At 48.8% G+C, this 70,895-nt stretch overlaps 2 protein-coding genes across 3 annotated transcripts; both read left to right on the top strand.

The window, feature by feature from the left end:
- Window positions 1-16,166: 16,166 nt before the first annotated feature.
- On the top strand, window positions 16,167-18,696 carry LOC133709400 (auxin-responsive protein IAA13-like). 2 transcript variants are annotated; one of them, XM_062135132.1, is made up of 5 exons: window positions 16,167-16,709; window positions 17,380-17,687; window positions 17,822-17,939; window positions 18,035-18,096; window positions 18,216-18,696. In XM_062135132.1, exons 1-5 carry the CDS (start codon window positions 16,348-16,350, stop codon window positions 18,263-18,265), a joined length of 900 nt encoding a protein of 299 aa, XP_061991116.1. In that variant the 5' UTR covers window positions 16,167-16,347; the 3' UTR covers window positions 18,266-18,696. The 2 variants fall into 2 exon arrangements, with proteins under 2 accessions (XP_061991116.1, XP_061991118.1); XM_062135134.1 differs by having other exon boundaries at window positions 16,168-16,709; window positions 18,035-18,120.
- Window positions 18,697-22,711: 4,015 nt separating this feature from the next.
- LOC133711776 (uncharacterized) lies at window positions 22,712-70,619 on the top strand. The gene is made up of 4 exons (XM_062137870.1): window positions 22,712-22,769; window positions 23,465-23,745; window positions 23,823-24,008; window positions 70,554-70,619. Exons 1-4 carry the CDS (start codon window positions 22,712-22,714, stop codon window positions 70,617-70,619), a joined length of 591 nt encoding a protein of 196 aa, XP_061993854.1.
- Window positions 70,620-70,895: the final 276 nt, after the last annotated feature.

Genomic DNA, 70,895 nt, shown 5'->3' with positions numbered 1-70,895 from the left:
GGTCGCCTAGTCGGCGAACTCTCCTTTCGAGATGGCGGAGGTCTCCTCTCGTCTGTAATCCTGCAAAAAACACTGGGCTTAGATGCCCCTTTTGCTGAGCTTGCTTGCTTCTGGAAGCTGCGGGGAGTTATTAATGGCTTAGCAGCTAATATCTCCATCTCTTTCTGATACTGTTCAGGTGATTTGACCAGCTGCGAAGGTTTGATCAGACCCTGGTCCAGAGCCTCTAGCGCGCGTTTGGCTTCTCCAAATCTGCGCTGCAGTTTTCTCTTCTTGGAAGGACTTATTTCCACTTCCTTCCCCTTTTCCCTTGTGTACCACTTACCTTCCTTAATCGTGGCGGCAGAAGCAGGAGGTATGTAGGGCTTGGTCAAGATGTCTTTGCGCTTGATCATGGCCTTCTCTTCTGATTTCTGATCAACCGCGGCCGCTTTCAACCTCTGGAAGAGATTGGAATCCTTTGGGGATGGTGGTGATTCCAGTATCTCGTTTTTTCTTGGACTGGAAGGTTGATAGTTCTGTGATGGCGACGACCATTTGATGGGTGGGAGAGAACCAAAACGAAATGTCTGTTCGCCCTCCTCGCGTGACACTTGAATGCCACACTCTTCCTTGCATCGCGAGCATAAGACCACAGATGAGGCTTTACTCACTGGCTCAAACTTCTTCTTTGCAGGAGGCTCATCCTTGTCAGGTTGGTCTCCTTTCTCCTTTTCATTCAAATCCAGGGTTGGTTTCCTCCGACTCTGCTTAGTCCAGTTCACGTCGACCATGTTGACCCCAGTGTCAGGAAAAGGGTTCAAGTCTACGAGTGCTGCCGCGGTTACTGGAGCCTCTACCTGCAAACTACCATTATTAAGCCATACCTGAATCTGGTCTTTGAGTTTCACACAGTCTGCTGTATTATGATTCCACAGGTTGTGAAATTTGCAGTACTTCTTCCCTTTTAACTGGTCTGGACGAGGAAACGGTCCAAAGTCGGTCTTTACCATCTTCGCGTTGATCATCTCATCTAGGATTTCATGTGCCTTATTGGCATCATATGTATATGCCGCGAATTCCGGTTTGGTGAAGGCCATTGATTTGAGCTTGACAGGTTCTTTGGAAATTTTCAACTGTTTCAAGGCTGGATTCTTTCTCCCTGTCAGCTCATAAGCAGTGATGTCATTATCCTCCTCTTCGTCATCGTCTTGACTCAACTCTTCACTGTGGTGGTGATAGTAGGGGTCATAAGTAGCCGGTTGGTAGCTCAGGGCCGCTACAGTGCGATGTTTTCCTGGTACATATGTCCCCTTAGAGGCATTCTTCCTTGCATCGGTTTCTCTGAGGAGATGCTCGAAGCTGCCCACCTCTGTGATGAGTTCTCCCATTGACTGGATCATGCTGCCATGCTGCTTCTTTCGCTGTCGAGGCTCTAAACCCTTGATTGCCAACTTGATCAACTCTTTCTCCGGCAGGATCACGTTCAGTTTGGCCTTCTGAATCTGGAAGCGTTGAAGGTATGCAACGGCGGATTCAGTGGGCTGCTGAGCCATCTGGGTGAGAGAGGCCAAATCAACTTCCGGCTCAATGGCTCCAAAAGTTTCTCGAAAGAGTTTTTCCATTGCGGGCCAATCTGCCACTGTTCCTGGTCGGAGTTTGGAAAACCACCTGAAGGTCGCTCCCGAAAGAGAGGTGCCAAAGATCCTGCACTTGAGGACGTCATCATTCTGGTACTGGCCGCATTGCACTTTGAACCTGGCCAGATGAGTGAGGGTATGGCCTGGTTCACAATTGCTGCCCCTTCTCCCATCTGGACAGCGCGGGTTGTAACGGGCTGTTGAAGAGTCACTGCCGGCATAGGCATCTCTTTTGTCAAAGCTGTTATCTTGACAGGATTACCAGCTTGGTCAATCCCGTAATAACCTCCTGGCAACTCTTGATATATGTTTTCCGCTCCGTCGCTGTCGTATTGAACGAACACGGTGGAGTCGGACGGAGCTGTGCCACCTTTCGATGTCTGCTGCCTCTGTCTGGTGGTCTGCCCGCCTGACGAAGTAGCCTTTTCTTTGCTACCGCCAATAACCAGCGCTTGTTCTTTATTTTTCTGTGGCGTAGCAGCAGCTGTTGTGGAAGGTGTAGTGGTGTTGCTGTTAACTTTCTCTCGCTGATTCGGCGGCACGTACTTGCCTGAACCAGATGGTTGGCCAAGGGAACCCAGGATAACGTTAGGATCACCTAACGTCTTGTTCAACACTTCTCTAGCTTGGTTCAACTCGGCTCTTTGCATGGCCACCTCAGTTGCGAGATTCTCTCCATCTTTACGAAGACTTGCCATATCGGACGCTGCCTGCTTCTTATGGTTCTCAATAATCTCTATCAATCCTTGGTGGTTCCGGTTCCGGTTCTGGTTCTCTGCAATACTTGTAGCATGAGCCCTTAACGCATTCTCTGTTTGTGAGATTTGTTCTGTAGTCTCCACTGACTGTCGGGAAAGACGTTCGTTTATCTCACGTATAATCTTATTTGTCCTCGCGTTTTCCCTTTCAAAATCAGCGGCGATCCACCTGCTATGATTCTCGACGTTTTCCCTCATGATCGCGAGCGCGACCTCTGTGGTTGCTCCCTCTGGAATAGGCTTCGCAACGAAAGACTCTATTCCTCTACTCCCCACTGTGTTGGAGATAGTGGTAGTGACAGGCTCATTGGCCTGAGTAGCAGTAGTAGTTTGACCCTCAGCAGCGGTCTGGTGATTCTCTCCTTGTTCCGTTGACATATTGGAGGATTCGGAATGGAGAGAGAATCTTTGAATAACTTGTTCTTCAGAAAGACCACGACACTCCGCACGAGGATGCGGTGTGTAACTGGAGGTCTTATGCTTTGAGCAGTTAGCGTAGCCCTTTTGGTAAGGGTTTTCGCTTGACTTCCCAACGGCTAACGTTCACGAAAAGACACTAGTTGGTCCCACTGGGCGTGCCAAAATGTTTGGCGCAAAAACCAGTTGGCTTGCAAACTGTCTCTTTTGAGCGTGTGCGCAGGCGTGCCAGCACCGTGGGGTGCAGTCGTCGGGGTAGTCCCTTGACCTGACTTCTTCTTCAAGCGTTGTGGACGAGGAGAGCACCAACCTCGCTACAAGGTTCTTCTCTAGCCTTCCGGGAAAGGATTTTCTGCCTTACGGATAAGGACTTTGGGTGTGATCTCTTCGCGTCACCGAATCGATACTTAGTGTTGTAGACTAAGCAGAGCAATCACTGGGAAGTTTGGAGAAAGCACGGGTTGCGCTAAAGCGTGACTTTAGCTTCGCTGGGTTGCGAGGGCGTTACCCTTGCTTCGCTGGAAGTAACGGTGGCGGTTGCGCTCGCAGTCGGCTCCTGAGGAGACTGGGACTGGAAGTACGGTCGCCGGGTTGATCTGGTGATGCTGACAGTCGGCTCTTGGAGAGAACTAGGACTAGCGGGCGGTCATCGGGTTTCAACGAGGTTGAAGGTTTACTCCGGGGAGGCTTTGTAATCGCTAGGATTGATTGATTTGAGAGCTGTCCTTAATTCGTCCTTGAAACCTGGTATATATACCTAGGGTTTCGACTGCTCCTTGCCACAGAAGGATTATTGGTTGAAGTTTCCTATTCAATCCTCGCTACCCGACTCCAATAAGGTTTCGTTTTCCTTATGGATCACGGAATGGGTGAAGCTGTAACCCAAACCCGAATAGGCTTATTTTTGGGCCGCAGGTATCGGCCCGCTGTGCTGAATCCACTAAAGGATCTTGCCAAAATTACTTTTGGGCTCAAACAATTATGAGAATATTACATCTCACACAAGGGTGCCAGAGACAGCCACTATTAACTTTCGTGTGTCAATCCAAATTATGTCGTAAATACAGAAAATCAAACCGTAAACGGTATGGTGACAAGACACGTACTAGAGAGACATTCTCAACTTACGGTACATGTATATGCAAGTAAAGCAATACAAATTATGAAAGCACTCCTCTTTACAACATCTAATTGTAATATAATAGTGGGCACTTGATGAGGTGGAGAGCAAAGGGAAGGACACAACTCTACAAGAACAGGGAAAGGTTTGGCGGCCAAAAAGGGTCGTGGAGACACAAAATGGAGGCAAGTCAGGCAACCGTATCCTAAAAGACATATTTCGGCTGTCCAAAATCCAAATCTAATTATGGAAGAATCAAGAATTAAGAATATACCACATTACCACCCACTCTTGTTTTCTAGGCCACCTCTAACTCCACTGGACAAGATAACCAATATGAAGCTTCCTTTCCCCCCACGCGTCTGCAACTAGTTTCTTCAATTCAAAACAACTTATGAACACAAGAAACTGGATTACTAGAATATAGTTTTTCCTCGTTACTTGATGTAAGTGAGGAACTATGACATTAAGAGAGTAGTTTACTTTTGTTAAGAGACATAGACGTATTTGAATTATATTGTTAAACTGTAAAGTATCTGAAATATGAGTGAAGTTTATACTCTAAATTTGTAGGAGATAAGTCAAACCGCATTTAAGAATGAGGTTATGTCATATACTGATCTGAGTGAGTTCAAATATAAGAGACTAGCATTTTTCCACACATGCTCTGCATGTGCAAGTTATTAAATTTTTTTTTTTCAGAAAATAAAAAATAAAAAAGTTGGTTATTGCAGAGAAAAGAAAATGGGAGAGAGAAAAGTGGGTTGTGGATATTTTTTTTCAAATTTTTTTAATAAAAATATATTTTGTAAATGTCTTAATTATCCTTGTGATTTAATTAATTTTCAAAGTTTATTAATCTTCTAGGGTTAATTCTGTCAAAATTTAAGATTTTGGCTAACAAAGCCTCTCTCTTAATAATAGTATAGATAACACATAATCTCCCTATTACAAATTATCAAATATCCCATATTACGTACTTTGTCAAACTTACCCCGTTTTTGATAAGTTTTTTTATTTTTTTTTATAGTATATACGAGGAAATTTGACAAATAACACATTTTCTTAACATTAATTTGGTCAAATAACTGAATAAGAGGCTTTGAAATATTTCAAGAACATAAAACAACTTAACAAACTTCTGCTCTCAACCAAATAGATCAATATAAACGCCTGAAGATTTTCTTCCTCCTTCCTTCCCTTCATCATAGGCCTCAGATCTCCAATTGCTGTGAAGTTTATATCCTTAATTACTTAAGCCAACTGAAAAAAAAATGGTTTGTCTTTGTAAAACTGATGTTGAGTCAGCTTGAATTGAGCTCAAAATTGATGTTTTATGTATCAGATTGCTTTAAAATTAATTTAAAAAAACATTAACAAAAAAGACTTGTGCGACGAAATTTCGTAAAGTCATGATCGATTACCGGAGAAACAAATCCGTATAACATAATAGAAATTTAAGGTACTGTTTGACAATTTGTAATTATTAAGGGCAAATTGTTGATCACTTTACGATTCAAGAACGATTTTGATGTTGATAAAAGAGAAATTAAAAAAAATTTGTTAAAAAAAAAATTAATAAAAGGTGTGAAGCTGTCTCGGACTAAAAATGTGGCACACGACTATGATGTCTGGTGGTCCCCAAAAGTCCTCCAGTCCGCCGCTCCCTGTCGGCTTACATGGCGTCGACGGAATATGCACGTGATTTGACTCCCCCCTTGTTGGCTTGTCTCTTCAAGCCGCTGCTCCACACAACCTTTTACCTTCTACAGTTCGACCTTTCCAACCCAGGTAAATAGTTAAAGACAGACATGGTGGTCTGGATCATCGTTATACAATATGAATGCTAGTTACCCATAAGCATGGAGAATCAGTTGGAGTCTCCGATCAGCAAGCCGTTGTGCTCATCGATCGGTGTTGTGAACTTGTGATTCCATCGTTTCTACTTCTATTTGTATTTATTCTTCAATCAGGAAGTTAGAATATTTATCGTGCTCTCGGCTTGTATGAGATCAAAGTAATATAAACATTACATTCATTAATCGATTAGTAATGGATGCAGAGGCTTAAATATTTGTAAATTATTTTGGAAGGTCTACATCTTTTAAAGGTGGGTAAGTAATTATATTCTCAACACGCTCTTTCATGTGTGTTGAATATTCAAGTCAAACACATGAACAACTAGTATTAAGGGATGTGGAACACGGTTAGTCCTCAATATGTATCCTCTCAGGGACTAACTCGATTTGATATCATGATAAAATAATTATGAGCAACACAGCAACAACCAATTTGCAAGGCCACCATTTATCAATGTGAGACAAAACTTCAAATTCTCAATAAGAGTTCGTTCTCTGATCATTCGAGAGCACTTGAGTTTGGGTTTGTGGGTCGAGTCAAAGGTGAAGCTGGTTATAGCTCAGCTTTACCCCCTATTTTGTCTAGTCGTGGGTTCAACTAAATTTAGGTAGGGTTTGGTACAAGTTTTAGTTAGCATATCGATGGTGATGGTGTGCATCAGTTGATGTAAGGTGCTAGTAGGTTCAGCAGAGATGGACATGTTTCCGAGCAGCAAGGTTGAAGAAGACGAGACTTTGGCCGGATAGTAGGTTTGGATTGTTCTTTAAAACCTCATCCGTCTAGTTTTGTGCTTGGTTTAAAGTTTGACTAGGTCGACTTTTATTCAAGCAATATTGCAAGTTATCTTTGTCACTCCCATTAATTTAGCTACGTATCGTTCAAAATCAAATAAAAACCGATGAAGAAGAGTGAAAACCTTATTACACGTACAAGACTATTTTCCACACTCCACATTATCTAAACATTAAATTAGATTAGAAAGATTAGGAAACTTGTAATGATGGCTACTGCACAAAAGTCTTGAATCTAAATGAGCAGTCAAAGTCTTCAGTCTATACATGACCAAACAAGCTCAAAAATTCTTGTACATAATCAGTGTTGTATCAACCTTTCTGGTAATGAGTCTCCACTTTCCCCTGTGAAAATGACTCAAGGGTGCGTGTTGTTTGCGCATGCGAGCCCTAGCCTAAGACGCTAGAACTAAGGGCTGGTATTTAATCTAATGTATTGATCTAAATGTTGGATATTGATTCATTTTAGGAAATGATAATTTTCTCTAAAATATATAAATTGAAAATTTAACCTTCCTAACAAAATATACCTAGCAATGGTCCAGTATCATTTGGTCTAGTGGCATAATCCCCCCTTCGTAAGTAGGAGGTTGTGAGTTCGACTCACGAAAAACTAGTTGTAATATTTGAGTTGTTTATCTGATAAATACACACACACACAAACACACACACACCTAGCAATGTGTAACCAAGAAAATAAATTTCTAGTCACCTAGCCTGCTAAATCACAATAATAGTAATATTTTTTAGTAATTTCCGTATTACACTAATAGTAATATTTTTTAGTAATTTCCGTATTACATGTAAATATAACATATAAGTTTGGGTTCTTGACCAAATATCCAAATTTAGCATAACAGGAACCCACTTACTCCACTAATAAAATATTTATGTCCTCAATTACCCTATTTAAGTGTGAAATTACAATCTTATAATATACCCAATTAATAAATTACAGCTGTAATGCCCCGGAAAATTGCATTTATTTTCTGAGGATTTTATGGAATTTAATTTATGGTTATTGGACGGTTTTGTGGCTCGTGGATGGAGCGGAAGTGTTTCGGGCGAATAATTAAGTGAAGAATATGGTTTTAGGGGGGTTGCAAGGGTTGACTTTTTATTCATTGGGATTCTCTGAAAACTTCCTTCACGAAAGTTGTAGAGCGCGTCGATACGAGTTCGTGGACATGCGGAACGCGAGAATCGGAGTTCGTATGAGAAAGTTATGGCCATTGGAAGGAATTTCCATTTTGGTATAAATAGAAGTTTCCCAAGTTGGAAACTTACTATTTTCATTATTTCCATTTCCGGAAAACTCACTTCCTCTCTCTTCTCTCTCGGCTGCACCTTCAGAAACAAAATAATCCGACTGACCCGACCCGGATCCGGCCGACCCGACCCGGCTTTTCCGGCGAACTGCGGCGATCTCCGGCGACAAAACTTTCCAGATAGGATCGTCTCCTCCGTCTGGTCGTCCCTCTGGTGTCCTCTAGCGGCAATTCTCCTCCACGGTGGCGCAGTTGAGTGTTTTCGGACCCGATCGGTTCTCCGATCTCCGACGTCGGCGGGGCTTCAAGTTGAGCTTGGGGAGCTCAGAGCAGCCTCCTTCATCTATCCTTGGTGGTTGTTTGGATCGATTCACGTAAAACTTGGTTCAACTCAGATTGGATTACTGTTCACGGCTTGTGAGGTAGTTTTCGACCCTTTATGCTTGTTTTCTGACTTCGAGCTAGTTATGAAAGTTCACAAGCATGCTTTGATGAAGAACTTTGATGTTGGGAGTTTTGTGAAATATTGAGTTTTGGCCGGCGGCGGTGCGCCACTGCCTGTGGCGGAGTTCCGGCGGTATTCCGGCCATGTATGGGGCTTTTTCTGGTATTATATGTTTTGTACTCGTCGATACGAGCGTTTTGATATATAATACGCATATTTTGGAGTTCGTATGAAATTGTTATGATTTTTACGATTTCATACCGGTTGATTTATTCGATCCGTGAGGATTCGAGCGTCCGATCGACTTGTGGTTTGGTCATATCGATCGTGGACGTATTCCGGAGACTTTGGGAGGTCTCGGATGTGGTTTTGCCTCTATTGGCACCACTTTGGGGGATTTTAGTTCAAAACAGGGGTTTCGGACTTAAATCGGTTGTGAATTGTTACTGAGTGGAAACCGTATGTGATTAGGTACTTGACGAAGTATTTTGGACGGTTGTTTTGGGGATTGGCTGCTTTGTTCTTGGTTGAAGACGCAGCGGGAGTTTCGAGGTGAGTAATCTCACAAGGTTCATTAATGAACAGAATACCTTTATTTTGAGAGTTATTTAGTAACTGCAAACTATAGTTGGTATTAGTAGGCATTCATGAGTGGGTGACTACGTATATATATATTTACGTGAAATATATATGTTTTGGTGGTTTGTGGATTGAGGAAAACAATAGGCATGAATGATGTGTTTTATTGTTTTGGATTGTGGCTTTTGGAAAACAAATGATTTGGAATTGTTGATTCGATTTGTTTTGAAAAGCGTTGAGATTTGTGTATGAAAACAATATGCATGAAATGATGCTTTTATTGTTTTGTGGCTTTTCGGAAAACAATGATTATGGAAATGTTGATTTCGATTGTTTTCAAAAGCGTTGAGATTTGTATAATGATTTTGAGTCAAGTGCGACTACTTAATGATTTGCTCCAAGTGATTGTGCGGCCCGAGGAACGAAGGTCTATGACCTTGGGCAGAATATCAGGTAATCACGTCTTTGGCCGGACGAGTGGTTACGTTTCAGTTAGAGCTCTAGTTTGTCTGCCATATAGGTAATTCATGGGGTAACGGGAATTGGTTATTGATAACTCATGACATTACGTGTTTTTAGGGAACAAGGTGTGAGTTGCTTCCTTATTAACGGTTTTTAAGGGGACAAGGTGCAAGTTGTTTTCCTTATTAACGATTTGATAGAAATCAAGGTGTGAGTTGCTTTCTATGGTACGATTTGGTACGATTGATAGAAATCAAGGTGTGAGTTGCTTTCTATGGTACGATTTGGTACGATTGATAGAATTCAAGGTGTGAGTTGCTTTCTATGGTACGATTTGGTACGATTGATAGAATTCAAGGTGTGAGTTGTTTTCTATGTTATTTTTGATAGAAATCAAGGTGTGAGTTGCTTTCTATGGTACGATTGATAGAATTCAAGGTGTGAGTTGTTTTCTATGTTATATTTGATAGCAACCAAGGAGTGTGTTGCTTTCTATGTTTCGTTTTAAAAGAAACCAAGGTGTATGTTGCTTTCTTTTATTTCGATTTGAATGGGAATTAAAGTGTGAGTTATTCTCCTTTATTTTGTGTTTTAAGGGATCAAAGTGTGATTTGGTTTCTTGATTGAAAAGTGCGGGGTTCATCCCGTGATTTTGGTGTGAGTTGTTTTGAGTTACTCATACGGGCTTGCAAAAGCTTACCGGGTTTGTTGTGTGACAACCCGGTGCACTATTCAAACGGTGTAGGGGTTAATCCTGCAGGTCAGGGTAATCGTGGCTGAAGCTGAGGTAGCTTGTTGGCAGCAGAACTGGTAGGAAGCAAATTTGATTTGGCTTTGCCATTGTTATGACTTCCGCTATGTAGTAAACTCTGAAGAGCTTTTACGTTTTATCTTGTTGTTGACAATTTAATTCGTAAGTTTATGCAATATATGACTCTGTGGGCGGGTCAATATTGACATAGTGGGTTCAAGGCATCAATATGTGTGTAGTTTAAAGGGAAAAAGTTTCCAGGTACTTGGTATTGATGGTTGAACGATCACGCATATATAATTATGGGGTTATATATCGATTTTTATTTGTGTTAAAAATCAGGGGCGTGACAACAGCTCTGCCACTATGACAATAAAACTGTTCCCGATCAATCACACACACACACACACACACACACACACTCTCTCTCTCTCTCCCCTCCCATCTTCTCTCTCTCCTTCTCCCCTCTCCGATTTCTTCTCTTACCAGAGACCGATCAATCAAAGACTCTCTCTCTCTCTCTCTCTCCGATCTCTCTCTCTCCGATCTCTCCGATCTCTCTCTCCGATCTCTTCTCTCTCTCCTCCTCCCCTCTTTGATTTCTTCTCTTACCGAACAGACACACATTCTTCTCAAGTGGGTCGGGCGTGATTCAGGTACGGGTCCTTTGGGGTTTCTTTGGTAGTTTTGGGTGTTTTGGTTGGAGGTTTTGGGTTGTGGTCAACCTCCACTTGCTGCTTTCTTTTGCGGCTTTTCGGCATTGTTGTTGTGGTTGCTCCGCCTTGGGGATTCACTTTCAGGCTCGGCGCGCTGTAAATAAGTCGGGTTTAATCGGACTCATGTCATTGGGCTGGTCCAATAAGCAATGTTTATCACTCACTAATCTTATGTGAATTTGAGTCTAGCACAATGGGAACATACATAAGCTAGTGGCAGTTGTCATTTAGTCCTTGTGTTGTTGTAAGATATAAATTTTGTACGTGTTTTGTAGACCCATATATAGTGTGATTTTATCTTTGATATAGTGTGTTCTATGCTCGGTACTTGCCAGGTAACTATAGTGTATTTTTTTATTCTCAATACTATTGAGTAAATAGATGTCAAAAGATTATTGGGAGGCAATAATATGATTATTAGAGGGTAATAAAAACATTATTGGGGAGCAATAAAATCGGATGCCTGATTCCGTTCACCGGAGTCCGGTGAGGTTTCCGATGACTTCTCTCTCTAAGTGACAAAGAATGAGAGGACAAAATTGTCCTAAAAATACATAAAAAGCAATAAAAAAATACGTAATTAGGTATTAGGGCAAAATATATGTAAATTATTGGATAAGTGGGCAATCTCATAAGATGTTTGGCTAAGTTAGGTTAGTGTATCTCAAATTTGGGTAAATGAACATTTTCCCTATAAGTTTTCATATTTTGTATTTTTGAAAGAGACTCGTTAAATTTCTAGTATTTTTAAAGCTAAAAGCATTATACTCGAATTATATATGATTTTACTTTTTTTTTTTTTTCATATTACACACATTATTGAAAAAAATGGGGGTCGTCTAGAGTACCTTGATGTATGTCATACCCTTATTTTTTTATTATTTTTTTTACTTTTAGTAAATGAATATAGTGGAAACCTACTGAACTGGTCAACAGGTTACCCAATTAAATATCGACATGTGTCATTTTTAAAAATAAAATTTACCATATTAACAACACACTCTTTCTTAATATGTAACATTGTTAAAAATCATGTAACAAGTATTGTCAAAATAATAAATTACACATAGTTGAACTACAATTACGACTTATGACAACAGTTGTTGTGGTTATTATAATTGAGTGGTCAAAGATGTAAATATCATATTTGGACAACTTTTATCAAATGAAGAACCTTGATTATCAAGTGGAGAAGCTCCTTACAATACTGAGTTGTTACATATCTTTTGGTCTAATTTAAATTTTACCATGTTCACAACACAAATGTTGTCGGAGTTGTAAAATGGTTGGTAATCTTGTAAATTGTATAGTTTTTGAAGTAATTACTACAATCAGAATAAAAGTTACCGCTTTTACACCATTAGTTGTGAGTTATGGTAAAATATGTAGTCATTGAGTAATTATTCCATTAATAATAAAAATATAAAGATTTACCATTTTGACAACAAATTTGTTGTTGCAGTTGTTAAATTGTCCATAAATTAGTACATTAGTTTAGGTTGAGTAATTACTATAAATAGGAAAAAAGTTACCGCTTTTACATCAATTGTTGTGGTTGTGGTAAAATGTGTAGTCATTGTAGTAATCATTTCATTAATGATAAAAACATAAAGATTTACCACTCTGACAACAAATTTATTGTCACACTTGTGAAATTATCCATAAACTAGTACATAGGTTGTAGGTGGAGTAATTACTATAATTAGAACAAAACTTATCATTTTTTCATCAATTGTTGGAGTTTGTGGTAAATTACGTCCATTAAAAGTAATTACTAATTCGACAATGGACATTACACAATATACTACTTTAATTACGCAAGGGAGAACTTTATTTGTTACACAAATGAGGACGGGTAAAGCTATGGGCATTAACATTTCTCATACATGTTCTATTTTATATAATATTTACCACTTTGAAGACTCATGTAACCACTTTGAGGACACATTTTTTTTTTTTTTGACAAAGAAGTTGATTTCATTAGATCAACAGCCAATAGGCTAGAGTCTACCATAACTTACATAAGCAAAACTCGGCAAGAAAATCCGAACTAAACTATCTAAGCTAGAGCAGATCATTAAAATCTCTGGGACGCTCACATTTAAGCGAGCCTATACAAGAATAGAACAAACCTCGCCTCCTACGGAAAGGAAATCATTCAACTAGCCCTAACTTACCAATCACTCAATTGTGGTACAAACTAGAAACTAGAAACGTCATAGAAGACTCATAGAAGCTTGTCCTCGCTCACATAGGCTCATACCCAACAGAAATAAATTAGTAAATAACAAGCTCCTCCCCTTTCGAGTTGGAGCTCATACCAGCAAATACCCTCTTCACTTTCTCCTTCTTGGAAGCTTGTTTCATATAGACCAAGGCCTTCTGCCCCATCAGCCCGAAGTTGAGCCCAGGCCCAAACCCAAGCCCACGAGGAAGACCTAGCAGGAGCCCAGCTCCTCTGCTGCCACTTCGTCGCCATCAATTCCGGCGGCCTTCCTGCCCATCTCATCAAACCGTCCACCGACGTCTGGATGAAAACAGCCGGCTGAAGATCGCCGTGAGTCGCCGCCTGAAAACCACCGCCCTCCAAGAACAGCCTCGATCGACGTCTCAGAACGGCGACGCCCAGATCGAAGCATCCATCTACATATCCCAGCCACCGGCCTTGACTACTGCCGCGCTCAGAGCCGACAACCACCTCCGTCGACGCTGTACGGCGCTCGAAGACCGGATCCAATCCAGCAAAAAACACGGTCAGCGAGGCCTCCAACCCAGAAACCTCGCGCCGCACCGCACGATCAACGCCGAGACCCCGCCCCGCGCCGTCGCATCTTTGCCCTCCACGATCGCCGCCTTGCCTGAGGACAGATTGCCTTGCCTGAGGGAAGATCGCCGCCGCCAAATCGAAACCTAGGTTTCGAAAACCCAAGTCGCTCCGAGAAGCTCGGAGACGCCTCATTTTGTTTTTTCTTAATCAAATAATTTCACTTTGAGGACACATGTGGTAATTAGAAGAAAAAAAATCCTCATTAAAGTAAATAAGGTATTCGTTAGAGTAAAGTAGGTTCTCATTAGAGTAAAGTAGATTCTCATTTGAGTAAATAAGTCCTAAAGTAGGTTTTCATTTGACTACATTTAAAACAAATATTATCTATTTTTACACTAATTGTTGTGGTTGTCGTAAAATGCATGTAAAAGAATTATATTTGGTTAAGGAAACTACTAATGATATAATTAATTGGTAATAAAGACTACTTAACTAATACTAATTTTGCTAGCTTAGGATAGAAGGTTTTTGTTTTTAATAAGGAAAAAACGTAATTTTCAATTGTGTAATTGTCCATTGATAACAATCATTAATCAAACATTAATTTGTTAATGATAAAATTAATTAGTAATATAGACTAAAGGAAAGAAAAAAAAAAATATTGGAAAGGCTACGGGCTAAACAAGTTACCAATTTGTCAAATATTTTGAACCATTGGATATATTACTAATCCAATGGTTCAAAATATTTAACAAAATGAGGGTATGACAAACACCAAGGTACCCAAGAATTCTCCGAAAAAAATGAATATAAACTAATATTTTAAAATTAAAAATATTTTACTGAACTTCTCAACAAACTATTTGGTGGAATGTCCGAATAATACACAGACACATTTTTCACGTTTATAGTTGTAATTTTTTTTTGCAACAAGTGTAATATTGACTTATTTTTCAAGACAAAAAAGAAATTTTTTTTTTTTTTTTTTTTTTTTTTTTTGAGAAACTGTCAACTTAATTTTATTAATAATAAACAGAATAAAAATTACAATGGATAGATGTAAACAAAAAAGAAAATGAAAAGGCTTATTTCTTTACCATTAGCAAGAGAAAACTTACTGCTCATGTACCTTTATTTCTTAAACAATCAATAGATTGGACTTTAACCCAACAAATTCTTGAGCAGTGGTCCCCTAATTCCATAATTCTTACTCATATTTTGTCTAATCAAAATATGCTTTTGTTATTATTTTCTTGGTTCAACTTTACTGGAAGGCCCCACCATCCACTGTCAGTGCATCTGTTTAGGTCTCAACTTTCTAAAACAAGGTTTTGTGCCCTTTGTCTTCCAAATAGTAGACAGCACATAAGGAGAAATAAAAAGTGTGTAACAATACAATAATGCTTTTTTGTTTTTGTTTTTTTTTTTTCCCTCTCTCTTGTAAAAAGACTCAACCTTTAGCCTTTAACCCTATGCTTTTTGTACTTTAAGCAAAGGCTAAGTGACACCTAACCCCAATTTAACAGTATAATTGTCAATTAGGTCTACAATTATGTATCATTTCCATCTAAATTTTTATGAACCCCATATGCTTTGTAGCTTTAGTAGCCACGTATTTAAATCTTTTTAACCATTACATGAGGAATCACATTTTTTGTCCTTTCACTTGACCTCGATATATATTATAGTGTAAAGAATATAAATTACATAAAAAAGTTAAATATATAGATAAAAATTGTAAGATCATGAAGATCAGATTTACAATCAAGAACCAATATCATTATCTCAAAAATACATTATACTTGATATTTTGGTATTTTAAGTTGAGTTATTTTCGGAAATAAATTTTTTCTCTCCCACTACTGACTAACCTTATTGTTGGACTTATTTTCATAACTCTAGCTCTCTTACTCAAAATGTATTACGATTATTTTCTTCTACGCTTCATAAAAGACCTAAATACAAAATGCTATAAAGAATTCTCCAAGACCTCATTAGCTTTGGTTCAATGCTTTGAATATAGAAATGCGATACATCCCAAAAACAAGTAACCTTAGGCATTAGCTATATGGTTTTTTCCTTGTCTATAGAACTAGAATGCCCATCTTCCTCACTGTCCAAGTTAAAAGTTCCGACAAGCCAAAGTTTTAATATTATCACTAACCATCATACCAAGACCAAAAAGTTAAAAATACCATCATACTTTGCTAGGAACTTGTATCATTTCCAACCTTTCATCATACCATTCCTTCCCCACTTAATTTTAATTATACCCCATTAAATCCTCTTCTAAATCTTATCATCATCCCACAACTAAGTAAAAGATAATCTTTGTAATTAGAGAAAAACACAAGAACCCCAGCTCCATTTTTATAATATGATTCTCTCAATCTCTACCATCATTTTCTTCATAAAATAAAAATAAAAATCCAGTCTTTTTTTTTGTTTCTTTTCTTTTACCAGCTCCAACACAGAAACAGATTCTTGAAAGATATGATTCATGTCAAGGAAAAAACTGAGGGTGGGTGGCGAGTTAGAGTGCTATGCGCACTAGCAGACATTTGGGTCCCAACATCATCACTCTCTCCACCATCTCTCCTAACCTACCTCTTTGCTTTGGTTTTGCCTCCTTCATTTTCATTCTTGTCTATTCCTTCCCTTTCCCTTCCTCCTATACTACTACTACTTCTCAAACTCTCACATTTCTCAAACCGAAGAAACCCCATTTCTCTCTTTCTCTCTCTCTCAACTCCCAACTTCTTCAACCTGTCTAGAAATCTCTCTTCTGGTTTTAATGGAAGGCACTCTGGGATTACTTGGAGGTGGGTCTTCTGGGTGCTCAACAAATGAGTCAGCAATGTCAAAGGTGGAACAACAGGTGGTGGAGCAAGACTATGTGGGCATGTCCTCTGAGGTATCTTCATACCCAGCTGAAACTGAGCTTGAACTGGGCCTGAGCCTGGGTGGTGGTGGTGGTTCTGCACAGAAGCCCAAAGCCTGTGCATGGGGCGAGCGTGGAAGAATCTTGACTGCTAAAGACTTCCCTTCCATGGTGTCTCATGGGTCTGCAAGATTCTCACAGAGAGCAAATAATGCTTCTTCTGTTTCTGGAAATAAGAGGGCTGCTGAAGAGGCTGGATCTCCCACTGCTGTAAGGTCAGATTATTAATTCATGGAAAGGAAGCACTTTTTTGTTTTTTGATAACTATTTTAATGTGTTTAGTTAATGAGAAAACTTGGGGAAAATGAGAAAATTAATTCTTTGAAGAATATTATATGCATGTTCTTTGCTGTATAGAGCTTGGTGATAATGAAATGATTTTCCATTTTTGATCTTAAATTTAGTCTTACTACCCCATAGAAAAGATTAAAACTTTGTTTGAAAAATACAAAAAAAATTTGTTTCCATTTACCAGTTGATTGTTCTGCTGATCTCTGCAATTTTTGTCTGCTATGTTCTATATTCAACTGTTTTTTTTTAGTTGTCTTATTCGTCATTATGTCACACTATAAAGTTTAAGTCTTGTAAATACAAATAGTTTTTATGTAATAGAAAAATTACAAATAGTTTTTAATCTGATGAACATTATTCAAAAATATTGTATTAAGAAAATTATTAATTTCATTTACCACTAATTTATAGTATCGTAGCATTGTGTTGGTCTATATCATATATGATTGTGTATCTTGTAGAAAATATTCTCAATAAAAAGAGAGTAAAGTGGTGAATACTGTTCCCCTGTTTTTGGATTTATCTTAACATGTTTATTTTTTTTTTTTTTATGACATATCTTGACATGTTTTGATAATTGATTTTGTGAAACAGTCAAGTTGTGGGATGGCCACCTATAAGTGCTGCAAGGATGAACAGCTTGGTTAACCAGGCAAAGACTGCAAGGTCTGAAGATGACAAGGCAGATGGGGACAAATCTAAGGACACTTACAAGAAGAAAATCTACACTGGTAATAAGTCAACTGTGAAAGAGAAAGGGCATCTGGGATTTGTGAAGGTCAACATGGATGGAATTCCTATAGGGAGGAAAGTGGATTTAAATGCTCACACTTGCTATGAGACTTTAGCTCAAACACTTGAGGACATGTTCTTCAGCACCACTACAACTGGCAATTCAATCGGTTAGTTTCTTCGCCTTTGGCAGGATAGATCGTGAACCAATAAAGTATCATTATAGATCAGTCGATTATTTGATGCATTTCGTATGTGATGCTAGTATTCTTGTATGGCATTGACTTTGATGTGCTTATGTTAGGTGGAGACAAGGAACAAGCAACAAAACCCTCAAGGCTTCTGGATGGATCCTCCGAGTTTGTGCTCACTTATGAAGATAAAGACGGAGACTGGATGCTTGTTGGAGATGTCCCTTGGAGGTATGCTGCTGACAGTGATACAGGTTTTGTTGAAAAGAAGTTTAAAGAAACACACCCCACTAAAATGTGCTAATAATGTTTGCTATGGTATATAGGATGTTCCTCACCTCGGTGAAAAGGCTTCGAATAATGAGGACCTCTGAGGCCAACGGACTTGGTATGCAATTTTAAAAACATCAAGGTTGCATTTTGCTTTTGGAGTTTAATTTTATCAAATTTGCCTCCCTAAACGTTGACTAGGACCTCGCTAATGCTGAATAATTTTTAAATTTGCAGCTCCAAGATTTCAAGAAAGGAGTGAGAGACAAAGAAACAGACCTATATAAGACACAGTTGGTGCCCCATTTATTTTTACCGTCTTGTATGACAACGGAAACCTAGAGTTTGACAACAACAGAAGGAAGCAAAATCTGATGAGACAGGAGTGCTAAGAAAGATTGGCTTCCACTGGGCTTTGTTTGCTTTTCTTTCACAACCATCCTCTGGTTCATGCTGGTTTTCTTTTTTCTTTTTTGGTTAGGCGATATTTATTGTTTTTAGTTTTTTTTCTTTTTTTTCTTTTTTACATCTTCTTACATAGTGCTAGCATACAGGCCCTGCATACTCGGCTAAATGCTGCTTTCTCATACTGTAAATATGGGAGCACTTCATATCTAGAGTGTTTTGCTGCAAAATCTAGTGACTCGTTTTTCTTGATGATAGAAGAAAAGCTTGTGTGGTTTTTTTATTTATTAATTATTTATTTGGTTTATGTTGATTACCATTGTTGATTTTTTCTATCACTATCACCAAGTTCTGATTCATATCTAAAATAATTGGTAGAAATATCAAACAAAAAGTGGTACCAGCTGAAATCTGAAATATATGCATGAGATATTGGTGATGGCAGGTTTTGTATTCACAGAAATCACCTGCTATATCATAACTACTAACTGGTCCAACTGACAACAATGGAGGGACCCCAGTCTTCTGAATTGTCAATTCTAAGAACCCTTGTAATTGCAGTAGCTCATATATATGGAGCTCTACTAACTGGTCCAACTGCACAACCAGTACATCATACCCCCAAAGCTTAAACAGTTATGAAATAGACCAACAATGTATATGCAAATGCTTTATTCGATAGAAAACATACTTGTATAGCCTTACCAGCTTACAGGGATGAATCAAAGAAATGGGAGAGAGGATTAGAGATCTTAAATCGATGACCTCTTGCACCCCTTAACTAAAGAATAAATATTTGTTCTCGAAAGTTAAGAGTTGATAAGAAAAAAAAAAAAAAAAAAAAGAGAGAGAGAGAGAGGAGAAAATAGACCAAGAATGTATATTATGCTAGTTTTCTTGACAAAAGTTTAACCTATTACAGAAAGTACAACAAAATGTCTTACACATACCGTATTGAACATTCATTCTGAAACCTAAGTAAATTTTGAAAAGAATTAGATACTTAATTCATGAAATAGAGGACTAGCACTCAAGGAGTAACCATCACACATGTTATCTTTGGATTTATCATATCTGTCTTTTTGTCATCCTTTGTTTGCAGCAATGCTCAATGAAAGTGGACAGCCTTCACATGCGGGTAAATCTTTTGCAATCATTTTGTTTTTGACTGCAGATTACTACCCAATTGATGATACTGGACAATTGTGGTCCTGGTGGAAATCAAATGCAACTGGCATAATCACCTTCTTTTAATTAAATTGTGTCTTATTATTATTGGCCAGACTCATGCTCAACTTTCTGATCTGACTTGCATGCCTTTTCTTGCTGGTTTCCATTTCATATCTTGTTGAACAAGTTCCTTGGTGAAATGGAGTAACTAAAAATAGCTTATTTTCTTTTCTCTGCCTCTTAGAACTTTTTTTTCTTAATTTGGCTACATAATTGAATAACTGAGTCGTCATTATTTAAAGCTCTTCTTAACTTTCGTCAGAGCTTATTTATCATGTAGCCTAAAGAAGAGCACTGATAATTGCATTGGAACCCAACAGCTGGAAAGCTTTGAGTTATTACCATTTCCTTTATCTGGGTGGAAGACTGTCACAATTCTAAGCACTTGAGAAAGCTGGGACTTTTGGTGTTAAGATGAGTTTGGTGGTGCACCAAATAGTACATGATGAGGATCACAGCTATACAACCCCTAAAACAGTTGGTAGGTTTTTTTTTTTTTTTTTTTGGCAAAGAAAACAGTTGGTAGGTTTGGCAATTCGATTATGTGATGCCTTTGAATTGATCGTGGTATTTGGTTTAATTGGTTATTTAAAATCTTTCGATAATTACTGTTTGGCTCCAAAACCAGTTGGCTTGCAAACTGTCTCTTTTGAGCGAGTGATTGCGCAGGCGTGCCAGCACCGCGGGGTGCAGTCGTTGGGGTAGTCCCTTGACCTGACTTCTTCTTCAAGCGCTGTGGACGAGGAGAGCACCAACCTCGTCACAGGGTTCTTTTCTAGCCTTTCGGAAAAGGACTTTTGCCTTACGGATAAGGACTTTGGTTGTGATCTCTTGCGTTCACCGAATCGATACTTAGTATTGTAGACTAAGCAGAGCAATCACTGGGAAGTTTGGAGAAAGCACGGGTTGCGCTAAAGCGTGACTTTAGCTTCGCTGGGTTGCGAGGGCGTTACCCTTGCTTCGCTGACAGTAACGGTGGCGGTTGCGCTCGCAGTCGGCTCGCTGGGAGACTGGGACTGGAAGTACGGTCGCCGGGTTGGTCTGGTGATGCTGACAGTCGGCTCTTGGAGAGACTAGGACTGGCGGGCGGTCACCGGGTTTCAACAAGGTTGAAGGTTTGCTCCGGGGAGGCTTTGTAATCGCTAGGATTGATTGATATGATAGAGAGTCCTTAATTCTTCCTTGAAACCTGGTATATATACCTAGGGTTTTGACTGCTCCTTGTTGTAGAAGGACTATTGATTGAAGTTTCCTAGTCAATCCCTGCTACTTGATTCCAATAAGGTTTCGTTTTCCTCATGGATTCCGGAATGGGCGAAGCTGTAACCCAAATCCCAGTAGGCTTATTTTTGGGCCGCAGGTATCGGCCCGCTGTGCTAGATCCACTAGAGCCTAAACCCTAAAATTACTTTTGGGCTCAAACATTGCCCCCCAGGCCTCGAAATCAGGCTTATGAAAATGCAACTGATTGAAGGGGACTAAAACGAAGCGTTCAATGCTTGAAACGATGTCATTAATGAGGGTTGCGTCCTTTCACTCGCGAAACGCCTTTCTGTCGTATCGTTTCCCTCACAAAATCTCTTATTTAAATCCGCAGCCACTTCAGACCTGTCACATCAGAAACTCTTTTAGTCTCCTAAACCCAGAAACCCTCTTTTGCACACATCTTCCTCTTCGAAACCCAGAAATGGCTCCCCCGAAAAAAATCATTATAGATCAAGAAGAAGAACTGAATGAACAAGCCGCCCATTCTTGGGGAGCCAACATCGGTGCCAGCCTGATCCTCCAGACCATTATCCAGAGACCCCTGCTCATCCGACTCTCGAACAACCATGCCGGACTGGGTCCAACGCCGCGAGATTCTTTCCCGGCCGACGCCATCGCCTTCTATGGCTTACCTGTTCGCCGCCCCATCCCAGTCCTCCGAAGGACTCCTGGGGATTTTACTAGTTGGAGTGCCCCTAATCATCGATCAAAAATAGGGCAATGGCCATCTTTTATCAGTGCGGCGGAGCTTTCCTGGTATCGTGAAGCGCGAGCTCGAGATCTGGCTCGCTGGAACGCAGCAGGTATCACCCATACTATCGATCTTTGTTTTCGTCTTCCGCGCGGTGGCAATCGTTCGCCACTCGCCGCCTTTCTCTGTTTTTGGAACACCGCCACCAACACCTTTGATTTTCGATTTGGCCAAATGAGTATCACTTTATTGGACATTCTCACCATCACTGGCCTACCCATCGACATCGAGCCTTATCTGCATGGCCAATTCGACTCTGATACCTTTACTTCCACTATGGCCCAAAATGGTCGTAGCGCTCATAGCGGCTCCTATCCGCGGTGGTTGGCTTATTACCGCCAGGAGCACAATGCGACTGGCGGGATTGCTTTCTTGGAGTACTGGCTTTGTAAGTTTATCTTCTGTACTTCCTCCTGTAAGCCCACTGGTGCCTGGACCTTGCTGGCAACGGCCCTTTACAACGGCCGCCGCGTGGGATTAGGACAACCAGTGCTGGGTGCCCTCTATCGCACTTTGTACCAAGCCACAATGCATCCCTTCGAGACTGGCATTTCTGGCCCTTTTTGGATTCTTGACTTCTGGATTCAAATTTACTTCCCATATTTTCGTCGCGACGACATCCCATTGCTTCCACCTACTGATCAACTCCTGGGACGATGGCTCTGTCGCGATGAAAGGTACACATCCCCTCCTTATTCTGAGTGCTTCACATACTTGTACCTTCTGCACGAGATGCCATACTGCGACTTAGTGCTGAGTCGAAGATTCCCGGCTCCGCTTGAACACGGATTTCTTCCTGGCGCCACTCGTTACAGCGATCGCGCGCGCTTGGCCTTTCGTCGCGCAATCTCCTGTTCCGACATCAGGATTGCCGCTGACGAACTCAGTTACGAACTCTATGCTCCCAACCACTTCGCTCGCCAACTCGGCCTTGTTCAATTAGTGCCATTCCCTCTGTATGATGCTTGGAATTACAATACCTCTTGGCGTAGATTTGGGCCTCTTTCTGGGCCTCCGCCAGCACAAAGCACACTCGTACTGGTTGACCTCCCTGACTGGGCTAGAGAGATTGACTCTGTGGATGGGGCTGAGGAAGGATACGAGGTATGGTGGGCAGAAGTTTCTGTTAACTGCTGGAGGCAACAACATGATGAGCTATTCGCTGCCATTTTCGGGGAACTGCGATACCCCTACCCTGCCGACGTTGATCTACTTGCCCGCGTCCCTGAAGATGCTGCACAAGTTCCTCCTGCTGCTGCCGAGCCGGCTCCGCGACCCGCGCGAGCCCCACGTCAGGCCCAGGCTGGTATTGTAATCCGCGAACCCCCTCAAGAGGTAAATATCCTGACTCGTGCTTTGTCCTTTGTTCATTTGCTCTTCCCTTTTAATTCAAAATTTTGTTATTCCAGGGAAACGCGCCATCCTCTGGCAGTCGCGCAGCCAACACTTCCCAAGCCACTGGCCAGACTGGGAAACAAAAGGCAGTAATGACAGAGCCTGAAGACAACGAATCCTCCTCTGATGATGATGACTCGCAGACGGTAAGAAATTTTTTATTGTTTGAGTAAATCATACTTCCTCCACGAATCAAACCTAATCTTCTGATCCCAATAGATCGCCGCCCTCTCGGCTCGGAAACGCAGTCGCTCGGATCCTCGAACTGACCTATGGGCAGAAGATGAACCAATCGCTGACCGACCGGTAAGACACAAACCTACTCAGTACTTGTTAGCAATTTCTTTCTATTCTATGCGACCATGTAACAATCCTCATTCGCAGGTTCGCCATAGGTCCTCGAGACACACTGAAGAAGGATCTTCAGCTGCTGGTGAAGGCACATCTGCTTCCCAAGCCCAAACGCCAACTATTGTGAACAACTCTCCACCTCCTGCGGGCGCTGCCAGTAATGCACAGTTGGCCTCGGTCCTAGTGCAGATCATAGATGATAGCTCGCCTGAGGCCGAAGATAGAGTACCGCTACCGGATGCACCTCACGAGGAACCAAGTGATATACCTGTCCTGGAACAGATAGCGCCTGACTCAATTCCTATTCCTAGCGAAGCTAACCCAGAGGCAATGCCAGCGGTCGTTGAGCATGAGCCCCCAGCCGAGGAGGTATTTCCTTTAACCAACTAATTCATTATTATTATTTCCTGGCTTAAATATTCTATTCTGACAATACCTTCTTCCAGAATCCAAATGCCTTCAACACTGAGGACGCTGAAGCTGAAGCTGTAGAGGCAGAAGCTGCTGAGCCCGCTCTTAATATGGTTGGTCAGGAACCTCTTCCCCCTGCCCCCCAAGTTACTGAAGCCGGAGGATTGGTAAATCTTCCTGAACCAATGCCAGAGGCAGCACCTGTCGCTGAACCTCCTGAGGTCCCTGTCGCTGAGCAACCAACTCCCTCCACTCTGGAAAGGTTAGCTCGTGTACTTGAAGTGACCCCTCCTGGGGTCGTAGATGAAGCTAAAGAAGGCCTTCGTCGCTTCCTGGGCCCTGATATTCTGATTCCTGGTGCGCCCGTGAGAGTCTTAGAATATTTGAGGGTGCTTCTCCGCGAGGGAGCCATCACTGAAGATCAGTTCCAAGAGGTCGATCAACTGCTGCAAAATCTCCCTCAAGGGCTCAATGAGCGGGCAGTCGCGAGCGCGCAGGCTAGGCAGACCGAGACGCACTATCAGAACCTCACTCAACAAACAGAGACCGCGCGCGATTTCTTGGGTGACCAAGCTAACCTCATCAGGGACCTGACGCTCGAAAGGAACCACTTGAGGTCCCAGATTCAGGCTCTTCAAGCCCGGTTAACTGACGTTACTACCAGGCTTACTCATGCGGAGCCTCAGTTAGAACAACCCCTCTTTGCCTTCGAAACGCTATCCCAGGAACTGGCTCAAGCTCGCGTGGCAGCCCAGCAAGCCGCACAAGCTGCTGCGGATGCTAGTTTTCGTTTAGATGAACTTTTCCTTCGCCTGACCCATGCAGGCCGCAGACTTTTGGGCCTCTAGAATTAAGCCCATGTTTTGTATGAACAATAATATTATTATTAACTTAATATTTAGCCCACATCGCTTGGCCCAAATACATATCAACTTAACTTCTCAAACTGTTCAGCGCTTTCATTTGTTTTTATGCTTTTAAAACTGTTTGAAAAGATTGAAAGGATAATCTCGAAATGGAGCGGTTACCTCCTTGGAGACTGCCCCGTCTCCCACGCGCTTTCAATTATCCTCATTTCCGAGATCTTAGCATTTAACTCCAATTGATACGCTCATTGATGGCAATGAGAATATCACAACTAACCATCGTACGGTCAAGGCCACTGAGACTGGCACTATAAATACCTGCACTCTGGGGAGATGATACACACAAACGAATATGGGTTTCCCAGAAATAGCATCACAATCTCTACTTCTCTTCCTCCAGTTTCTACAATCTTCTCCTCACGATATTAACCTTAGCCTCAAATTCCTAGGCCTTATGGCTTAACCTCAATACCTGGGTAGGTCTTATGGCCTAACCTCAGGTCCAACCACATGTCTTTGGTCTCTGGAAGTCGCGGTGAAACCCACCGGTTTCATTTAGACTGAAGAACATGTGGTGCTCCCGCTGCGGCGGAACCCGATTCTGAGGGGTCCTCTCTCTCAGATTGCCCGCGTGGAGCAGGAGGAAGAAGGGCGGAAGACCAATATGGGTCGCCTGTTCTTGCTCCGTAGCCTACCTCCAGGGTCTGACTGCGTGACTTATGTTTTTCCCCTAGAGGTAGATGTGGTTGTGAGTCGCGCTTCTCTGTGAAGACCATCTCCATCCCGGAGGGTAATCCAACCAAAAGGGTTGCGATGGATTATTTCCTTCCTTTTTGGTCCGGTACAGACGGTAGCGGCTGCAACTCAGAGCAGAGGAGGCATGTGGGTGAAGAGAGGGAGAGTATGAATGTCCGAGCACAGCCCCTTTGCTGCCACAAGATCCAGAAACTCTCAGTAGATCTGTAACTTTATGGTTTTTACTCTAAGCCACTTCTGGCCTTGTAAACCGCAAATGTAATTATTTTGATTTGCACTTTGTACTGCTCTTTGGCCGCAAAGCCACTTTATGAATGAAAGTTTTTTGCAAATCAACGTATAAAATAAGGCCTCAGGTATAGGCCATTACATGCATTCTTAACACCATAATGTCAAAGAAAAGAAAAATTGACAACAATAACAAGAAATTTGAAATTGTTGACCGAAAATAAAGCCTCAAATAAGGCCTGGATGTACAGAGTGTTGCCCCCCTAGTATTCGTAGGTGAAGCAAGTACAGGATACTAAGGCCACAGAAAAGGCCTGAACATGGATGAAGCGAACCTGGGGAGACTAAGGTTGCCCCCCTGTCTGAGAAGAAGGTTGATCCGGTGGATCTTCAAACTCCCAAACACTAGGGTAGTATTTCTTCAGGAAGCGCCCGTTAATGGGATTGCGGTGGAGGTCGCCATCCAAATCTTTGAGGTGAAAGGCCCCGCGCTCCAGAATGCGATGAACAACGAAGGGTCCTTCCCATCGCGGAGTCCATTTACCGCGACCGGTCAACTTCTCGCCAAAAGGCAAAACAGCCTTCCACACCAAGTCACCCTCTTTGTAACTACGGCCACGTGTCCTCTTGTCATAGGCGCGAGCAATCCTTTGCTTTTCCAAAACCAAGTTGTCCAAAGCTGCCAAGCGTTGCTCGCTGAGATCTTCGTGTTCTTGCCACATCGCCTGAACATAATCTTCGCCGATCAAGTGATGCTGATCTTGGACGCGCAGAGACTGGACGTTGATTTCCAACGGTAAGATGGCATCATGACCGAACATTAGTGCATAGGGGGTCGTAGCAGTGGGATTTCTCTTGGAGGTACGATAAGCCCATAAGGTCTCATACAACGTATCGTGCCACTGTCTAGGGTTTTCAACAAGCATCTTCTTGAGCAAGGTGATAATAATCTTGTTACTGGCCTCTGCTTGACCATTGGATTGGGCATAATATGGTGTGCTGTGGACGAACTGGATGCCCAAGTCCGTGACAAGTTTCTCTACCTCGCCGCCCATAAATGCTGCCCCCCTTTCTAAGACCAGCACTTCTGGAATGCCAAACCTGTAAATAATATTCTGAAAGATAAACTGGCGAATGGTAGCGCCGGAAGCTTCCTTCAAACGTTCAGCCTCAACCCATTTCGTGAAGAAATCAGTGGCTACAATGATGAACTTATGCTGGAGCGAGGAATGAGGGTGAATCATCCCAATCAAGTCCAAAGCCCAGCCACGGGCAGGCCAAGGTTTAATAATAGGCTGCATGGGAATATTGGGAATGTGCTGCACTGGACCATGCGCCTGACAGTCTTGGCAACCTTTCGCGAACGCGATACAGTCCTTCAAAATGCTGGGCCAATAATACCCATGTCTTCTGATAAGCCAACGCATCTTGGGGCCTGCTTGATGGGCTCCACATACTCCCGTGTGCGCTTCGCGCATCAACCTCTTGGCTTCGCGGCCATAGACACAGCGAAAGTCTACGCCATCTTCCCCACGTCGTCGCAGCTCGTCACCTCTGAGGAAATAATTCAAGGAAAGAAAACGAGTCTTCCTGTCTGCTGTAGGGTCTGTTTGCTTGAGGTAGTCAATCAGCGGTATGCGCCAATCGACGTCAATAGGCTCGAGAACCGCGACAACTGGATCATCTGGTGGGTCAGGCCGCGCGAGCCACGAAGGCAGTGTGCGGCGCTCGACCTTCAGGATGCGCTCGCGAACACCATACTTCAATGTAATGCCCGTAGCCAATTGAGCGAGCTCATTGGCCGCAAAGTTGCGCTCACGGGGTATGTGCTCCAAATCCGCATCATCGAATTGATCCAGAAGTTCAATGGCGCGATGCAAATAGGGTATAAGCAAGAAGCTTTCACACTTGTACTTTCCTTGGAGCTGGTTGATTATAAGCAAAGAGTCGCCGTGTACCTGAACGTCCCTTACTCCCAACTCTAGCAGAACCTCTAGGCCAATGATCAAGGCCTTATACTCTGCTTGATTGTTTGTACATTTGAACTCCAACTGGAAAGAATAAGAAAAACGATCGCCCGCTGGATTCTCCAGAACAATCCCTGCCCCTGCTAACGTTTCCGTTCTTGAACCATCTGTTAATGCTCAAAGTCTGGCGGTAGCCAAACCTTCGTTTAACGCGGGTCCGGCGGGCGGACCGCTACTCTGTATACTTGGTGATTCCTGCTAGCTGCTAAATGAAAGGCAGGGCGTCAGAGGGAGACCGCGTTGGGCGGTCTTCACTTCTCCGATGCCTAAGTCAGTTGATATATAGGCAGCATAGTAATAAATGAGAGTTAATGCGTAATTTAATGAAGGGAGAAGAGAGGACCTTTTATAGGTGAGGAGAGGTCTGATCTTCTCCTTGTTTTCGATGTGGGACTGAAGTGCTTCAGTTCCCAGTTTCAGTAGCTTCTGATGCCGTCTTGGCAGAGTGCGTGGCGGCGCGTCAGCGGTGATCGTGGGGAACGCTTGTGCTCAGGCCGTGGCCCGCCTGGCTGCCTATCTGTGGGTTACTCCTTTGACGATAGTTGGTACCTCTGGCGGTACGATGAGGGTGTCTGATTATAGCTAATTATGCTTTGCAACGTACATGTAGGTACAAGTCCCCCAAGTCCCCAGTCAAGGAGGGCAATCTTGGTTGGGGAGTTGATCGGCGGTGTGAAGCGTTTTCTTCCGCTAGACTTTTGCAGAAGCATAATTAGCGTCAGTGCGTTGTCAACCATGGATATTACTGAGCAAACGCTTTATACCCTTTCGGGTGGGCCCCTGCTAGGCCCCCCAGGGAGTCCCCCACTCCCCGGCTAAGATGGACCTCCGGATGGTCGCGAAATTTGTTTGGTGAGGGGGAGCTGCACGGAGCAGAGGGTGTTGGGTAGCGAACCCAATCTTTAGGACCCGAGTGACGGGGGCCAACGTACCTGATCAGGGTCGTCGTAGACTGTTGACTAGTCCCCGTGTCCCGTAGGGACAATCTGACTGTAATGCCGCGTGGCGGTCATTTGTCAGAATGAGGCGTGGCCTCGGGATCCGCCGCTGGCGGGAGTCCCCCCGCTGGTTTATAGCAGTAAACAGCGTCCAGTGGACGTGCTTGGCGTTAATTTATTGAGCGGTACCGCGCTGAATAAAGTACGCGATTTGTCAGATAAAAGAGGTTTCCGCTAGAGGTGCGTAGCGGAAGGTGCCCCGTTTGTATGATGACAAGGGAGAAGTTTCGCTTTTAGGAGACTTCGTAAATAACAGCTAATGAAAAGTTCTGCTGGCGGGGTTCCGCCCGGCGGAGAACGTCACTAGGAGAGGATAAGTGAGAAGTTTCGCTGGCGGGGTTTCGCTCAGCGGAGACTCACTTGGGGAGGACAAGTGAGAGGTTCCGCTGGCGGGGTTCCGCTCAGCGGAGACTCACTTGGAGAGGACAAGTGAGAGGTTCCGCTGGCGGGGATTCGCTCAGCGGAGACTCACTTGGGGAGGACAAGTGAGAGGTTCCGCTGGCGGGGTTCCGCTCAGCGGAGACTCACTTGGAGAGGACAAGTGAGAGGTTCCGCTGGCGGGGATTCGCTCAGCGGAGACTCACTTGGGGAGGACAAGTGAGAGGTTCCGCTGGCGGGGTTCCGCTCAGCGGAGACTCACTTGGAGAGGACAAGTGAGAAGTTCCGCTGGCGGGGTTTCGCTCAGCGGAGACTCACTTGGAGAGGACAAGTGAGAAGTTCCGCTGGCGGGGTTTCGCTCAGCGGAGACTCACTTGGAGAGGGGTGTACCCTGGATTGCTTTCGTGATACGCCTTGACACGTGGCGAATAACTAGAGGGTTAGCGTGTGGAGATGCGTCTCCTTAGTCCGGCCGTCTTCTCGTCATTAATGCGAGTAATGATGGATTTCGTAACCGAGGCGACGCCTCGGTTAACCCGGAGGGTTAGTGCGGACAGGGGACACGTGGACGGCTGGGGTGTGATGTCGTTTTCTAGCGGACGGCCCAAAAGCCGCTGATGTTGACATAAAAGGGGGGGAACGTATTGAGAAGGGAGATGAGAAAATCCATTCGAACTGTTTGTCGTCTTCAAGCTCTGCCCAGCCGAGATTTGCAGAGAGTGCCGTGAGTTGGTGGAGTTCTCGTAGTCGAAGAGACGAAAATTTCCGTCGTCGGGGCATAGCGAGCATCAGTACGCCGGCGAGTTAACGACTGAGGTTAGTGTTCTGGTGATCCTTCTCTTTGGTTTTGTGTTTGTCGATTTGTGGGTTTGGTATTTGTGTCTGGGATTGGTGTGTGAACTGGGTTTCTTGATGCTCGTCGGGGGTGTAAGATGAGATTTGAGGTAGGTGATGGTGCTTTGACAGAGAGTTGACAGTTAGGGTTTTGCTAGATGGTTGAATCTGGGTTGAGGGGGGGGGGGGTTTGTTCATGTGTTGGTATGTTCTGGGTAGGTGTTCGTGGTGCTTTGCTATGCCTGATATAGGGATAGGTTAGATCCTTCTGTGGGCTAACTGATTTGGGTTTTAGGGTTTTGGGATGGCCAACGTCGTAGAGATCTCGAGCAGTGAGGACTCCGGGTCTGACGTGTCAATCAGTGCGGCGGATAGGGTTTTTATTGACTCGTTGCGTCCGTCTGCCCGTGCAGGAACCTCACTGCCAGAGCCGTTAGACATCGAGCCGCTGCAAACCATACCCTGGGAAGTTGTCATGGGCCGTACGTTGCGTCCGGAGAGTTCTAGGGCGGGTGAGGAAGCTGCTGCGCGGGAGAGGAGTGAGGAGCGGCTAGCAAGTAATAGTGCCGCCAGTGGTTCTGCTGACGGGGGAAACGTGACGGGGGAGGAAATAGAATCGGCGTGGGTGCTCCCGGATGGGACCCCCGTCGACGAGGCGGGAGGGCGGATGACTGCCGCCGCGGTCAACCGGATGAAACGGACATACCGGCTGCCGGGAGTGGTGAAGCTGCGCCAACCGACTGCGGACGAAAAGGCCTCAATTCTTCCAGCGGGGTTCGCCGCCGTTCACGAGGCAATATTCCGCCAAGGAGTGACGTTGCCGCTTGTACCCAACCTCCAGATCCTGGTGTGCGAGTTTGGCGTCGCCTTTGGGCAGATCTGTCCCAACATGTGGCGGTTGATGCTGGCGATGAACTCCTTGTGGCGGCTATCCGGGTGCGAGGGGCCGACGGTGGCGGAGGTTTTGCACTTCTACGAACTGGTGTACATTAATCGCCAAGGTTGTAGGGGGCAAGTAAATTTGAGCCGCCGGTAGGGAGCGCCCAAGCTGATAGAGAATTTGAGGGATTCGATGTCCTACTGGCGGGGGACGTTTTGCGTGGCAACGACGGGGTGGGAGTATCAAGCGGAGTCCAACCAGGGGGAGCCGACATTTAGGATTAAGTCGGAGTTTCAGCCAATCCGAGGTTGTCCGTCGATCTCCGCTGAACATAGTTGGCGGTTTATGGTATACATGTTGTAATCGTTTGACTGACACCTTGTCTGTTGTTTTACAGCGGGCCTGCGCTACAATCTGACGCGTGAGGAAGAGTGCCGGGTTGTGCGTATCAAAGGTTGTTGGAAGAACCGCAATTTGCTGGACTTCCGTCTCCTCACCGGCTGGGAGCTGTTGGTCGATCAGCAGCTAACGCGCGCCATTGGTAAGAGACCTCCGCCACATTGTACCTCTTGATAACTTGGTTAAAGCTGACAAGTGTTTGCATGTTCTCAGAGACTCCGCCAGGCAACAAAGCGAGCCGTGACGCCTTTGACAAAGCCATGGACCGTGCGGAGATAGACAACTTCCTGGAGACAATGTATGCTTCAGGCGAGGCGGCCCAGATGACAGTTGTGAATCCGGAGACGCTGGAGGTGAGCGCATCCGAGGTTGCGGTGACGCTGCCCATGCCGCACCACTCGCACCTAGGGGCCGACGGTCTGCCCAGCGTGCAGGCGGATGGACAAGCGGGCGGGGGGAAAAAGGGATCCTCTTCCGGGCCGCAGAAGGAAAGAGTGGCTGCCACTCGACGTGGGCCACAGAGAGAAAAGGTCGTGGCGCCAGTGGGGGCTGTCGCTACCGCGGTGGGGAGACAACCGCCGAAGGGGACCAGGGCCGCGCCCCCTGGAGATACCCGGTCGATCCTGCGGAGGCGGCGCCAGTGTGATTCGGCCGGGGAGGAGGATGATGACGAGACCCTCGAGGTCCACAGGCAGAAGAGGAGCCGACAAGACCTGTCGAAGGCTCCTGTGACGGCCGAGAGAGAAATGCCCGTGAGCGATCTGGACTCGTTCGCTGCCTTCACCGAGTTCATGACCGACAGCGAGCGGGAGTTTCTCTACCATTTGTGCGAGCGGTTGGGGTCCGGCGGTCTGGCAGGGATGACGCGGCCAACGGCGATCGAGCAGTCGCCCTTTAGCTCAGCCTTTGGGCATCTGGCGGTGGGGCTGAACGAAATGTTCTTGGCGGCGCCCAAGCAACCTCGAATTGAGGGTCAGCTCCGGGAGGAGGTTAAGAGGCTTGAGAGGGAGCTGGCGGAAGCCAAGGACAGGCTAGCAGATGTGGAGCGACGCTTGATGAAGGCAAGCTGTGACGCGGCGGACGCTCGAGGCAAGCTAGACGTCGCCATCCAGCGGGACATAGAACGAAATGATCAAGTCGCCCAGCTGGAGCAAGACAAGGCCTTGCTGCAAGAGCGTGTGACCGCCAAGGAGAACAAAATTGACATCCTGCAGCGAGAGTCTGCCGCCAGGCAAGGGGAAGTGAAGAGACTGGAGGGTGAGCTGACCCGGCTGAGGGATGATGGAAGCCGAGCCGCCGCCGCCGCTGTGGAGAATTTCAAGCAGAGCGCGGAATACAAAAACGCGCTGAATGAAGCGGCGAAGGCCGGCGCCCTGGCGAATGTCGAGATGTTGCGAGCGAAGGGTGCCATTGATTGGGCCAAGGCGTCCCTGCCCAAGGCGCCGCAGGAAAAAAATGCAGCGCCGACGAAGAGACCCCCGCCAATACCCAGTCCCCCAGCAGGAGGTGGCAGCTCAGGCAGTGGGTATCAGACTCCGGCGGATGGGACCATTGAGACGCCAAGTCCCACCGCTCGAGGGACCGACCAAGCAAGCCGTGAACAGCCGTCGCAGGCCGAAGTAGGCGACGCCGAGGCCAACCCCTGACATGCCGGACGTGCCCTGTTTTGACTGTGTAGCCGCTGAGGCTGAAAATATATGTACTTTTGTTGTGTTGTTTTTTTTGAATGTAATGAACAATTTTTGGGTGGGGAGTCCCAGCCCTGAATATATGAAATATGGAATTTTTGACGTTGTGTGATGACATGTCTATACCGCTAGAGTTTTGACTGAGGATGTTTTTTTGCAATCAATGAAAAATTAAAGGAATTAAGATTGGTCCAAGTGCACAACGTAGCGGATGAGGTCCGCTGACGATTGCTGGCGTTGCCAGCTGCCCTCAGTGCTAGACTTGGTAACAATGGTTTGAATAATTCCTCGTTTCATTGATAACTGACTGGTCAGTGTTAACAAAAGTGGGGATGTACCCGTTGGGTAGCTTCCCTTAGCTAAATATTGAACAAAAATTTAGCTAAGTCAAGATGCTCCTAGGTAGCGACATGACTATTTGTAGTAATACTGAAGGTGTTCGGTATTCCAAGGGTGGATCGTAGTGACTCCATCCTTGTCCATTAAGTAGAAGGTGCCTGGGCTAACGACTTCTACTATTTTATATGGACCTTCCCAAGTTGGGCGGAGTTTTGTTGGTGCTGGAATGACTTCCTTCATTACCCAGTCCCCCAGTTGGAGGTTGCGGGCCTTGACTCTGGCGTTGTAGAAACGCGAAACTCGTTGTTTGTTTTGCAGGTTTTGCAAATGGGCCTTGTGTCGTTTTTCCTCTAGGAGGTCCAAGTCCAGGTTGATGCCATCGCCGTTGGTCTCTGGGTGGTAGCATTCGACCCGAGCGGTGGGTTGAGCTACCTCGACAGGCAGAACGGCCTCAGTTCCGAACGTCATACAAAAGGGGGTTTCACCAGTGGCGGAGGATGGAGTCGTTCTGATGGCCCATAGCACTTCTGGAAGCTTTTCCGCCCACAGGCCCTTGGCAGTGTCGAGTTTCTTTTTTAGCAGCTTCTTGATTATCTTGTTTGCCGCTTCGACCTGGCCGTTGGTTTGGGGGTGGGCGACCGAGGCAAAGCTCATCCTGGTGCCCAGATTGGCGGTGAATGAAATGAGCTCCTCATTGTTGAACTGTGTGCCGTTGTCTGTAATGATTGTGTGTGGGACACCATAGCGGCAGTAAATGTTTTTCCAGAGGAAGTGAATGACTTTGGCGGTAGTGATGGCCGTCAGTGGTTCTGCCTCTATCCACTTGCTGTTTTAGTCGATAGCGACAATGATGTACTTGAACTGTCCCTTGGCGGTTGGGAATTTTCCCATTAAGTCGAGGCCCCATGTAGAGTGGACCCATGGACCGATGATGACTGAAAGTGGTTCAGCCGGCGCATGCGGGAGATCGGCGAACTGCTGGCACTTGTGGCAAGATCTTGACACCTGCCGGGCGTCCTCACCAAGCGTAGGCCAAAAGTAGCCCTGTCGCAGTGTACGATTGGCCAGGGATCTGGCGCCCGAGTGGTTTCCGTACTCCATGCCGTGGATTCCTGCCAACACGACCTTTCCTTCCTCCGGGGTTAAACAGCGGAGGTTGGGGTGAGTGAACCCCTGTCGGTAAAGCTTGCCATTCTGGATATTGTAGCGGGTTGCTCTCCGCTGGATTTGGCGTGCCTTGACCTTATCCTCTGGTAGTGTGCCGCTGCGCTTGTATGCAGTGATCTCGTCCATCCAGCTGGGGTTGATTTCAATGTTGAAGATTTCCGCTAGGGTTTTCGTGATGCTTGGCTTGTCAAGGCATTCCACCTTTGTGTCCGCTGGACCTTGATGTGGCTGGGCGGTTGCCAGTCTCGCCAGGGAATCAGCCTTGGCGTTCTTTTCCCTGGGGATTTGTGTGATGGTGTGAAAGTTGAACTTTTTGAGCAACGTTTTGACATATCCCAAGTATGCCGCTAACTGCTGGTCCTTTGCCTGGAAGCTGTCGTTGACCTGGTTAACGACTAATTGAGAGTCGCTGAATATGTTGACGCTGTCAGCCCCCGAGTCAATGGCGAGAAGTAGACCGGCGATCAGTGCCTCGTACTCCGCCACATTGTTTGAAGCTTTGAAGTTGAATTTCAACGCGTACTCCGCGTTCAGTCCCCCGGGTCCTGTTAGGATGACTCCGGCGCCGCTGGCCTTGGCGCTGGCGGATCCGTCCACATGTAGGTTCCAATCCGACAGGAGGGGACCTGCCTCCCCGACGGTTACCACTTCCGCTCCAGGTACCATCTCTACACCGGGTTCAGGTTGACGTTCGGTGAGTTCAGCGATGAAGTCCGCCACTGCCTGGCCCTTTATGGCGGTTCTTGGTTTGTATTCTATGTCGAACTCGCTGAGCTCGATGGCCCACTTGCTGAGGCGCCCGGAGTGTTCAGGGTTCTGCATTACTTGTCTTAGTGGTTGATTTGTTACCACATGGATCGTGTGGGCCTGGAAGTACTGGCGGAGGCGCCTGGCGGCAACGATAAGTGCAAGGGCCAGTTGTTCCAAGGGAGGATACCTTGTCTCCGCTCCGTTCATGCCTCTGCCGGCGTAGAAAACCGGGAGCTCATCTTGGCCCTCCTTTCGGACAATTGCGCAACTTACCGCTGATGCAGATACCGCTAGATATATGAATAGGGTTTCTCCTTGGACAGGGACAGAGAGGAGAGGGACTGCCGCCAGATATTCCTTCAGGCCCTGGAACGCCGCCTGACATTCCGGATTCCAGTCGATGACCTTCTTGTGCGTTGTTTTGAGGAGTTTGAAGAATGGGGCACACTTGTCAGTGAGTCGAGAGATGAATCGAGAAAGGGCGGTTAACTTGCCCTGGAGGCATTGGACGTGCACCTTGTACTCTGGGTCCGCCAGGTCAAGGATGGCCTGGACCTTGTCTAGGTTAGCCTCGATGCCCCGCTCGCTGACAATGTATCCCAGGAATTTGCTAGCGGTGACTGCAAAGAAACATTTTTTCGGGTTGAGGCGCATACCATAGGCCAAGAGAATGGTTACTATGATCCTGAGGTTTGCCACATGTCCGCCGGCCTTTATGCTCTTAACTAGCATGTCGTCCACGTAGACCTCGATGATTTTTCCCAGATGCTCCGCGAACATGGCGTTCATCAACCGCTGGTAAGTGGCACCGGCGTTCTTCAGACCGAAAGGCATGACATTGTAGCAGTAGAGGCCTTTGTCGGTGGTGAAGGTTGTGCATTCCTGGTCGCTAGGGTGCATTTTGATCTGATTGTATCCGGAGAAAGCATCCATCATGCTGAGGAGCTCATGCCCGGTGGTGGAATCGACCAGCTGATCGATACGGGGTAGCGGGAAACTATCCTTTGGGCATGCCTTGTTGAGGTTTTTGAAGTCAACACACATCCGCCACTTGCCGCTGGGCTTTTTGACCATCACCAAATTCGAGATCCACTGGGGATAGACGACTTGGCGGATGAATCCAATGTCCTGGAGTTTGGCGACCTCTTCTCCGATTGCCCGGTATTTCTCTTCATCGAAGGCCCTCCGCTTCTGCTTGATGGCATAAAAAGAGGGTTTGATGGTCAGTTTATGAGTGATAATCTCAGGGGAGATACCTGGCATGTCCGCATAGGACCATGCGAAGACGGAGGCGTTATGACGTAGGAATTGAATGAGCTCTGCCTCTACTTCTGGATCTAGTTGGGCGCCTATACGGACCGTCCGCTCAGGGTGCTCGTCCGAGATGCAGACAACCTTCAAGGATGTGTCCGGGTTGACCGGCTCCTTCCTTACATATTTCTTCTCCTCATCCCTAGGGTCCTCGAAGATATTTGGTGGCGGTGCCTGGTTTCCTACCGTTAGGACATCATGGCGGCGTGTTGACCGTGCCATAGTCGTTGAATAACACTCGCGTGCCAACTGCTGGCTTCCCCTCATACTTCCTGTGCCGTTAGGTGTGGGGAACTTCAGGAGAAGCATGTACCCGGCGATAATGCACTTAAGCTTGTTGAGCGCCGGTCGTCCGAGGATGGCATTATATGAGCTGAGACAATTAACGATTATAAATTCTGTATGTACCTCCGCCATACACGGACTAGTGCCAATAGTCAACCGCATGTAGTCAGAACCGAGCGGCTGTGTGACGTCACCAGAGAAGCTGAGCAGCGGCTCATGATCCTGGAGCAACTTGTTATTCCGCTTGAGATGGCTGTAGCAACCGCTGAAGATGACGTTGACAGCGGGCCCACTATCTACCAATATTCTCCCCACTGAGAACCTACCAAGGATGACGTCGACCAAGAAGGGGTCATCATGGGGTAGGTGCACCCCGCGCTCTTCCTCCTTAGAGAATGTGATAGGTTCCCAACCAACCTTTGGGATCTTGGCGGATCTCTCGTAACGGATATTGCAGACTTCCTTTGGGTGATTAACGCGTGCGTAACGCTTCCTGGCTCTGTGAGACAAGCCCGTGATTGGAGCACCGTCGTCGATTGTGTTAATGCGGCCCAACGTCTCTACGTTGGCGATCACTGGTGGCGGTTGGCGCACCTTGAACTGTTCCATCTTGCCTTCACGGTACAAGGTCTCAATTGCCGTCTTGAGTGCGTTGCAGCTGTTGGTATTGTGGCCGCTGTCCTCGTGGTATTTGCACCATCTGCCGGTGTTTTTGGGTTTGCCCGTCTTTGGGTATTTTGCTGGAGGAGGTGGCGGGATCTGATCCTTGCACTGATTGTATATTTCCTCGTACGAGGTTGTGAGGACCGTGAACACTGCATACCGTTGAGAAGACTCCGTTTGCCTGTTGCGGTTATCTTCCTGGGTTGGGCGGTTTCCCTTGTGGTATTGATCCTTCTGCCGCTTGTTCTGGTAGTGACCTTGTGGCCATTCCCTCTTCTTGTCAGTTGGTGATGCGGCGGGTGCCTTATTAACGGTTTCATGACTGGAGGTAGGCTGTGTGGCCTTTGCTGGCGTTACCGGTGGCGGTGGGACTTCTCCATATGTAATGAATTCCGCCTGGGCGTGAATGACCGCCTCACTCATGATATGGTCATATGCCGCATTTGGATGATTGTAGTTGAGGTGATAGAGGAACGGCCCTTTGAGGAGTCCTTGCTTGAAGGCCGCCGATGCCATCGATTTGTCCAGATCGCGGCACTGAGATGCCGCCGCTCGCTACCTTGAGACGAATGCCTTGAGTGACTCATTCTCTCCCTGTTTGACGCTGAACAGCTGACTCGTGTTATGATGTCCGGCGGACAGTAAGATGAACCGGGAGAGGAAGGTATGTGACAGTGCGTTGAATGAGTCGATGGATCCTGGCGGACATTCGAAGAACCAATTCATTGCCTCCCCGTCTAGTGTTTCGCTGAACAAGGGGCACAGAGTGGGGTCGTCAAATCCCTTGTTGTTGGTGACCTTCTTGAAGGTGTCCATGTGGACGAAGGGGTCGGTTGTACCGCTGTAATGCGACATCTTCGGAGTTTTTGCGTACGCAGGCCTGACAGCCTGTAGGATTGCAGCGGTGAAGGGCCCTGGTCTGGACGTGAAAAGTGGACTTTGAGTTGACGGCGCGGCGCTCGACTCCGCCCGGACCAACCTTTGTTCCAACTGCTGCACCTTCTCCAGAATTTGGGCTGTTGCGTCGCCGGCGGGTCCGGCATATGTACTCCGCTGGGTCTGCCTATGCCTTGGCGCAGGCGGACCACCCTCAGTTCTTGCCCTAATTTCCGAGCGGTTGGTGCGTGGTACCGACTCTGCTTCCTGCTCCAACATGAGTTGGGGAATGGGCGGTGGTCCCATCCCTAGTAGTTCAGGGGGGTCCAGCGGGACCTGCATCTGTACAACTGGTTCCGGTCCCAATGTACCAGCGTTGGGATGACTACGCCTCGTACTATGCGAATGCTCGCTTTGTACCGGGTTGGCGGTTCTTTCTAACGTCCTTTTCAGGTCATCAAAACGTGACATCAGCGCAGCCACCTGCTTTTGGGCCTCGGTCTTCTCTCTGCGCTCCTCTTCACGTTCTCTGTTTGCCTTGTGAAGGTCTGCCAGTGCCAACTCGTACATGGCGGCGAGGTCCTGGCCTGGTGGGCGGCTGCTGCCTGGATCCGTCTCACCGCCAGGGTTAGTTGGGGTGTTGAATAGTGCGCGGTTAACACCTACCGCTGGATTGGATGGTTGGGGGATGGCGGACTGGTCTGCCTGCTCATGGGCGTTTCCCCCGCTACCGCTAGTCATGGTAGTTGTGATGGGATGACCTCTTGTTCAAGGATTCCCACAGACGGCGCCAATGTTAATGCTCAAAGTCTGGCGGTAGCCAAACCTTCGTTTAACGCGGGTCCGGCAGGCGGACCGCTACTCTGTATACTTGGTGATTCCTGCTAGCTGCCAAATGAAAGGCAGGGCGTCAGAGGGAGACCGTCTTCACTTCCGATGCCTAAGTCAGTTGATATATAGGCAGCATAGTAATAAATGAGAGTTAATGCGTAATTTAATGAAGGGAGAAGAGAGGACCTTTTATAGGTGAGGAGAGGTCTGATCTTCTCCTTGTTTTCGATGTGGGACTGAAGTGCTTCAGTTCCCAGTTTCAGTAGCTTCTGATGCCGTCTTGGCAGAGTGCGTGGCGGCGCGTCAGCGGTGATCGTGGGGAACGCTTGTGCTCAGGCCGTGGCCCGCCTGGCTGCCTATCTGTGGGTTACTCCTTTGACGATAGTTGGTACCTCTGGCGGTACGATGAGGGTGTCTGATTATAGCTAATTATGCTTTGCAACGTACATGTAGGTACAAGTCCCCCAAGTCCCCAGTCAAGGAGGGCAATCTTGGTTGGGGAGTTGATCGGCGGTGTGAAGCGTTTTCTTCCGCTAGACTTTTGCAGAAGCATAATTAGCGTCAGTGCGTTGTCAACCATGGATATTACTGAGCAAACGCTTTATACCCTTTCGGGTGGGCCCCTGCTAGGCCCCCCAGGGAGTCCCCCACTCCCCGGCTAAGATGGACCTCCGGATGGTCGCGAAATTTGTTTGGTGAGGGGGAGCTGCACGGAGCAGAGGGTGTTGGGTAGCGAACCCAATCTTTAGGACCCGAGTGACGGGGGCCAACGTACCTGATCAGGGTCGTCGTAGACTGTTGACTAGTCCCCGTGTCCCGTAGGGACAATCTGACTGTAATGCCGCGTGGCGGTCATTTGTCAGAATGAGGCGTGGCCTCGGGATCCGCCGCTGGCGGGAGTCCCCCGGCTGGTTTATGGCAGTAAACAGCGTCCAGTGGACGTGCTTGGCGTTAATTTATTGAGCGGTACCGCGCTGAATAAAGTACGCGACTTGCCAGATAAAAGAGGTTTCCGCTAGAGGTGTGTAGCGGAAGGTGCCCCGTTTGTATGATGACAAGGGAGAAGTTCCGCGGTTGGGAGACTGCGTGAATAACAGCTAGTGAAAAAGTTCCGCTGGCGGGGTTCCGCCCAGCGGAGATGGTCACTTGGAGAGAAGTTCCGCTGGCGGGGTTTCGCTCAGCGGAGACTCACTAGGAGAGGACAAGTGAGAAGTTCCGCTGGCGGGGTTTCGCTCAGCGGAGACTCACTAGGAGAGGACAAGTGAGAAGTTCCGCTGGCGGGGTTTCGCTCAGCGGAGACTCACTTGGAGAGAACAAGTGAGAAGTTCCGCTGGCGGGGTTTCGCTCAGCGGAGACTCACTTGGAGAGAAGTTCCGCTGGCGGGGTTTCGCTCAGCGGAGACTCACTAGGAGAGGACAAGTGAGAAGTTCCGCTGGCGGGGTTTCGCTCAGCGGAGACTCACTTGGAGAAGACAAGTGAGAAGTTCCGCTGGCGGGGTTTCGCTCAGCGGAGACTCACTTGGAGAAGGGCGTACCCTGGATTGCTTTCGTGATACGCCCTGACACGTGGCAAAGAACTAGAGGGTTAGCGTGTGGAGACGCGTCTCCTCAGTCCGGCCGTCTTCTCGTCATTAATGCGAGTAATGATGGAATTCGTAACCGAGGCGACGCCTCGGTTAACCTGGAGGGTTAGTGCGGACAGGGGACACGTGTACGGCTGGGGTGTGATGTCGTTTTCTAGCGGACGGCCCAAAAGCCTCTGACGTTGACATAAAAGGGGGGGAACGTATTGAGAAGGGGGATCAGAAAATCCATTCGAACTGTTTGTCGTCTTCAAGCTCTGCCCAGCCGAGATTTGTGGAGAGTGCCGTGCGTTGGTGGAGTTCTTGTGGTCGGAGAGACGAAAATTCCCGTCGTCGGGGCACAGCGAGTACCAGCACGCCAGAGAGTTCACGACTGAGGTGAGTGTTCTGGTTATCCTTGTCTTTGGTTTCGTGTTTTTGTCGATTTATGGGATTGGTGTTTGTGTCTGGTATTGGTGTTTGGACTGGGTTTCTTGATGTTCGTCGGGTGTGTAAGATGAATTTTGAGGGTAGGGGACGGTGTTTAACAGAGAGATGTCAGTTAGGGTTCTGCTAGATGGTTGAATCTGGGTTGAGGGGGGTTTGTTCATATTTTGGTATTTTCTGGGTAGCTGTTCGTGGTGTTTCTGTTCTATACCTGATATAGGGATAGGTTAGATCCTTCTGTGGGCTAACTGATTTGGGTTTTAGGGTTTTGGGATGGCCAACGTCGTAGAGATCTCGAGCAGTGAGGACTCCGGGTCTGACGTGTCAATCAGTGCGGCGGATAGGGTTTTTATTGACTCGTTGCGTCCGTCTGCCCGTGCAGGAACCTCACTGCCAGAGCCGTTAGACATCGAGCCGCTGCAAACCATACCCTGGGAAGTTGTCATGGGCCGTACGTCGCGTCCGGAGAGTTCTAGGGCGGGTGAGGAGGCTGCTGCGCGGGAGAGTGAGGAGCGGCGAGCAAGTAATAGTGCCGCCAGTGGTTCTGCTGACGGGGGAAACGTGACGGGGGAGGAAACTGAATCGGCGTGGGTGCTCCCGGATGGGACCCCCGTCGACGAGGCGGGAGGGCGGATGACGGCCGCCGCGGTTAATCGGATGAAACGGACATACCGGCTGCCGGGAGTTGTGAAACTGCGTCAACCGACGGCGGACGAGAAGGCCTCAATCCTTCCAGCGGGGTTCGCCGCCGTTCACGAGGCAATATTCCGCCAGGGGGTGACGTTACCGCTAGTGCCCAACCTTCAGATCCTGGTGTGTGAGTTCGGCATCGCGTTTGGGCAGATCTGTCCCAACATGTGGTGGTTGATGCTGGCGATGAACTCCTTGTGGCGGCTATCCGGGTGCAAGGGGCTGACGGTGGCGGAGGTCTTGCATTTCTACGAACTGGTGTACGTTAAGCGCCAAGGTTGTAGGGGGCAAGTAAATTTGAGCCGCCGGCAGGGAGCGCCCAAGCTGATAGAAAATTTGAGGGACTCGATGTCCTACTGGCGGGGGACGTTTTGCGTGGCGACGACGGGGTGGGAGTATCAAGCGGAGTCCAACCAGGGGGAGCCGACGTTTAGGATTAAGTCGGAGTTTCAGCCAATCCGAGGTTGTCCGTCGATCTCCGCTGAACATAGTTGGCGGTTTAATGTATATATGTTGCAATCGTTTGACTGACACCTTCTGTTGTTTTACAGCGGGACTGCGCTACAATCTGACGCGAGAGGAAGAGTGCCGGGTTGCGCGCATCAAAGGTTGTTGGAAGAACCGCAATTTGTTGGACTTCCGTCTCCTCACCGGCTGGGAGCTGTTGGTCGATCAGCAGCTGACGCGCGCTATTGGTAAGAGATTTCCGCCACCTTGTATCTCTTGATAACTTGGTTAAAGCTAACGGGCGCTTGCATGTTCTCAGAGACTCCGCCGGGCAACAAAGCGAGCCGTGACGCCTTTGACAAAGCCATGGACCGTGCGGAGATAGAAAACTTCCTGGAGACAATGTATGCTTCAGGCGAGGCGGCCCAGATGACAGTTGTGAACCCCGAGACGCTGGAGGTGAGCGCATCCGAGGGTCCGGTGACGCTGCCCATGCCGCACCACTCGCACCTAGGGGCCGACGGTCTGCCCAGCGTGCAGGTGGATGGACAAGCGGGCGGGGGGGGGAAAAAGGGATCCTCTGGCGGGCCGCAGAAGGAAAGAGTGGTTGCCACTCGACGCGGGCCACAGAAAGAAAAGGTCATGGCCCCAGTGGGGGCTGCCGCCGCTGCGGTGGGGAGACAACCGCCGAAGGGGACCAGGGCTGCGCCTACTGGAGATACCCGGTCGATCCTGCGGAGGCGGCGCCAGTGTGATTCGGACGGGGAGGAGGATGATGACGAGACCCTCGAGGTCCACAGGCAGAAGAGGAGCCGACAGGACCCGTCGAAGGCTCCTGTGACGGCCGAGAGAGAGATGCCCGTGAGCGATCTGGACTCGTTCGCTGCCTTCACCGAGTTCATGACCAACAGCGAGCGGGAGTTTCTCTACCACCTGTGCGAGCGGTTGTCGTTCGGCGGTCTGGCAGGGATGACGCGGCCAACGGCGATCGAGCAGTCGCCCTTCAGCTCAGCCTTCGGGCATCTGGCGGTTGGGCTGAACGAAATGTTCTTGGCGGCCTCCAAGCAACGGCGAATTGAGGGACAGCTCCGGGAGGAGGTGAAGAGGCTGGAGAGGGAGCTGGCGGAGGCCAAGGACAGGCTGGTGGATGTGGAGCGACGCCTGATGAAGGCAGACTGTGACGCGGCGGACGCTCGGGGCAAGCTAGACGTCGCCATCCAGCGGGACATAGAACGAAATGATCAAGTCTCCCAGCTGGAGCAAGACAAGGCCTTGCTGCAAGAGCGTGTGACCGCCAAGGAGAAGAAAATTGACATCCTGCAGCGGGAGTCTGCCGCCAGGCAAGGGGAAGTAAAGAGATTGGAGGGAGAGTTGACCCGGCTGAGGGATGACAGAAGCCGAGCCGCCGCCGCCGCTGTGGAGAATTTCAAGCAGTCGGCGGAATATAAAAATGCGCTGAATGAAGCGGCGAAGGCCGGCGCCCTGGCGAATGTCGAGCTGTTGCGAGCGAAGGGTGCAATTGATTGGGCCAAGGCGTCCCTGCCCAAGGCGCAGCAGGCAAAAAATGCAGCGCCGACGAAGAGACCCCCGCCAGTACCCAGTCCCCCCGCAGGAGGTGGCAACTCAGGCAGTGGGTATCAGACTCCGGCGGATGGGACCATTGAGACGCCAAGTCCCACCGCTCGAGGGACCGACCAAGCAAGCCGTGAACAGCCGTCGCAGGCCGAAGTAGGCGATGCCGAGGCCAACCCCTGACATGTCGAACGTGCCCTGTTTTGACTGTGTAGCCGCTGAGGCTGAAAATATGTGTACTTGTGTTTGTTTTTTTTTTTTGAATGTAATGAACAATTTTTGGGTGGGGAGTCCCAGCCCTGAATATATGAAATATGGAATTTTTGACGTTGTGTGATGATATGTCTATACCGCTAGAGTTTTGACTTGGGATGTTCTTTTGTAATCAATGAAAAATTAAAGGAATTAAGATTGGTCCAAGTGCACAACGTAGCGGACGAGGTCCGCTGACGATTGCTGGCGTTGCCAGCTGCCCTCAGTGCTAGACTTGGTAACAATGGTTTGAATAATTCCTCATTTCATTGATAACTGACTGGTTAGTGTTAACAAAAGTGGGGATGTACCCGTTGGGTAGCTTCCCTTAGCTAAATATTGAACAAAAATTTAGCTAAGTCAAGATGCTCCTGGGTAGTGACGACTATTTGTAGTAATACCGAAGGTGTTCGGTATTCCAAGGGTGGGTCGTAGTGACGCCATCCTTGTCCATTAAGTAGAAGGTGCCTGGGCTAACGACTTCTACTATTTTATATGGACCTTCCCAAGTTGGGCGGAGTTTTGTTGGTGCTGGAATGACTTCCTTCATTACCCAGTCCCCCAGTTGGAGGTTGCGGGCCTTGACTCTGGCGTTGTAGAAACGCGAAACTCGTTGTTTGTTTTGCAGGTTTAGCAAATGGGCCTTGTGTCGTTTTTCCTCTAGGAGGTCCAAATCCAGGTTGATGCCATTGCCGTTGGTCTCTGGGTGGTAGCATTCGACCCGAGCGGTGGGTTGAGCCACCTCGACAGGCAGAACGGCCTCAGTTCCGAACGTCATACAAAAGGGGGTTTCACCAGTGGCGGAGGATGGAGTCGTTCTGATGGCCCATAGCACTTCTGGAAGCTTTTCCGCCCACAGGCCCTTGGCAGTGTCGAGTTTCTTTTTTAGCAGCTTCTTGATTATCTTGTTTGCCGCTTCGACCTGGCCGTTGGTTTGGGGGTGGGCGACCGAGGCAAAGCTCATCCTGGTGCCCAGATTGGCGGTGAATGAAATGAGCTCCTCATTGTTGAACTGTGTGCCGTTGTCTGTAATGATTGTGTGTGGGACACCATAGCGGCAGTAAATGTTTTTCCAGAGGAAGTGAATGACTTTGGCGGTAGTGATGGCCGTCAGTGGTTCTGCCTCTATCCACTTGCTGTTTTAGTCGATAGCGACAATGATGTACTTGAACTGTCCCTTGGCGGTTGGGAATTTTCCCATTAAGTCGAGGCCCCATGTAGAGTGGACCCATGGACCGATGATGACTGAAAGTGGTTCAGCCGGCGCATGCGGGAGATCGGCGAACTGCTGGCACTTGTGGCAAGATCTTGACACCTGCCGGGCGTCCTCACCAAGCGTAGGCCAAAAGTAGCCCTGTCGCAGTGTACGATTGGCCAGGGATCTGGCGCCCGAGTGGTTTCCGTACTCCACGCCGTGGATTCCTGCCAACACGACCTTTCCTTCCTCCGGGGTTAAACAGCGGAGGTTGGGGTGAGTGAACCCCTGTCGGTAAAGCTTGCCATTCTGGATATTGTAGCGGGTTGCTCTCCGCTGGATTTGGCGTGCCTTGACCTTATCCTCTGGTAGTGTGCCGCTGCGCTTGTATGCAGTGATCTCGTCCATCCAGCTGGGGTTGATTTCAATGTTGAAGATTTCCGCTAGGGTTTTCGTGATGCTTGGCTTGTCAAGGCATTCCACCTTTGTGTCCGCTGGACCTTGATGTGGCTGGGCGGTTGCCAGTCTCGCCAGGGAATCAGCCTTGGCGTTCTTTTCCCTGGGGATTTGTGTGATGGTGTGAAAGTTGAACTTTTTGAGCAACGTTTTGACATATCCCAAGTATGCCGCTAACTGCTGGTCCTTTGCCTGGAAGCTGTCGTTGACCTGGTTAACGACTAATTGAGAGTCGCTGAATATGTTGACGCTGTCAGCCCCCGAGTCAATGGCGAGAAGTAGACCGGCGATCAGTGCCTCGTACTCCGCCACATTGTTTGAAGCTTTGAAGTTGAATTTCAACGCGTACTCCGCGTTCAGTCCCCCGGGTCCTGTTAGGATGACTCCGGCGCCGCTGGCCTTGGCGCTGGCGGATCCGTCCACATGTAGGTTCCAATCCGACTGGAGGGGACCTGCCTCCCCGACGGTTACCACTTCCGCTCCAGGTACCATCTCTACACCGGGTTCAGGTTGACGTTCGGTGAGTTCAGCGATGAAGTCCGCCACTGCCTGGCCCTTTATGGCGGTTCTTGGTTTGTATTCTATGTCGAACTCGCTGAGCTCGATGGCCCACTTGCTGAGGCGCCCGGAGTGTTCAGGGTTCTGCATTACTTGTCTCAGTGGTTGATTTGTTACCACATGGATCGTGTGGGCCTGGAAGTACTGGCGGAGGCGCCTGGCGGCAACGATAAGTGCAAGGGCCAGTTGTTCCAAGGGAGGATACCTTGTCTCCGCTCCGTTCATGCCTCTGCCGGCGTAGAAAACCGGGAGCTCATCTTGGCCCTCCTTTCGGACAATTGCGCAACTTACCGCTGATGCAGATACCGCTAGATATATGAATAGGGTTTCTCCTTGGACAGGGACAGAGAGGAGAGGGACTGCCGCCAGATATTCCTTCAGGCCCTGGAACGCCGCCTGACATTCCGGATTCCAGTCGATGACCTTCTTGTGCGTTGTTTTGAGGAGTTTGAAGAATGGGGCACACTTGTCAGTGAGTCGAGAGATGAATCGAGAAAGGGCGGTTAACTTGCCCTGGAGGCATTGGACGTGCACCTTGTACTCTGGGTCCGCTAGGTCAAGGATGGCCTGGACCTTGTCTAGGTTAGCCTCGATGCCCCGCTCGCTGACAATGTATCCCAGGAATTTGCTAGCGGTGACTGCAAAGAAACATTTTTTCGGGTTGAGGCGCATACCATAGGCCAAGAGAATGGTTACTATGATCCTGAGGTTTGCCACATGTCCGCCGGCCTTTATGCTCTTAACTAGCATGTCGTCCACGTAGACCTCGATGATTTTTCCCAGATGCTCCGCGAACATGGCGTTCATCAACCGCTGGTAAGTGGCACCGGCGTTCTTCAGACCGAAAGGCATGACATTGTAGCAGTAGAGGCCTTTGTCGGTGGTGAAGGTTGTGCATTCCTGGTCGCTAGGGTGCATTTTGATCTGATTGTATCCGGAGAAAGCATCCATCATGCTGAGGAGCTCATGCCCGGTGGTGGAATCGACCAGCTGATCGATACGGGGTAGCGGGAAACTATCCTTTGGGCATGCCTTGTTGAGGTTTTTGAAGTCAACACACATCCGCCACTTGCCGCTGGGCTTTTTGACCATCACCAAATTCGAGATCCACTGGGGATAGACGACTTGGCGGATGAATCCAATGTCCTGGAGTTTGGCGACCTCTTCTCCGATTGCCCGGTATTTCTCTTCATCGAAGGCCCTCCGCTTCTGCTTGATGGCATAAAAAGAGGGTTTGATGGTCAGTTTATGAGTGATAATCTCAGGGGAGATACCTGGCATGTCCGCATAGGACCATGCGAAGACGGAGGCGTTATGACGTAGGAATTGAATGAGCTCTGCCTCTACTTCTGGATCTAGTTGGGCGCCTATACGGACCGTCCGCTCAGGGTGCTCGTCCGAGATGCAGACAACCTTCAAGGATGTGTCCGGGTTGACCGGCTCCTTCCTTACATATTTCTTCTCCTCATCCCTAGGGTCCTCGAAGATATTTGGTGGCGGTGCCTGGTTTCCTACCGTTAGGACATCATGGCGGCGTGTTGACCGTGCCATAGTCGTTGAATAACACTCGCGTGCCAACTGCTGGCTTCCCCTCATACTGCCTGTGCCGTTAGGTGTGGGGAACTTCAGGAGAAGCATGTACCCGGCGATAATGCACTTAAGCTTGTTGAGCGCCGGTCGTCCGAGGATGGCATTATATGAGCTGAGACAATTAACGATTATAAATTCTGTATGTACCTCCGCCATACACGGACTAGTGCCAATAGTCAACCGCATGTAGTCAGAACCGAGCGGCTGTGTGACGTCACCAGAGAAGCTGAGCAGCGGCTCATGATCCTGGAGCAACTTGTTATTCCGCTTGAGATGGCTGTAGCAACCGCTGAAGATGACGTTGACAGCGGGCCCACTATCTACCAATATTCTCCCCACTGAGAACCTACCAAGGATGACGTCGACCAAGAAGGGGTCATCATGGGGTAGGTGCACCCCGCGCTCTTCCTCCTTAGAGAATGTGATAGGTTCCCAACCAACCTTTGGGATCTTGGCGGATCTCTCGTAACGGATATTGCAGACTTCCTTTGGGTGATTAACGCGTGCGTAACGCTTCCTGGCTCTGTGAGACAAGCCCGTGATTGGAGCACCGTCGTCGATTGTGTTAATGCGGCCCAACGTCTCTACGTTGGCGATCACTGGTGGCGGTTGGCGCACCTTGAACTGTTCCATCTTGCCTTCACGGTACAAGGTCTCAATTGCCGTCTTGAGTGCGTTGCAGCTGTTGGTATTGTGGCCGCTGTCCTCGTGGTATTTGCACCATCTGCCGGTGTTTTTGGGTTTGCCCGTCTTTGGGTATTTTGCTGGAGGAGGTGGCGGGATCTGATCCTTGCACTGATTGTATATTTCCTCGTACGAGGTTGTGAGGACCGTGAACACTGCATACCGTTGAGAAGACTCCGTTTGCCTGTTGCGGTTATCTTCCTGGGTTGGGCGGTTTCCCTTGTGGTATTGATCCTTCTGCCGCTTGTTCTGGTAGTGACCTTGTGGCCATTCCCTCTTCTTGTCAGTTGGTGATGCGGCGGGTGCCTTATTAACGGTTTCATGACTGGAGGTAGGCTGTGTGGCCTTTGCTGGCGTTACCGGTGGCGGTGGGACTTCTCCATATGTAATGAATTCCGCCTGGGCGTGAATGACCGCCTCACTCATGATATGGTCATATGCCGCATTTGGATGATTGTAGTTGAGGTGATAGAGGAACGGCCCTTTGAGGAGTCCTTGCTTGAAGGCCGCCGATGCCATCGATTTGTCCAGATCGCGGCACTGAGATGCCGCCGCTCGCTACCTTGAGACGAATGCCTTGAGTGACTCATTCTCTCCCTGTTTGACGCTGAACAGCTGACTCGTGTTATGATGTCCGGCGGACAGTAAGATGAACCGGGAGAGGAAGGTATGTGACAGTGCGTTGAATGAGTCGATGGATCCTGGCGGACATTCGAAGAACCAATTCATTGCCTCCCCGTCTAGTGTTTCGCTGAACAAGGGGCACAGAGTGGGGTCGTCAAATCCCTTGTTGTTGGTGACCTTCTTGAAGGTGTCCATGTGGACGAAGGGGTCGGTTGTACCGCTGTAATGCGACATCTTCGGAGTTTTTGCGTACGCAGGCCTGACAGCCTGTAGGATTGCAGCGGTGAACGGCCCTGGTCTGGACGTGAAAAGTGGACTTTGAGTTGACGGCGCGGCGCTCGACTCCGCCCGGACCAACCTTTGTTCCAACTGCTGCACCTTCTCCAGAATTTGGGCTGTTGCGTCGCCGGCGGGTCCGGCATATGTACTCCGCTGGGTCTGCCTATGCCTTGGCGCAGGCGGACCACCCTCAGTTCTTGCCCTAATTTCCGAGCGGTTGGTGCGTGGTACCGACTCTGCTTCCTGCTCCAACATGAGTTGGGGAATGGGCGGTGGTCCCATCCCTAGTAGTTCAGGGGGGTCCAGCGGGACCTGCATCTGTACAACTGGTTCCGGTCCCAATGTACCAGCGTTGGGATGACTACGCCTCGTACTATGCGAATGCTCGCTTTGTACCGGGTTGGCGGTTCTTTCTAACGTCCTTTTCAGGTCATCAAAACGTGACATCAGCGCAGCCACCTGCTTTTGGGCCTCGGTCTTCTCTCTGCGCTCCTCTTCACGTTCTCTGTTTGCCTTGTGAAGGTCTGCCAGTGCCAACTCGTACATGGCGGCGAGGTCCTGGCCTGGTGGGCGGCTGCTGCCTGGATCCGTCTCACCGCCAGGGTTAGTTGGGGTGTTGAATAGTGCGCGGTTAACACCTACCGCTGGATTGGATGGTTGGGGGATGGCGGACTGGTCTGCCTGCTCATGGGCGTTTCCCCCGCTACCGCTAGTCATGGTAGTTGTGATGGGATGACCTCTTGTTCAAGGATTCCCACAGACGGCGCCAATGTTAATGCTCAAAGTCTGGCGGTAGCCAAACCTTCGTTTAACGCGGGTCCGGCAGGCGGACCGCTACTCTGTATACTTGGTGATTCCTGCTAGCTGCCAAATGAAAGGCAGGGCGTCAGAGGGAGACCGTCTTCACTTCCGATGCCTAAGTCAGTTGATATATAGGCAGCATAGTAATAAATGAGAGTTAATGCGTAATTTAATGAAGGGAGAAGAGAGGACCTTTTATAGGTGAGGAGAGGTCTGATCTTCTCCTTGTTTTCGATGTGGGACTGAAGTGCTTCAGTTCCCAGTTTCAGTAGCTTCTGATGCCGTCTTGGCAGAGTGCGTGGCGGCGCGTCAGCGGTGATCGTGGGGAACGCTTGTGCTCAGGCCGTGGCCCGCCTGGCTGCCTATCTGTGGGTTACTCCTTTGACGATAGTTGGTACCTCTGGCGGTACGATGAGGGTGTCTGATTATAGCTAATTATGCTTTGCAACGTACATGTAGGTACAAGTCCCCCAAGTCCCCAGTCAAGGAGGGCAATCTTGGTTGGGGAGTTGATCGGCGGTGTGAAGCGTTTTCTTCCGCTAGACTTTTGCAGAAGCATAATTAGCGTCAGTGCGTTGTCAACCATGGATATTACTGAGCAAACGCTTTATACCCTTTCGGGTGGGCCCCTGCTAGGCCCCCCAGGGAGTCCCCCACTCCCCGGCTAAGATGGACCTCCGGATGGTCGCAAAATTTGTTTGGTGAGGGGGAGCTGCACGGAGCAGAGGGTGTTGGGTAGCGAACCCAATCTTTAGGACCCGAGTGACGGGGGTCAACGTACCTGATCAGGGTCGTCGTAGACTGTTGACTAGTCCCCGTGTCCCGTAGGGACAATCTGACTGTAATGCCGCGTGGCGGTCATTTGTCAGAATGAGGCGTGGCCTCGGGATCCGCCGCTGGCGGGAGTCCCCCGGCTGGTTTATGGCAGTAAACAGCGTCCAGTGGACGTGCTTGGCGTTAATTTATTGAGCGGTACCGCGCTGAATAAAGTACGCGACTTGCCAGATAAAAGAGGTTTCCGCTAGAGGTGTGTAGCGGAAGGTGCCCCGTTTGTATGATGACAAGGGAGAAGTTCCGCGGTTGGGAGACTGCGTGAATAACAGCTAGTGAAAAAGTTCCGCTGGCGGGGTTCCGCCCAGCGGAGATGGTCACTTGGAGAGAAGTTCCGCTGGCGGGGTTTCGCTCAGCGGAGACTCACTAGGAGAGGACAAGTGAGAAGTTCCGCTGGCGGGGTTTCGCTCAGCGGAGACTCACTAGGAGAGGACAAGTGAGAAGTTCCGCTGGCGGGGTTTCGCTCAGCGGAGACTCACTTGGAGAGAACAAGTGAGAAGTTCCGCTGGCGGGGTTTCGCTCAGCGGAGACTCACTTGGAGAGAAGTTCCGCTGGCGGGGTTTCGCTCAGCGGAGACTCACTAGGAGAGGACAAGTGAGAAGTTCCGCTGGCGGGGTTTCGCTCAGCGGAGACTCACTTGGAGAAGACAAGTGAGAAGTTCCGCTGGCGGGGTTTCGCTCAGCGGAGACTCACTTGGAGAAGGGCGTACCCTGGATTGCTTTCGTGATACGCCCTGACACGTGGCAAAGAACTAGAGGGTTAGCGTGTGGAGACGCGTCTCCTCAGTCCGGCCGTCTTCTCGTCATTAATGCGAGTAATGATGGAATTCGTAACCGAGGCGACGCCTCGGTTAACCTGGAGGGTTAGTGCGGACAGGGGACACGTGTACGGCTGGGGTGTGATGTCGTTTTCTAGCGGACGGCCCAAAAGCCTCTGACGTTGACATAAAAGGGGGGGAACGTATTGAGAAGGGGGATCAGAAAATCCATTCGAACTGTTTGTCGTCTTCAAGCTCTGCCCAGCCGAGATTTGTGGAGAGTGCCGTGCGTTGGTGGAGTTCTTGTGGTCGGAGAGACGAAAATTCCCGTCGTCGGGGCACAGCGAGTACCAGCACGCCAGAGAGTTCACGACTGAGGTGAGTGTTCTGGTTATCCTTGTCTTTGGTTTCGTGTTTTTGTCGATTTATGGGATTGGTGTTTGTGTCTGGTATTGGTGTTTGGACTGGGTTTCTTGATGTTCGTCGGGTGTGTAAGATGAATTTTGAGGGTAGGGGACGGTGTTTAACAGAGAGATGTCAGTTAGGGTTCTGCTAGATGGTTGAATCTGGGTTGAGGGGGGTTTGTTCATATTTTGGTATTTTCTGGGTAGCTGTTCGTGGTGTTTCTGTTCTATACCTGATATAGGGATAGGTTAGATCCTTCTGTGGGCTAACTGATTTGGGTTTTAGGGTTTTGGGATGGCCAACGTCGTAGAGATCTCGAGCAGTGAGGACTCCGGGTCTGACGTGTCAATCAGTGCGGCGGATAGGGTTTTTATTGACTCGTTGCGTCCGTCTGCCCGTGCAGGAACCTCACTGCCAGAGCCGTTAGACATCGAGCCGCTGCAAACCATACCCTGGGAAGTTGTCATGGGCCGTACGTCGCGTCCGGAGAGTTCTAGGGCGGGTGAGGAGGCTGCTGCGCGGGAGAGTGAGGAGCGGCGAGCAAGTAATAGTGCCGCCAGTGGTTCTGCTGACGGGGGAAACGTGACGGGGGAGGAAACTGAATCGGCGTGGGTGCTCCCGGATGGGACCCCCGTCGACGAGGCGGGAGGGCGGATGACGGCCGCCGCGGTTAATCGGATGAAACGGACATACCGGCTGCCGGGAGTTGTGAAACTGCGTCAACCGACGGCGGACGAGAAGGCCTCAATCCTTCCAGCGGGGTTCGCCGCCGTTCACGAGGCAATATTCCGCCAGGGGGTGACGTTACCGCTAGTGCCCAACCTTCAGATCCTGGTGTGTGAGTTCGGCATCGCGTTTGGGCAGATCTGTCCCAACATGTGGTGGTTGATGCTGGCGATGAACTCCTTGTGGCGGCTATCCGGGTGCAAGGGGCTGACGGTGGCGGAGGTCTTGCATTTCTACGAACTGGTGTACGTTAAGCGCCAAGGTTGTAGGGGGCAAGTAAATTTGAGCCGCCGGCAGGGAGCGCCCAAGCTGATAGAAAATTTGAGGGACTCGATGTCCTACTGGCGGGGGACGTTTTGCGTGGCGACGACGGGGTGGGAGTATCAAGCGGAGTCCAACCAGGGGGAGCCGACGTTTAGGATTAAGTCGGAGTTTCAGCCAATCCGAGGTTGTCCGTCGATCTCCGCTGAACATAGTTGGCGGTTTAATGTATATATGTTGCAATCGTTTGACTGACACCTTCTGTTGTTTTACAGCGGGACTGCGCTACAATCTGACGCGAGAGGAAGAGTGCCGGGTTGCGCGCATCAAAGGTTGTTGGAAGAACCGCAATTTGTTGGACTTCCGTCTCCTCACCGGCTGGGAGCTGTTGGTCGATCAGCAGCTGACGCGCGCTATTGGTAAGAGATTTCCGCCACCTTGTATCTCTTGATAACTTGGTTAAAGCTAACGGGCGCTTGCATGTTCTCAGAGACTCCGCCGGGCAACAAAGCGAGCCGTGACGCCTTTGACAAAGCCATGGACCGTGCGGAGATAGAAAACTTCCTGGAGACAATGTATGCTTCAGGCGAGGCGGCCCAGATGACAGTTGTGAACCCCGAGACGCTGGAGGTGAGCGCATCCGAGGGTCCGGTGACGCTGCCCATGCCGCACCACTCGCACCTAGGGGCCGACGGTCTGCCCAGCGTGCAGGTGGATGGACAAGCGGGCGGGGGGGGGAAAAAGGGATCCTCTGGCGGGCCGCAGAAGGAAAGAGTGGTTGCCACTCGACGCGGGCCACAGAAAGAAAAGGTCATGGCCCCAGTGGGGGCTGCCGCCGCTGCGGTGGGGAGACAACCGCCGAAGGGGACCAGGGCTGCGCCTACTGGAGATACCCGGTCGATCCTGCGGAGGCGGCGCCAGTGTGATTCGGACGGGGAGGAGGATGATGACGAGACCCTCGAGGTCCACAGGCAGAAGAGGAGCCGACAGGACCCGTCGAAGGCTCCTGTGACGGCCGAGAGAGAGATGCCCGTGAGCGATCTGGACTCGTTCGCTGCCTTCACCGAGTTCATGACCAACAGCGAGCGGGAGTTTCTCTACCACCTGTGCGAGCGGTTGTCGTTCGGCGGTCTGGCAGGGATGACGCGGCCAACGGCGATCGAGCAGTCGCCCTTCAGCTCAGCCTTCGGGCATCTGGCGGTTGGGCTGAACGAAATGTTCTTGGCGGCCTCCAAGCAACGGCGAATTGAGGGACAGCTCCGGGAGGAGGTGAAGAGGCTGGAGAGGGAGCTGGCGGAGGCCAAGGACAGGCTGGTGGATGTGGAGCGACGCCTGATGAAGGCAGACTGTGACGCGGCGGACGCTCGGGGCAAGCTAGACGTCGCCATCCAGCGGGACATAGAACGAAATGATCAAGTCTCCCAGCTGGAGCAAGACAAGGCCTTGCTGCAAGAGCGTGTGACCGCCAAGGAGAAGAAAATTGACATCCTGCAGCGGGAGTCTGCCGCCAGGCAAGGGGAAGTAAAGAGATTGGAGGGAGAGTTGACCCGGCTGAGGGATGACAGAAGCCGAGCCGCCGCCGCCGCTGTGGAGAATTTCAAGCAGTCGGCGGAATATAAAAATGCGCTGAATGAAGCGGCGAAGGCCGGCGCCCTGGCGAATGTCGAGCTGTTGCGAGCGAAGGGTGCAATTGATTGGGCCAAGGCGTCCCTGCCCAAGGCGCAGCAGGCAAAAAATGCAGCGCCGACGAAGAGACCCCCGCCAGTACCCAGTCCCCCCGCAGGAGGTGGCAACTCAGGCAGTGGGTATCAGACTCCGGCGGATGGGACCATTGAGACGCCAAGTCCCACCGCTCGAGGGACCGACCAAGCAAGCCGTGAACAGCCGTCGCAGGCCGAAGTAGGCGATGCCGAGGCCAACCCCTGACATGTCGAACGTGCCCTGTTTTGACTGTGTAGCCGCTGAGGCTGAAAATATGTGTACTTGTGTTTGTTTTTTTTTTTTGAATGTAATGAACAATTTTTGGGTGGGGAGTCCCAGCCCTGAATATATGAAATATGGAATTTTTGACGTTGTGTGATGATATGTCTATACCGCTAGAGTTTTGACTTGGGATGTTCTTTTGTAATCAATGAAAAATTAAAGGAATTAAGATTGGTCCAAGTGCACAACGTAGCGGACGAGGTCCGCTGACGATTGCTGGCGTTGCCAGCTGCCCTCAGTGCTAGACTTGGTAACAATGGTTTGAATAATTCCTCATTTCATTGATAACTGACTGGTTAGTGTTAACAAAAGTGGGGATGTACCCGTTGGGTAGCTTCCCTTAGCTAAATATTGAACAAAAATTTAGCTAAGTCAAGATGCTCCTGGGTAGTGACGACTATTTGTAGTAATACCGAAGGTGTTCGGTATTCCAAGGGTGGGTCGTAGTGACGCCATCCTTGTCCATTAAGTAGAAGGTGCCTGGGCTAACGACTTCTACTATTTTATATGGACCTTCCCAAGTTGGGCGGAGTTTTGTTGGTGCTGGAATGACTTCCTTCATTACCCAGTCCCCCAGTTGGAGGTTGCGGGCCTTGACTCTGGCGTTGTAGAAACGCGAAACTCGTTGTTTGTTTTGCAGGTTTAGCAAATGGGCCTTGTGTCGTTTTTCCTCTAGGAGGTCCAAATCCAGGTTGATGCCATTGCCGTTGGTCTCTGGGTGGTAGCATTCGACCCGAGCGGTGGGTTGAGCCACCTCGACAGGCAGAACGGCCTCAGTTCCGAACGTCATACAAAAGGGGGTTTCACCAGTGGCGGAGGATGGAGTCGTTCTGATGGCCCATAGCACTTCTGGAAGCTTTTCCGCCCACAGGCCCTTGGCAGTGTCGAGTTTCTTTTTTAGCAGCTTCTTGATTATCTTGTTTGCCGCTTCGACCTGGCCGTTGGTTTGGGGGTGGGCGACCGAGGCAAAGCTCATCCTGGTGCCCAGATTGGCGGTGAATGAAATGAGCTCCTCATTGTTGAACTGTGTGCCGTTGTCTGTAATGATTGTGTGTGGGACACCATAGCGGCAGTAAATGTTTTTCCAGAGGAAGTGAATGACTTTGGCGGTAGTGATGGCCGTCAGTGGTTCTGCCTCTATCCACTTGCTGTTTTAGTCGATAGCGACAATGATGTACTTGAACTGTCCCTTGGCGGTTGGGAATTTTCCCATTAAGTCGAGGCCCCATGTAGAGTGGACCCATGGACCGATGATGACTGAAAGTGGTTCAGCCGGCGCATGCGGGAGATCGGCGAACTGCTGGCACTTGTGGCAAGATCTTGACACCTGCCGGGCGTCCTCACCAAGCGTAGGCCAAAAGTAGCCCTGTCGCAGTGTACGATTGGCCAGGGATCTGGCGCCCGAGTGGTTTCCGTACTCCACGCCGTGGATTCCTGCCAACACGACCTTTCCTTCCTCCGGGGTTAAACAGCGGAGGTTGGGGTGAGTGAACCCCTGTCGGTAAAGCTTGCCATTCTGGATATTGTAGCGGGTTGCTCTCCGCTGGATTTGGCGTGCCTTGACCTTATCCTCTGGTAGTGTGCCGCTGCGCTTGTATGCAGTGATCTCGTCCATCCAGCTGGGGTTGATTTCAATGTTGAAGATTTCCGCTAGGGTTTTCGTGATGCTTGGCTTGTCAAGGCATTCCACCTTTGTGTCCGCTGGACCTTGATGTGGCTGGGCGGTTGCCAGTCTCGCCAGGGAATCAGCCTTGGCGTTCTTTTCCCTGGGGATTTGTGTGATGGTGTGAAAGTTGAACTTTTTGAGCAACGTTTTGACATATCCCAAGTATGCCGCTAACTGCTGGTCCTTTGCCTGGAAGCTGTCGTTGACCTGGTTAACGACTAATTGAGAGTCGCTGAATATGTTGACGCTGTCAGCCCCCGAGTCAATGGCGAGAAGTAGACCGGCGATCAGTGCCTCGTACTCCGCCACATTGTTTGAAGCTTTGAAGTTGAATTTCAACGCGTACTCCGCGTTCAGTCCCCCGGGTCCTGTTAGGATGACTCCGGCGCCGCTGGCCTTGGCGCTGGCGGATCCGTCCACATGTAGGTTCCAATCCGACTGGAGGGGACCTGCCTCCCCGACGGTTACCACTTCCGCTCCAGGTACCATCTCTACACCGGGTTCAGGTTGACGTTCGGTGAGTTCAGCGATGAAGTCCGCCACTGCCTGGCCCTTTATGGCGGTTCTTGGTTTGTATTCTATGTCGAACTCGCTGAGCTCGATGGCCCACTTGCTGAGGCGCCCGGAGTGTTCAGGGTTCTGCATTACTTGTCTCAGTGGTTGATTTGTTACCACATGGATCGTGTGGGCCTGGAAGTACTGGCGGAGGCGCCTGGCGGCAACGATAAGTGCAAGGGCCAGTTGTTCCAAGGGAGGATACCTTGTCTCCGCTCCGTTCATGCCTCTGCCGGCGTAGAAAACCGGGAGCTCATCTTGGCCCTCCTTTCGGACAATTGCGCAACTTACCGCTGATGCAGATACCGCTAGATATATGAATAGGGTTTCTCCTTGGACAGGGACAGAGAGGAGAGGGACTGCCGCCAGATATTCCTTCAGGCCCTGGAACGCCGCCTGACATTCCGGATTCCAGTCGATGACCTTCTTGTGCGTTGTTTTGAGGAGTTTGAAGAATGGGGCACACTTGTCAGTGAGTCGAGAGATGAATCGAGAAAGGGCGGTTAACTTGCCCTGGAGGCATTGGACGTGCACCTTGTACTCTGGGTCCGCCAGGTCAAGGATGGCCTGGACCTTGTCTAGGTTAGCCTCGATGCCCCGCTCACTGACAATGTATCCCAGGAATTTGCTAGCGGTGACTGCAAAGAAACATTTTTTCGGGTTGAGGCGCATACCATAGGCCAAGAGAATGGTTACTATGATCCTGAGGTTTGCCACATGTCCGCCGGCCTTTATGCTCTTAACTAGCATGTCGTCCACGTAGACCTCGATGATTTTTCCCAGATGCTCCGCGAACATGGCGTTCATCAACCGCTGGTAAGTGGCACCGGCGTTCTTCAGACCGAAAGGCATGACATTGTAGCAGTAGAGGCCTTTGTCGGTGGTGAAGGTTGTGCATTCCTGGTCGCTAGGGTGCATTTTGATCTGATTGTATCCGGAGAAAGCATCCATCATGCTGAGGAGCTCATGCCCGGTGGTGGAATCGACCAGCTGATCGATACGGGGTAGCGGGAAACTATCCTTTGGGCATGCCTTGTTGAGGTTTTTGAAGTCAACACACATCCGCCACTTGCCGCTGGGCTTTTTGACCATCACCAAATTCGAGATCCACTGGGGATAGACGACTTGGCGGATGAATCCAATGTCCTGGAGTTTGGCGACCTCTTCTCCGATTGCCCGGTATTTCTCTTCATCGAAGGCCCTCCGCTTCTGCTTGATGGCATAAAAAGAGGGTTTGATGGTCAGTTTATGAGTGATAATCTCAGGGGAGATACCTGGCATGTCCGCATAGGACCATGCGAAGACGGAGGCGTTATGACGTAGGAATTGAATGAGCTCTGCCTCTACTTCTGGATCTAGTTGGGCGCCTATACGGACCGTCCGCTCAGGGTGCTCGTCCGAGATGCAGACAACCTTCAAGGATGTGTCCGGGTTGACCGGCTCCTTCCTTACATATTTCTTCTCCTCATCCCTAGGGTCCTCGAAGATATTTGGTGGCGGTGCCTGGTTTCCTACCGTTAGGACATCATGGCGGCGTGTTGACCGTGCCATAGTCGTTGAATAACACTCGCGTGCCAACTGCTGGCTTCCCCTCATACTGCCTGTGCCGTTAGGTGTGGGGAACTTCAGGAGAAGCATGTACCCGGCGATAATGCACTTAAGCTTGTTGAGCGCCGGTCGTCCGAGGATGGCATTATATGAGCTGAGACAATCAACGATTATAAATTCTGTATGTACCTCCGCCATACACGGACTAGTGCCAATAGTCAACCGCATGTAGTCAGAACCGAGCGGCTGTGTGACGTCACCAGAGAAGCTGAGCAGCGGCTCATGATCCTGGAGCAACTTGTTATTCCGCTTGAGATGGCTGTAGCAACCGCTGAAGATGACGTTGACAGCGGGCCCACTATCTACCAATATTCTCCCCACTGAGAACCTACCAAGGATGACGTCGACCAAGAAGGGGTCATCATGGGGTAGGTGCACCCCGCGCTCTTCCTCCTTAGAGAATGTGATAGGTTCCCAACCAACCTTTGGGATCTTGGCGGATCTCTCGTAACGGATATTGCAGACTTCCTTTGGGTGATTAACGCGTGCGTAACGCTTCCTGGCTCTGTGAGACAAGCCCGTGATTGGAGCACCGTCGTCGATTGTGTTAATGCGGCCCAACGTCTCTACGTTGGCGATCACTGGTGGCGGTTGGCGCACCTTGAACTGTTCCATCTTGCCTTCACGGTACAAGGTCTCAATTGCCGTCTTGAGTGCGTTGCAGCTGTTGGTATTGTGGCCGCTGTCCTCGTGGTATTTGCACCATCTGCCGGTGTTTTTGGGTTTGCCCGTCTTTGGGTATTTTGCTGGAGGAGGTGGCGGGATCTGATCCTTGCACTGATTGTATATTTCCTCGTACGAGGTTGTGAGGACCGTGAACACTGCATACCGTTGAGAAGACTCCGTTTGCCTGTTGCGGTTATCTTCCTGGGTTGGGCGGTTTCCCTTGTGGTATTGATCCTTCTGCCGCTTGTTCTGGTAGTGACCTTGTGGCCATTCCCTCTTCTTGTCAGTTGGTGATGCGGCGGGTGCCTTATTAACGGTTTCATGACTGGAGGTAGGCTGTGTGGCCTTTGCTGGCGTTACCGGTGGCGGTGGGACTTCTCCATATGTAATGAATTCCGCCTGGGCGTGAATGACCGCCTCACTCATGATATGGTCATATGCCGCATTTGGATGATTATAGTTGAGGTGATAGAGGAACGACCCTTTGAGGAGTCCTTGCTTGAAGGCCGCCGATGCCATCGATTTGTCCAGATCGCGGCACTGAGATGCCGCCGCTCGCCACCTTGTGACGAATGCCTTGAGTGACTCATTCTCTCCCTGTTTGACGCTGAACAGCTGACTCGTGTTATGATGTCCGGCGGACAGTAAGATGAACCGGGAGAGGAAGGTATGTGACAGTGCGTTGAATGAGTCGATGGATCCTGGCGGACATTCGAAGAACCAATTCATTGCCTCCCCGTCTAGTGTTTCGCTGAACAAGGGGCACAGAGTGGGGTCGTCAAATCCCTTGTTGTTGGTGACCTTCTTGAAGGTGTCCATGTGGACGAAGGGGTCGGTTGTACCGCTGTAATGCGACATCTTCGGAGTTTTTGCGTACGCAGGCCTGACAGCCTGTAGGATTGCAGCGGTGAAGGGCCCTGGTCTGGACGTGAAAAGTGGACTTTGAGTTGACGGCGCGGCGCTCGACTCCGCCCGGACCAACCTTTGTTCCAACTGCTGCACCTTCTCCAGAATTTGGGCTGTTGCGTCGCCGGCGGGTCCGGCATATGTACTCCGCTGGGTCTGCCTATGCCTTGGCGCAGGCGGACCACCCTCAGTTCTTGCCCTAATTTCCGAGCGGTTGGTGCGTGGTACCGACTCTGCTTCCTGCTCCAACATGAGTTGGGGAATGGGCGGTGGTCCCATCCCTAGTAGTTCAGGGGGGTCCAGCGGGACCTGCATCTGTACAACTGGTTCCGGTCCCAATGTACCAGCGTTGGGATGACTACGCCTCGTACTATGCGAATGCTCGCTTTGTACCGGGTTGGCGGTTCTTTCTAACGTCCTTTTCAGGTCATCAAAACGTGACATCAGCGCAGCCACCTGCTTTTGGGCCTCGGTCTTCTCTCTGCGCTCCTCTTCACGTTCTCTGTTTGCCTTGTGAAGGTCTGCCAGTGCCAACTCGTACATGGCGGCGAGGTCCTGGCCTGGTGGGCGGCTGCTGCCTGGATCCGTCTCACCGCCAGGGTTAGTTGGGGTGTTGAATAGTGCGCGGTTAACACCTACCGCTGGATTGGATGGTTGGGGGATGGCGGACTGGTCTGCCTGCTCATGGGCGTTTCCCCCGCTACCGCTAGTCATGGTAGTTGTGATGGGATGACCTCTTGTTCAAGGATTCCCACAGACGGCGCCAATGTTAATGCTCAAAGTCTGGCGGTAGCCAAACCTTCGTTTAACGCGGGTCCGGCAGGCGGACCGCTACTCTGTATACTTGGTGATTCCTGCTAGCTGTCAAATGAAAGGCAGGGCGTCAGAGGGAGACCGCGTTGGGCGGTCTTCACTTCCGATGCCTAAGTCAGTTGATATATAGGCAGCATAGTAATAAATGAGAGTTAATGCGTAATTTAATGAAGGGAGAAGAGAGGACCTTTTATAGGTGAGGAGAGGTCTGATCTTCTCCTTGTTTTCGATGTGGGACTGAAGTGCTTCAGTTCCCAGTTTCAGTAGCTTCTGATGCCGTCTTGGCAGAGTGCGTGGCGGCGCGTCAGCGGTGATCGTGGGGAACGCTTGTGCTCAGGCCGTGGCCCGCCTGGCTGCCTATCTGTGGGTTACTCCTTTGACGATAGTTGGTACCTCTGGCGGTACGATGAGGGTGTCTGATTATAGCTAATTATGCTTTGCAACGTACATGTAGGTACACCATCAAAGTACAGTATCCAGGGCTGCAAGGAGACTGTGGCTTGATACCGGATAGCGTATTCTGGGATGCGCGCTAAATCTGGCCGAGTTATGGTTACAGCTGCTATCTCTAACTCCTTCACTACGGGGATGTCCAAGGTAGGGTGGTGTGCCAGGAAATCCGCGATAGCCTGTCCCTTTACTGCCTTTTGTGGCACGTACTGTAGCGAGAATTCAGATAAAGCCAACACCCATTTGCCAATGCGGCCTCTCAGAATAGGCCGCGACAGCATGTACTTGACCAAGTCAGTCTGAGCGATGATGCAAGTGGTAAAGGATAACATGTAGTGGCGCAGCTTGCATGCTGAGAAGTACAATGTGAGACACAGCTTTTCCATCGGAGTGTACCTTGTCTCGCAGTCTGTGAGTGTCCTACTAAGATAGAATATGGCATGTTCGACACCATCCTCATCGTCTTGGGCGAGCAGGCTGCCAATGGAAGCCTCAGTTGCTGAAATATATAGTTTTAATGGGAATCCAGCCCTAGGAGGAACGAGCACTGGTGGGCTCGCCAGGTAGGCCTTGATTTTATCAAAAGCCTCTTGGTGTTTATGCTCCCAGACGAACTCGCTCTGGCCCTGTAGCTTCAACAGAGGAGAGAAAGGCTGGATCTTACCTGCAGAGTTAGAGATAAAGCGTCTCAAAAAGTTGATTTTACCGAGCAAACGCTGCAGCTCTTTCTTCGTGCGTGGCGGAGATGCGTTGATGACTGCGCTCGCTTTGTCTTCAGGGACCTCAATTCCCCTCTGATGGACAATGAACCCAAGAAAGTCTCCTGCTTGAACCCCAAAAACGCACTTAGCGGGATTCATTTTAAGCTTGTGCTGTCGCATGCGCTCGAATACTTTCCGGAGATCTGTGATGTGATCTCCTATTTTCTGAGATTTGACAACCACGTCATCAATGTAAACCTCCAAAATCTTTCCAAGAATGTCATGGAAGATTAGGTTCATGGCTCTTTGATAAGTCGCACCAGCGTTCTTCAGTCCAAAAGGCATAACCACATATTCAAAAACGCCCGCGAAACCAGGGCAGCGGAACGCGGTTTTGTGTCTGTCTTCTTCTGCGACCGGAATCTGGTGATATCCTGCAGTGCCGTCCATGAAGGACAATAATTCACGTCGCGCAACGGCGTCGACCAACATATCCGCGACCGGCATGGGGTAGACATCCTTAGGTGTAGCAGTATTAAGGTCTCTATGTCTACGCAGACCCTCATCTTACCATTCTTCTTGCGGGCAGGCACTATGTTAGATAGCCACTGATTGTATTTGGCCACCCTGATAATGCCTGACTTATGCATTTTTTCAACCTCCTCTTTGACGAGGATTTGAGTTTCTGAATTCATTCTTCGCGGTTCTTGCTTCACAGGCCTCTTGTCAGGGAGTGTTGGTAGCTGGTGGCAAACCAAGTCTGGTGACAGGCCGGGCATATCCTCGTACTTTTCCGCAAAGCAGTCTTTGAATTCTAGCAATAAGTCGATAAGCCTCTGTTTCTCGCTAGGCTCTAGGTAAGCGCTGATAGCCACTTCCATGGGCTCATCTGCTGTCCCGAGATTGACTTTCTCGGTAGGGTCTCTGACTTTGGGAGGCGTGTCGTCCAACGCTGCCGGAGCGAGCTGAATCTCCACCTCATCCTCTTGTTCCTGATCAGAGAGTTCTTCTTCAATGATTTCCAAAGTCGCGATTCGCTCATAGGCCTCTTTTTCCACTAGATATGATGATAATCTTTCGTACGAGTGGAGGGCCTCTGTCCCTTCCTCTGGAAGGTCGTAATCCATTAATCGTTTAAGGGTTTAGGCACAGTGTGGCCAGGCCTTTCCAAGCCTTCTTTTGCGAGCGTAAGCCCCCACTGTGCCAGTTCAGAGGCCGTCACCCCTGTGGGGCGGCCTTTGTTATCGAGGCCACTGACTTGCAATGGAGTGATAGGCTCCAAATAGTACCTGGCATCTACATAGTTTGCGGAAACTGGGAACGGACGAGGATCCGCTTTGATCACCTCAGCTTTATCTATCTCCCTGTTCCACATAATAAGTTCCTGATGGAGGGTTGACGGAACACAGTAGCTCCGGTGAATCCAGTCCCTTCCCAGGATAGCGCTGTAGGCCGCATAGCAATCTGTCACAAAGAAAGCATAAAATCCCTCTGCTGGACCTACCTTGATACGCAAGAAAAGTAATCCCAAGGTCTTTGTCACAGTCCCTGCGAAGTTCTTGAGAGTGAGGGACGTTGACTGGATCTTCTCCTTCTTGATTCCAAGCAAGTGCATGGTCCTAGTAGTAATGACATTAACAGCAGCTCCAGTATCAACCATGATCTTGCTAACTTTGGTACCGCCAACGTCCGCCGTGATGTATAAAGGTCTCATGTGCTGGACCATAGCAGGTGTTGGCCTAGTAAAGCTCATGAAGAATTCTTTACTGCTGGCGTCCTCTGTTTCCAGACAGACAATCTCTTCTACCGGTGTTGGGACCGCTGACGTGATCTGCAGAGGCTGTGTATTACATTCCTCAGCTTCTACGCATTCCTGAGCCGCGACCGGTATTGCATACCGCGCTGGGAGCACATAAACCATATTGCAGGACGTGTCTAATTCACCTATGTCGTCCTCCAGGTTGAGCTTGGGTTCGTTGACAGGGATAACCGTGTTGAACTGTTTAGCCAACCTGTCTAGTAAGGATTCCTCAGTGAGGCCTTTTATCTCACACTGCTCATGCTCCTGAACCACGGGAGCGTTTTCAGGAGAAACTGATTTTGGTTCCCTAGCAGAATCTGCCTCTAAGGGAGCAACTACTACACTCTGGACTTTTTTAGGTCTCCACTGTAAAGTGTCGGCAGTCCTATCCTTGCCCCCCAGTCTCTCGAAAACTGAGGATTTGGCTTCCGGTTCATCGCGAAAAACACGGCGCTTGACGTGCGGTCGCCTGGACGGCGAGCTCTCCTTTCTGGCTGGTGGAAGTGTTCTTTCCTTGGTAATTCTGCAAAAAACACTGGGCTCAGAAACCCCTATCGCTGAGCTCGCTTGCTTTCGCAAACTGCGAGGGGCCACTAATGGCTTGGCAGCAAGTGCTTCCATTTCCTTCTGATATTGCTCAGGCGATTTGACCAATTGTGAAGGTTTGATCAGGCCCTGGTCTAAAGCCTCGAGCGCGCGCTTGGCTTCCCCAAACCTGCGCTGCAGTTTTCGCTTTCTGGAAGGGCTTATCTCCACTGCCTTCCCCTTCTCCCTGGTGTACCACTTCCCTTCCTTGATAGTAGCGGTTGAAGCAGGTGGGATGTAGGGTTTTGTCAGAATGTCTTTGTGCTTGTTGGCAGCTTTCGCCTCTGTTTGCTGATCAACCGTAGCTGCCCTCAGCTTCTTAAATAGATTGGAGGTAGGTGACCCCAATTCTTCCTTTTCTCTCGGGCTGGAAGGTTGATAGTTTCGCGATGGCGAGGCCCACTTGATGGGCGGGAGAGAGTCAAAACGAAATGTCTGCTCGACCTCTTCGTGCGACACTTGGATGCCACACTCTTCCTTGCACCGCGAGCATAACACGACGGGCGAGGCCTGACCAAATGGTTTAGCCTTCTTCTGGGCAGGGGCCTCGTTAAGCTCTCCTTCTCTCCCCTTTGTGTTCAAATCCAGGGTTGGTTTCCTCTGGTTTTGCTTGGTCCAGTTCACATCAACCATGTTGATCCCAGTATCAGGAAAAGGGTTTAGGTCAACAAGCGCTGCTGCAGTTACAGGAGCCTCCACTTGAAGACTACCGTTATTGAGCCATACCTGAATCTGGTCTTTGAGCTTCACACAGTTAGCTGTATTATGGTTCCACAAGTTATGGAATTTACAATACTTCTTTCCTTTCAGCTGATCTGGTCGAGGGAAAGGTCTAAAGTCGGTCTTCACCATCTTCGCGGCGATCATCTCATCTAGAATCTCGTGTGCCTTGTTGGCATCATATGTATACGCCGCGAACTCAGGTTTAGTGAAGGCCATCGATTTGAGCTTGACAGGTTCCTTGGAGATTTTCAGTTGCTTCAAGGCTGGGTTCTTTCTCCCTGTCAGTTCATAAGCAGCGATGTCGCTCTCATCTTCCTCATCGTCCTCCTGAACCAAATCCTCACTATGATAGTTATAGTAAGGATCATACGTAGCCGGCTGGTAGCTCAGGGCCGCTATGGTGCGATTTTTCCCTGGTACATACGTCCCTCTGGACGCATTCTTCCTGGCATCAGTTTCTCTAAGGAGATGTTCGAAGCTTCCCACCTCTGTGATGAGCTCTCCCATTGACTGAATCATGCTTCCATGCTACTTCTTTCGCTGGCGCGGCTCTAAGCCTTTGATCGCCAACTTGATCAACTCTTTCTCCGGCAGGATCACATTCAGTTTGGCCTTCTGAATCTGGAAGCGCTGAAGGTAGGCCACAGCGGACTCTGTGGCCTGTTGGGCCATCTGGGTGAGAGAAGCCAAGTCTACCTCAGGCTCTGTGGCCCCAAAAGTTTCTCGGAAGAGCTTTTCCATTGCAGGCCAATCTGCCACAGTTCCTGGTCGCAGTTTGGAGAACCACCGAAAGGCAGCCCCTGATAGAGAAGTGCCAAAGATCCTGCACTTGAGGATGTCATCATTCTGGTACTGGCCGCATTGTACCCTGAACCTGGCCAGATGAGTTGCCGCATTCTCGGTATCCTCCCCTGAAAAGGTAGCAAATATGATGTTTTTATAACCCCTGGGGAAAGGCGCGAGCATTATGTGCGGTGGGAAAGGTCCCTCATAGACCCCATCCATCTGGGCCCTAGGGTTAGCCTGTCTGATCATCTCCTCTACCTCATCTCGTCTCACGTATTCTGGACCCGGAGGAGGAGGAGGTGGTATTGCCATTGTATGGCGAAGGCTGCACAGGTATTGCTTGGTTTACAGTCGCTGTCCCTTCTCCTATCTGCACAACGCGGGTTGTAGCTGGTTGTTGAAGAGTCACTGCCGGCATAGGCATCTCTTTTGCCAAAGCTGTTATCTTGATCGGATTACCAGCCTGGTCAATCCCATAATAGCTTCCTGGCAGCTCTTGGTATACATTCTCTGCCCCATCGCTGTCGTACTGAATGAACACAGCGGGGTCGGACGAAGTTTCAACACTTCTCGATGCCTTTTGCTTCTGTCTGGCAGTCTGTCCACCTGACGGTGTGGTTTTTTCCTTACTGCCGCCAATAACCAGAGCTCGTTCCTTATCTCTCAATTGCGTGGTAGCAACGGTCGCGGCAGGTGTAGCGGCAGGTGTAGCGGTACTGCTGCTACCCTTGTCCCGCTGATTTGGCGGCACATATTTACCTGAACCAGATGGTTGGCCCAGGGAACCAAGGATAGCGTTAGGATCTCCTAACGTCTTATTCAACACTTCTTTAGCTTGGTTCAACTCAGCTCTTTGCATGGCCACCTCGGTTGCGAGAGTTGCTCCATCTTTGCGAATACCTGCCATATCTGATGCTGTTTGCTTGGTATGATTCGCCAGAGCATCAATGATCTTTTTCTGCTGCTGACTCTGGGCATCTGCGATGCTTATAGCTTGAGCTTTTAATGCATTCTCAGTTTGCGACATCAGTTGCTCAGTTTCCATAGCTTGTTGGGAAATACGCTGGTTTATTTCGCGTAAGATTCTATATGTTCTCGCGTTCTCCCTTTTCAGATCAGCAGCCATCTTCTTGCGATGGTTTTCAATGTTTTCTGAGATGATCGCGCATGCAACCTCGACGGTCGCTCCCTCTGGAATAGGCTTCTCAACGAAATCCTCTGATTCCTCACTCTCCACCGTATTGGAGACAGGGGTAGCGACAGGCTCACTGGCCTGATTAGTGATGACAGTTTGACCCTCAGTAGCGGTCGAGTGACTCTCTCCCTGTTCAGTTGACATATCGGAGAATTGGGGACCAAGAGAGAATCGTTGACTTACTTGTTCTTCTGACAGACCACGACAATCCGCGCGAGGATGCGATTTGTAACTGGAGGTCTTGTGTTTTGAGCAGTTAGCGTAGCCCTTTTTGTAAGGGTTTTCGCTTGACTTCCCAATGGCTAACGTTCACGAAGAGACACTTAGTTGGTCCCACTGGGCGTGCCAAAATGTTTGGCTCCAAAACCAGTTGGCTTGCAAACTGTCTCTTTTGAGCGAGTGATTGCGCAGGCGTGCCAGCACCGCGGGGTGCAGTCGTTGGGGTAGTCCCTTGACCTGACTTCTTCTTCAAGCGCTGTGGACGAGGAGAGCACCAACCTCGTCACAGGGTTCTTTTCTAGCCTTTCGGAAAAGGACTTTTGCCTTACGGATAAGGACTTTGGTTGTGATCTCTTGAGTTCACCGAATCGATACTTAGTATTGTAGACTAAGCAGAGCAATCACTGGGAAGTTTGGAGAAAGCACGGGTTGCGCTAAAGCGTGACTTTAGCTTCGCTGGGTTGCGAGGGCGTTACCCTTGCTTCGCTGACAGTAACGGTGGCGGTTGCGCTCGCAGTCGGCTCGCTGGGAGACTGGGACTGGAAGTACGGTCGCCGGGTTGGTCTGGTGATGCTGACAGTCGGCTCTTGGAGAGACTAGGACTGGCGGGCGGTCACCGGGTTTCAACAAGGTTGAAGGTTTGCTCCGGGGAGGCTTTGTAATCGCTAGGATTGATTGATATGATAGAGAGTCCTTAATTCTTCCTTGAAACCTGGTATATATACCTAGGGTTTTGACTGCTCCTTGTTGTAGAAGGACTATTGATTGAAGTTTCCTAGTCAATCCCTGCTACTTGATTCCAATAAGGTTTCGTTTTCCTCATGGATTCCGGAATGGGCGAAGCTGTAACCCAAATCCCAGTAGGCTTATTTTTGGGCCGCAGGTATCGGCCCGCTGTGCTAGATCCACTAAAGGATATTGCCAAAATTACTTTTGGGCTCAAACAATTACTAAATTCTAAAGATTTAAAATCTTAAAAAAAAGTCAACAATGTATATCAAATTAACAATATTCCTCACGTACAAAGCAAATAGATAGAACCAAATAGATGATCAATGCTTTTCAAAAACACAGTTAAAAGGGAAACAAAATAAACACCTGGCCAGCCGTGAGATGCTGAATACAATTAGATGAGTTGACTTTTTCTCTCTCGAGGAGAGCAGCGCCGCACACGGGCGTCTAGGGTTTCTTACATCGTGTTGTCGCTCTCGTCCGGTAGCCCGGCGTTGTGCCTGGCCGATTGGCCTAGGTGGGGCGTGTTGGTGTGCTGCCGGACGAGGGACTTTTGCTGGAGCGCTTCTGTTCCTGTTTGGAGAGGCTTGATTGGACTGGTCGAGGCTATGCTCTCGGTGGATGGGTTCATTGTTGCAGATCTGGGTAGGCGGAGCGATCGAGTGCTCCATTCTAGGGGCACTTGCTGGTTTGTGTCTGGGTTGCGATACGGTTTTGGAGATCGGGTGCTGGCCTTTGTTGGTGACGACGTTCGACGGTTCTCTCGGGCTCTGGATGGCGTTGACTGGTGGCTAGCATCTAGTGGCTGGAGGCTGGGCGGCTGCGGTGGCGGGTGTCGCCTTAGTTTCTGCTGATGGAATCCGAGGCCGGTTCATTCTTGGGCCAGGTCAATGTTGGGCCTGCTTTTTAGTCTTTTGTTTAGTTTTATTTTGTTTTGTCAATAAAGCTCTTCCTTGTTGGAGGTTGTAGTGGGCCTCGGCCTTGTTTATGTCATAATCTTTTTGTCGTAACAGTGTGTTCATTCCAGTGGCCAGTATTGATGTACACCAAGATGGTCTTAGGCGGATATACTGGTTTATTGGTTGAATTTTGTTGCTTCAATTTGATTACGACGTAGTAGTCTAGGGAATCTAGCTAGTAGTCATTTTATATGTGCAGTCAGTGCACTACTTGAGCAATGAATGTAATGGGTGATTTTCGGATCCCCTAGCTTGACCTTGTACGGTCGTTATGATCTTTTCGATCACTGGAATATAATCCATTCCCCTAAAAAAAAAAAACACCTGGCCTTAAAAACAAAAAAAGAAGCATACGCAACCACAGTTCTGATTAATGATTCTTCTATAATTGCTAAATTTTAAATATTTAAAATCTTAAAAAAAAGTCAACAATGTATATCAAATTAACATTATTCCTCACGTACAAAGCAAATAGATAGAACCAAATAGATGATCAATGCTTTCCAAAAACCCAGCTAAAAAGGAAACAAAATAAACACCTGGCCTTAAAAACCAAAAAAGAAGCATACGCAACCAGAGTTTTGATTTATGATCCTTCTACATTTCTAGTTCAAGTGTTCAACAACCCTCTCGGATCATTGACATAACCAGTAGTGCCTGCACATGCAATGCTGTGAATGGAAAAGCAAGAGATATCTATCTTTCTTATTGTCTGATTTGATCCGGAAAGTTCTATCCGTTGACACAGACAATAATTTATCAGGATTTTTGTTCTACTCAATGTCTGTGTGTACTTTTCATTCATTTCAATTATTGAAGAACAAGTTTAGCCACCAGGTGTATATGCTAATAAAACAGACATGTGTTTGTCACGAATTCTTCGTTGTTGTGGGTTCTAACGCGGGATTCCTTGACAGGTTTAGCAAAAGCCAACACAGTCGTCACAACTTCACCAATTCTGACGACTGTTGCTCATGTACAAATCTGAGTATATACAATAATGTAGGCAAAATCGTATCGCAATGGAACTGCATTTAATGCCAATACCTACTTGAGGATGATGAATACTTGAGGATGATGAATAATAGATAGTTAGATATACCCCTGTATGAATGTCTCTAGGTCCTACATAACAACTCATCTCCATCTCCAGAATCCCATTTAGAATGACCATGTGTACATGAATGCCAGTGGGGACTCGAAGTTAAGATAGTAAGTGTGAAATCTAGTAAAAGAAGCAACGTATTTTTAGGATCAAGAAATGGACAAGGGCATGGTTTAAGTCTACAACCTTCGAATAAAAGGAGAACTTGCAAGAAATAGCCACTACTCTAACTGCTGTTTCGAA

This window comes from Rosa rugosa, chromosome 5 (assembly GCF_958449725.1).
Source record: "Rosa rugosa chromosome 5, drRosRugo1.1, whole genome shotgun sequence".
NCBI lineage: Eukaryota > Viridiplantae > Streptophyta > Magnoliopsida > Rosales > Rosaceae > Rosa > Rosa rugosa.
This window is presented reverse-complemented; position numbering and strand designations above follow the sequence as displayed.

Excerpts from the sequence above, each read along its gene's own strand:
- LOC133709400 (XM_062135132.1), top strand. The coding sequence starts at position 16,348 with ATGGAAGGCACTCTGGGATTACTTGGAGGTGGGTCTTCTGGGTGCTCA. Across the intron at positions 16,710-17,379 it reads GGATCTCCCACTGCTGTAAG|TCAAGTTGTGGGATGGCCAC; the intron begins GTCAGATTATTA and ends TTTGTGAAACAG. Across the intron at positions 18,097-18,215 it reads CTCTGAGGCCAACGGACTTG|CTCCAAGATTTCAAGAAAGG; the intron begins GTATGCAATTTT and ends TTAAATTTGCAG.
- LOC133711776 (XM_062137870.1), top strand. The coding sequence starts at position 22,712 with ATGGGGCTGAGGAAGGATACGAGGTATGGTGGGCAGAAGTTTCTGTTA. Across the intron at positions 22,770-23,464 it reads GTTTCTGTTAACTGCTGGAG|GCACATCTGCTTCCCAAGCC; the intron begins GCAACAACATGA and ends CTGCTGGTGAAG. Across the intron at positions 23,746-23,822 it reads ATGAGCCCCCAGCCGAGGAG|AATCCAAATGCCTTCAACAC; the intron begins GTATTTCCTTTA and ends ACCTTCTTCCAG.